The sequence below is a fragment of the Melospiza melodia genome, chromosome 11 (assembly GCF_035770615.1).
Source record: "Melospiza melodia melodia isolate bMelMel2 chromosome 11, bMelMel2.pri, whole genome shotgun sequence".
Classification (NCBI taxonomy): Eukaryota; Metazoa; Chordata; class Aves; order Passeriformes; family Passerellidae; genus Melospiza; species Melospiza melodia.
Window position 1 is genome coordinate 3522493 of NC_086204.1, and position 70764 is coordinate 3593256.

The following is a 70764-nucleotide window of genomic DNA, read 5'->3' on the forward strand; positions in this document are numbered from 1 at the left end:
GAGCTTTGTCCACAGACCCCACAATAAGTATGACTCATTGAATACTATTCTTTTCTCAGTATGCAATAAAGAGAAATATTATTTATAGCAGCATACAAACTATTAAGAAACTGTTTTTCTTTAAAGTTTAGACATAGCAAGTTGGACAATCGGCAGTATTTAAAATTTCTTTGAATTAGGGCCACATATCGTATCATGGCAAATATGTGGTTACTATGTAGTATTCCAATTTCTCAAAATAGCTCTGACATCCACAAGTTTGCTGAGGTCTAATATCTTATTGTTTTTGGCTCAGAAGTGACTTGAGCCCTAAAGCAATTTTAAGAGCACAAACAATGGAGCAGTTTCCTTGCCTTAAGGCTCTCACTTCCGTGCCTCACATTTGATCTTTACATACATCCTCAAAAAGGTCCTACAGTTCTCAAAAAATCTTCCTGGCTGGATTTGTCAAAGGCCTTCAGCATAGACTCATTTGTTCCCACTAGAATTTGTGGCGAGAGCTTGGTAAAACCCACTAGAGCAAACAGTTGTAACAAGTTGTACATTACATGACTGCAGCTGCACTTATCAGCTGTGCTCTGAGAACTTAAATCATGCAAGAAATCGTTCACCAGTGTTCATGCTATTCCAGACTAAAGAGAGAAAAGAATTCTTCCCAAAATGTCCCAAAGATGACATTTGAGGCACAATCAGCTGTAACAAAATGTTCTAGAATGGCACTAGGTTTGTGGCATATATTTCCTACAGAGAAAAACTGCTCTTTTTCTGAGGCTACTAGGAAGACCAGGAAATACATTCCTACAAAAAATAAAAGGGAATTGGTTCTTTTATATGTAACAATCAGAGGAGAAATGTACATAGAATTAGAAACAATGCAGTACCTTTTAACTTGAGCTATAATATGCAGTCCAAAATGTGAGCATTTAAAGCTATGCCCAAATACATCAGTTTCAGGCCTACTCTATTTAGGTTAAAGTTTGTTTCGTATGTTTGCAGCTAAGTTGCATTTTCTAAGTTAGTAATAGTTACATAAGACAAAATAAGACAAAATAACCAGTGCAAAAACACTCTACCCTCTGTGAAAAGAAGCATGATAAAGGTCTGTTGAAGAGTAGACAAAAGAAAATGGATGTGACTCCCTCTCTTTAGGACTTTCTTCATTCCCCAAGCTCCTGTAGTCAGCGAGGAAGAGAGGAGCCTTCATTGGCAGTCCTGCTAGGAAAATAATGAAAATATCACTAGTTTACTCCGGGAGCAAAATGTTTTTTCCAACAGCTGTTCACTGAAAAAAAAATCAATTTGTGCTGCAGAGTTTAGATGAAAGATTGAAAAATGTGCATACTTTTGATTTTGTCTTCCCTACCTTCCTGGCACAGCGTGAATCCATGCAACACCCACAGACCCTGACAACAGGTGACCTTTCCCATTATAAACAGAATATTGCTACAAGATTTTGCACTTCCTGTGTTTTCATTCAGTACAACAATACAGGAATCAAATACAATAAAAAGCCATTACTGAAGCATGTTGTGAAAACTACCTGGATTGAAGGAAAAACTGTCACATTTTGCACACAATTCAGAAGGGCATTTGGGTTCCTGCTGTCACCAGTTGCATTTTAATCACTTCAGAACATGATACGCCTGAAACAACCATGCAAGAGCCGCATAACAGCCAATAATTTTCCTCGGGTCGTGTCAGGCAAAAAGTACCAGTTTCTTTTCTCCCCATCTGGTTTTATGCCATGTACTCAGAAAGTTGTTGTCTGGCCTTTTGGTCCCTGTGATATATTGCATCAGTATGCTGGTTCCCACAAGTTCATATTTAAAGAGCTTCTGTTCACTTATGCCTGCCTTGTAAAAGGTCTCTTGTGTTGTTTTTCTCCCCACCCCCTTCAAGAGCAATAAACATTCTGCTAAGGAAAGGCTTTAGCATCAACCAGATTTCAGTGCTGATTAGAGGGGAGGCACTCTGGCTGCATTTGAAATGGGCCTCTTTTGACTGTTTTTGCTTCTAAAATTAGCCGGGCCATTTCCTGAGAGAAGCCTTGGGATAGATGCAGACACGCCGGTACACAGTGCCCCCCTCCCACCACGCTGGAGCTGTGTCGGATGGAAAGCACAGGGAGAGAGCTGCAGAGCTGCTCAGGGTGGCTAAGAGGGCTGGGAAGCTGCTCTCCTCCAGGCTGGCAGTGGGGCCGCAGAGAGCCCAAACCCGGCCTGCAGGTCACTGTTTCAAACGCTGAGTGTCTGAGGCACCAAGGGAAGGCCTGAAACTGCAGCCAAAGGACAAAACCCTGCTCAGCTCCAGCCTCTGCAGAGCCAGGCTGTTATTGTTCATGCCAGGACTTGTTCTGCCTTTGGTTTGCTGCTCAGCAGTCACATTTTTGTGACAGCGTTTCCGCCAACAGCAAGGTGCGCATTTCCCAGGGATGCCCTGGGCGCAATACTGCAGAAAGGCAGAGGCAGCAATTCCTCAAAATGTTTCCTGCCCCCATGCACAAAAAGATGCTCTACCTGATTTTCTGGGGGCTGTTGAATTCAGCCCATTTACTCAGTTCTGTGAAATTCAATAGAGTAAGTTTTGGACCAGGGCACAAAAGTTCCAATACCCACACTGTAAGTAATGCATGTATCTACGTCAGAATCTGTGCAGGCCCTATTTAGATAGGTTTACAACCTGATAGCAGGACAAAGATAAAGTATGTTACAGTTACTTTTGCAAGACACGCAGGTCTGTCTTTGCTGGGGTTTGCTTTCTCCCACGAGCCAGCCCCTCTTATGAAACAAGAGACAAACATTTGCTTCAAGTCATAGAGATGTGAGTCTCATGCAAGGGATTTAATAGAAAACATTCCCTTTTAAAATAAAGAACTGGAAAAACGCGTCCTGTTATGGAGAGCTCTAGAACGGTGGGCTGAGCATGGATATTTAGACTAAATGCAGTTTCTGACAACAACTCAGAAGAAGACAAGTAAGACAGTGACTCCTTTTGAGGTTCTCCTCTAGCAGTATTCATCAAAAGTAACCAAGTTGTAACAGAATAGGGGGTATATCTTAAATAAGCATATAGATTCTTTATCTAACATGTAATGTATCAATAGAGATCTTCAGTAACCAAATGAAGGCTTTTAAACAAAAGAGACTCAGCCTGAGTTTCCAGGGAACAAATAATAGAAATCCTGGGCATCCCTTAGAGGAGGGTAACTTGGCAATACTGTGAGAAGCACCTTCAGGTTTTTAGGCAAAGTTTGGGATGAAAGAAAGAGGTAGAAAATCACTTGCGCTTCTGTTTCTTTCTTCTTCCTGACACAATAATTAAAAGATTCGAATTTTAACTTTGAGGATTATTTTTAATATCAAAATTAAGATCAGAAAGAGAGGAGGGAGCATCCCTTTGCAGTTTTGTTATTGTCTTTATGCACCTGAGGTTTGATTTACACAAATTAATGTTTAAATGCAAGCACATGTAACAGTCAAAACCAGTTTAATTTAAAAAAAAAAAAAAATTTTAATTATTCATACCTACATATACAATAGGAATATTCCCACTCCTGTATTTCAAATATATATTTCAATAGTAATATGCAATGCTAATATACATACTGCTTCTGCTCTTGTTCTGAATTTTTACAAAAGGTAAAATTTTGCTTTCAGGAGCTTCATTAGACTTTATTCCCACAATTACATTAACACATGGGAGCTAGTGCTGCTGCAGAATGATTCCACATCACTGAGTGCAGAGGAGATAAACTCATTGATGCCATCTGAGATTTTTGCACACTGTTATTAACTTCATTTGCTAAATTTATACCACATCTTTTGTGCCATATCTATAAAGCCTTAACTGGAGCCTTTCAGAGGCCACTGCACTATCAACAAGAAAGGACTCCTTCTGAATGCATCTACTCAAAATAAACTTTAAAAAATAGAATTTTCCACTCGTTTCAGGAGAGTGGCTAACTGATATTTCCAAAATCGTATTATAGGTTCATAATTCAGGTATTTTTTTTCCTGCTGATATGAAATAAAAATTGGAAGTTGTCATAACAGTTTTTTGGCAGATCCACTAAGGATTGAGTGAGCTAAACCCTCCACTTCAGCAACAGCAACTATAACTCAAGCACTCACAGCTAAGCTCTACTTCCAATTCCTCAAGAGCTCTACGGTAGACGTTAGTTTGAAGTCTGTGAATGGCATTTGAAACCCTTGTATTTTTCCATATCCAAAGCTAAACTTTGCAAAAGGAATGTTGTTTTGGACAGAGAACAAGTGAAACACCATGTGAGCTATGCGTACCAATGCAAATAGGATTATTGCACTTGAAATGTCACTAAAAGCCATATTTCTGTTCAAAACAGCTGTGGAATAATGAAAGCTCTTGGTGTTTGTTGGACATACAGGTGTTCAAACCCAGAACGGATGTTGAGAAACAATGCAGTGACTGACCAGCAATTATGCTTTTCTATGCCAGCAGATATCTTCCCACAAGACTTTTTTCATTTTGGTCTGGCTTTTTTTTTTTTTTGGTGGGATGAGAACCTTTCATAGGTGATAACATATCAAAACCATATCAATGTTTATGCAGTATCTTAATTGCAAATTACAGGTTGATGAAAAAAAAATTATCAAGATAGTGATGTTGACAATTGTAGGCCAGATTTTTTTAATCTCCGTGAATACACTGACATAACTATTTAAGAACATAAAATGCAACACCTGTGTGACAGCGTTCACAAGGGTTCTTGGATGAGGGAAGAGACGAGAATGTTGACTCCATGTTCAGAAGGCTTGATTTATTATTTTATGATATATATATATTACATTATAACTATACTAAAAAGAATAGAAGGAAAGGTTTCCTCAGAAAGTTAAGCTAAGAATAGAATAGAAAAGAATGATAACAAAGGCAGCTGGCTTGGATAGAGAGCAAGAGCCAGCTATGCCGTGAGTGGTCACCAAATCCAAACATCCACAGGAGACCAGTCATGGATCCACCTGTTGCATTCCACAGCAGCAGATAACCATTGTTTACATTTTGTATCTGAGGCCTCTCAGCTTCTCAGAAGGGAAAAAATCCTAAAGAAAAGGATTTTCACAAAAGATGTCTGCGACACACCTGCTCAGGAGAGTCATAAATAATCAACAAAATAAAGATTAAAAAGATAAAATTGCATTAAAAACCCCAAGGAAAACCAGAAAGCAACTAGTTGCACATCTTGAGGCAAAAATGGAATTCTGCTAAAAGAGCGAATTTTTTTTTCAATCCTGTTAAGGATTTAGACAGTGTTTTAACTAGAGGCATGACTTCTCTCTTCAATAATTTGTAGGTGTCAAGGACTTGTAGAAAGAAGAAGATGCAAGCAAATGGATCATAAGACAGTTGATGCAAATGAACATGAGCACAAACATACTTATTTAATGAATTTCCAAAAATAAAATATAAGGGTGATTTCAGTCTAATCGAGTTAATATTAACTTCTAAGAGTTTGTGAATAATTTAATGTACTCTCTAAATCTGCATATGACTTCTCTACACCAGAAGGTGAACTGCCAGCAACTTCCATATTATGATTTGCTCCAATTGCAATTTAAGAACTCTTCTTTTTTTCTTTTCATGCTTAAAGCCAGACCATGTTATGCTCTGTAAATCAGAAAGTAATTATAAACAGCACTCAGCTTCTTGTAGCCTAGAACAGGCAAATCCCACATGCTGCAGCAGTACCTTGTGGAGAGAATATGAGAATATCTAGCAGGTAGTGAGTTGAGTGCAGTCCTGGCTTCACCCAGACCCAGTCCTGCTCTCTGCAGTGATTCTCCCCAGTGCTGTCAGTGAAGAGACACACGTCCAAAAGCCACACATCATGTAAAATGTGTGTCACCAAGGAAGACATCCAAAATGGCTGAGGGTGGTGACTTTCAGAGAAACTCATGGCATCCAACTTCATTAATGAATCCGAGAGTTTAGGTCTGTATCTTTTAGTCTTTTAGTCTATCTTTTAGTCTAAACTCCAGGGAAATGTTTACTCCTACAACACTGAGGGGGAACTTAGCGTCCAAAACACATCAAGAAGATGGAAACACCTACAAATGGTCTATCCAACCCCCAGTGTAGTATCACAAAGGGTGACACTGTGTGCAGAGTCCAGAGAACACCTGATAAGCACAATCCCACAATTTCCGCTCCAAACAAGAACAGGATTAACACTTTTCTTCTAAAGATGTGCAGAGGAAGAGAGGAGTGGTGGTGCTTACCTGCTCCATAACCTCCTCGTGGTTAAAGGATTCTCCAAGGAAGAAAGCAAAAATCGTCTCATTTTTCCACAGGAATTGGGAGTAGCATAACAGGAGGGGCAGATGTACCTTCATCTAGATAAAGGCAGAAAATAAGAGCTCAATAAAAACCCAGAAATACTGTCCACCCTAGCAAACTAGCTTCTACGAGCTAAGTTCCTTCTACATCAATTTCTGCTGGCTCCAGTTTCTGCATTTTCACTCCAATAACCACAATAAATCACAGTTACAGTGTAGCCAGCTTAGAATATGCAGGTACAGCCTGAAAATACGAACAGCAAACATCTAGAGAGCAACCATTGCTATCAGCTCTGTTTTCTCTTAGTTTAGGACAAAATATTCGCTGGTCAGGGCGTTCTGAAGGCACTTATAAACCAGAAGTGGCTCCACCTCAGGAGAATATCCAGACCTGGTGCTCCCCCATGTGGATGAGGGGAAAGGAAAAGTCCTCTGCAGCAAGCTCATCCTCCCAGGATCCTGACATGTTCAGTTCTACATGGCACCCAAGAAATGGGGTTCTCAAGTTAAAAAACCTCTTACTGCATGTTTTACCCTCTAAGAAATAAAAATGCAAAAGCATACGTTAGGACTGGACTAGTTATTTAGTCCTTCATGCAAAGCAGATTAGTCTAATATTTAGTAATTTTGAAGTAGTCTTTGCACCTATAAATATTACTCAACTGTTTTTCTTCAACCTCTTTCTATTTGGAACTCATGAAATTGATGTATTTTGCTAGGCCACACTCCAAAAGGAAAAAAGGTCAGGAAAGCAGTGACAAGAGAAACAAAAAATAAGTTTAGATAAATAAGAGGAATGGGAACAGTATATAGAAGATTTTTTATTCATTAAATAGATGGTTTAGCAGAAAAATGGTGACCTCAAACACTGAGAACTTACAGTAAAATATAAAACCTCTTGTAAATAATGGACTGAGAACAAAATGAACTGAAGCCCAGACTAAATTAAACATCTCACTTTTAATTCATCACTCTCTCAGAGCTGTTTTGAACTTAGTTTTGTTTACAGTGTGAAAGAAAACACTGAAGGGATTTCTCACCCTCTACAGTTAAGACACCAGGATGTCACATTTGAAAACAATTTAGAAATAGAGTGAGCAGTTCCTCAGAGACAGGATCTAATCAAAAACATAAACTGGACACATAGGCCTGAACCTTTCTACATGTCTACATGAGCTGTTTGTGTAAGAAATTTGTCTTTAGTAAGACTATTCAAACGCACAGACTTTCAGAACTAAGAATGAGTCAAACTCTACAGAAAAACCATTCTTCGTATGCAAAACTTTCAAATAGCTCAAGACAAGCCCTGTTATCCCTGCTTTGTAAGGGTTTGAATTGAGGTAAAAATCCTCCTTTCCCCATCGTTCGAGAGTTTTGAGAAAAACCGCTTCTTTTCTGCTAATTTAGGGGATTAAATTGAAGGGAAGAAGGGGAGAACACATTTATTTGCCATTGTATTGGTTTAAGGGGAGGTGAACGCGCCCTGTTGCTGCAGTTTTGGGGTTCAATTGCAGGAACCTGCAGCTCCGGCAGCGTTTGCAGGGCTGCAACGGGGCTGTGCCGCTGCATTTGAGGGCGCTTCTTGTGCCCGTGGCCCGGCCCGGAACAGTGCTCAATACTTTCTGCATTCTCTTATGAGAACTTAGGGCTGGCCTTTTTCCATTGCTGAGCCAACGCAGGCCCAAGCTGACAATGTCTGTGCATGTGATGCTCATAGATCTATCTGTGGTGTTCATTTCCTCGGGGTGCAGAGTTGGGCTTTTTGGGCAGACGGTGCCCCTCAGACCTCAAGGCTTGTTTAATCTCTGTACACGATTTTATGAAGACACAGGCTGGGTGAGGACTTTTCTTGTTGCTGCACCAGGGGAATGGAATGCGGCAGGTTCCTGCAATATCCCAAGGAAGCTGGAATGCCCGAGGGTACCGGTGGGACGGTTCTCAGGGATGAATCTCGCTCCCGGGCATCTGTGGTGTAGAAGCATAGGACACGAGAGAGCAGGGCGTGAGGGATGGACGGAGAGACAGGAACAGCCAGGTGTCTCATGCTGGTAGCTGAGTTTGGTGTCGCTGATGTTTTTGGAGCCAGGGCAGATTGATTTGGTTCCGATGCACCGGAACGGGATCCAGACCTTAGAAAGTGTCTCAGTTTAAGACAAACTGGGAGGAAATGCTTTGAAATGAATGTGTTTCTCCTGTTAAAAAGGCAGGTTTCAGTCCTTTTTAAAATAGACTTTAAAGGAAAATTTTTTAAAGAAAAAGTGAAAAGACTTGTTTATTTAGTAAGTAGAGTGTATGTAGGTAAGAGAAAAAATGTACTTATGTTAGGTAATAAATTTTCTGTTGTGGAGAAAAAAGTCAGTAGATGTTGAGGTAGTTCTACAGGTGTGGTTTTGGTTTTTTTGGAGTTGGGGTGTGGCGTGGGTTTTTTGGGTCATGGCATGAGGCTTTCTGGTGGTAGCTTGGTTTTTTGGATTGGAGTACAGTTGAATGGTTTACAAGAATAAGTTACCATTTTGGGAAATTTTTTTTGGTTTAGCTAATAAATGTGAGGTTAGTTTTTAAAAAAAAGTAAAACTTTTTTGGGTTTTTTTTTCTTGGTGTTAGACAATATAGCTGAAAGATAATTTGGGGGAGGATGTGATTATTGTATATAAATTGGCAAAATTACAAGCACGAAAATTTGAATGATTTTTAGCATCTACTACCACGTTTTCTACTGATACTGTATCACAAGCAATTCTAAAGCATGCACACCCATTGCCTATATATATAAGGACTGTTTCAGAAGTCTTGTTAGGATGAATTTCAAAATGACAGATATTTTGCTCTGTGTCCAAACAAATGTCTTGAGCTGTGATTGCATTGCTTTCACAGATGAACCGTTATTGTTCTCAGACAATTCAAGATTCCAAATTAGTATTTTGCTATTTTTCACCAATTTGATGGGCCCATTCTCTATGTTCAGAAAGACAGGGAATAGCTCCACCATGATTTAGCCCTAATGCAATAACAGGAAATCTCAAATGCACTGAGGCATTGCTTATGGTTAACACAAAAGCTGTGGCTGTGTTTGAAATGGGGTCATAAGTAAAATTCACCAAGTTCCACCAGGATTTGAATTCTCTTTCAAAATCACTGGCACTGTCCCAAATTATTTTCTGAATTTCAGTAGGAAAAGTGCCTTCTTCTCCTTCTCTTGTAATTGAGGCAGCAACCGAGTGCATCCACAGTTGTGCCTGGATACAGCTAAGAGCCAAAGAAGTGTTGTTTTGTGTAGCACCAAATGCATCAATTACCAATTTGTGATAATTTACATTTACCTTTTCCCAATTTGGTAGTATGTTTGATAACAACCACTGATGTGTTCCCAAAGCCAAGAAGGATGACTGCAGTGGTTGTTGTAATTTAGTCAAATGTAGGAAAGGCATTTTGTGCTGTTCTTGTGAGCCAGCAAAGGCTTTCTGAAGATAAGGAAAGCCCCGTATCTCTCTTGAGGAAGACACCAATGTTGTCACTATGGTGACATGATGGAGAGAAAGCTCAAAGATACGGACTCGAGCTGGCTCACAGAATGACGTGGCTCCTTGTTCACCTACTGAGAACCTTTTTTTCTTTCTTATGACCAATGGGCAGTGAATGTGTCTGTTCAGTAAATGTAAATATCCTGTAAAACCAGAAAGGAAACACGTCGCTGTAATAAATCTCTCTCATGCGCCCTTCTGACGGAGTCTCCGTGCTTGCGCCGTGTCGCGCTCTATAGCGGCATCTGGTGGCCTGCATGGAAAACTTTACTGAAAAGAAAAAATGTTCAAGGTTCTGATTATGCTCTTTGTAGATTGCTGATATGGTGTAAATCACAGGACTTTGAAGCTGATGCTGACACTGCCTTCAGTGTCCAGGCTTGTAAAAAGGTTGGGAAGTGATATCTAAGGGAGATAAGAGGGTTGTCGATTTGGCTACTACCTGGAGACTGTTTTATGAGGCATTGAAGGAACGGGAAAAGATGGAGGGGAGGAATTGGAGGAGCAGGAATTAGAGCAAGAAACTGAAGCAGAAGAACAGGAGGAAGATGAGGCTGAGCCTGTGGATGAATCTCCCCCTGAGGAGCCTGCTGCAGCTGCTGTGGAGGTTCCCCTAGGGTTTGCCATCATGAGAATCAAGCAGCAGGCTAAGACTGTTCCTCGGTATTTATCTCCAAAAGACTATGTTAAACCTGTGTGGACTTCTCCTTCTCAGCAGTTAGTTGAACTGAGTACAAAACCAAAGCATCTTACACCGGCACAGCAATTAGCCAAAATGAAATTACAGAAGAAGCGAAGTGTAAAACAGGCTGGGCCATCGGCCCTTCTGTCTCTCCCGTTTGCTCCCCTCTCCCCCGCCCCCTCCCCTCGGTCGGCTGCTCCCCATCCCCATCCCGCTTTCCCTTAAGCCATCCACCCCTGCTCTGCTCCCCTTCGAGTCGTCTGCCCCCACCCGCCACCTGAACTGGTTCAACAAATGCAATCTTTAACATTGTGTCCTTCCTTGTCTACTGATAGTTCTGACGATGAACTGCCGGTTATAAGTACACCTAAAAAGATGCAGCAATCTGTTTCTGTCAGCCCTCGTAGCAGATCGATCCCCAGGCCTGCTGCGTCTTGGGCTCTGCCTCCCTGCCAGTTGGCTGTGACTCCTTGACACTCTTTACAATTTTGGGAGCATGTGAGAATGAAAGCAGCTGAAGTGGGAGACTGGAATTTGTTAGAGAAAATAGGTCCGCCTAAAAGGATGGAGATGGCTGCTGCTGCTGCTTCTGGTGGGCCTGTGGCTTTTCCTGTTTTCAAAGCTGCTCCTGATTCAGGACAACAAGATAGTCATCAGGTTTTTGCATGGAGGGTTGTACAGGACTTCTAGCCAAAAGTAGATTAGTGTGGTGCTAACTCTTCGCAGGTGACGCAAGTGTTCTAAATGCTGATGTACTTGCACCTTAGGATATTGTTCACCTTGCTACGATTCTGTTTCAGCCAGTGCAGTATGGTGTGTTTCAAGCTACCTGGAAACAAATGGTTGAAAGAGTAGCATTAGACAATAAGCAGTTACCTGAGCAGGATCCACATCACACTGTTGACGCCTTGCGGGGCAATGGACCATTTTCTAACCCGGATTTGCAGGCAAGAAGGGACCCCCTGGTTCTTGCACAGGACGAGCAGCTGGGTATGAGTGCCTTACTTGAAACAATGGAGATGGCAGCTCCTAAACCGAGGTATATTACCATCCAGCAAGGGGTAAAGGATCCTTTTCTGCAGTTTGTGGAGAGGGCTGCTGCAGACCTTGAGAAGCAAGCAGAAGATGATGAGTTGAGGCAAATTTTATGCAGATAGCTAGCACGAGAAAATGCAAATTATGATTGTAGGAGAATTATTGATTCTTTACCAGGAGAACCCTCACTGTCTGACCCTGTAGTTCCTTGCTCAAAGGTTGGTTCAGTTGAGCATAAAAGGGCTGCTTTGGCAACAGTCATGAAGTCCTCACCCAGATGTTCTGCCTGTGAAGAATCAGAGCATGTGAAGACCCAATGCCCTCAAACTGCTGGGCAATGTGCACACTCTAGGGTAATTTGGACCAGTAAAGTGCCTTGTTATTGTTGTGGTAACTTTGGCCATATTTCTAAATTTTGGAAGTTGAGGTCTTTTCCAGATGGTCGAAAGTGCAGGGAAACTGGAAGAGGAGCGTGAAGGGGCGCATGGAGATACAAATACCCCGACGGCAATCACAAGCCCTGCCAGCGCTGCAAAGCTCTCCATTTGTGACCTTTGTGACCGATACGCAGGGGCCACAAGGGGCTCGGCAGGGATTGATATACTGGTAGCTGATACAGTAACTATTTTGACAAGAGGTATCTGCAAAGTGCCTCTGGATGCTTATGGTCCTACAGGCCAAGGTTTGAGTGCTTTTCTGATGGGAAGATCTAGTAGCACTATTCAAGGTATTAATGTCCATTTGGGTCTTATTGATTCTGATTATGTGGGACAAATTCAGGCCATGGTGTCTGTTAGTGAGCCTCCTGTTGTTATTCAGAAAGGTACTTGTGTTGCTCAACTTGTTCCTTGTATGAGTTGTGTTCCAACTGTAGTGGACTGGAGTTGTGGCACTAGAGGTTTTGAATCTACAGGACCACCTCAGGTTCTCTGGACTCAAAAGGTGTGAAAAGGTGACAGATGAGTGTCCGGTAATACAATGTTTGGTCACTGCTAAGGGATATCACCCAGAAACTACAACAATATCAGGTTTACTTGACACAGGAGCAGATGTAACTACAATTTCGCAGCTTGTTTGGCCTCCAACATGGCCCCTCACTCAATCAACCTTTGGAGTTGTTGGGTTAGGTGGGTCAACTGCTGGTGCTTTATCTGCTATCGAGATCACTGTAACACATCCGAAAGGCCAACAAGCTAACATTAGACCGTATGTTACTAATGCTCAGCCTAATTTATGGGGACGTGATTGCTTAACCCAATGGGGTGTTAAAATCACAATGGATTTTTAGTGGGGCCACTGGGATGCAAGGTTTAAACATCCAATTATGTCCTTGACATGGCTGACAGATAAGCCTGTCCACCACAAATTAAAGTAAAACGTACAAATAACACAAATCCATGGGTGACACTCTAAGCCATGCTTAATACACTTCCAGTGTGTTAATTGTTTTTTGATTCTCTTAATAACAGTCTCTTTTTCTGGAATTGCAGCTCCTCAATAAAATCTGTTAGTGTTTATGGCTGGAGGCTTCTGTGAAAATTTTCAATCCGTCCAGGCTGTTCCCACTGATCAAGGAAGCGTTGAATTCTTTCCCGTCGGCTTTGTTCTGCCTCCAGACTCAGCAGAGTTGTGGTCAGCAGCCAATCCAGAATGCCTAATTTTTCTAATAGATTAAAGATAGTTGTGATTACAAAACACAAACCTTTAATGGTTAATTATCAAAGGAGTTCTACGGTCTGCAATTGAAACAGATTAAGCAAGGCAATTAATTATCTTTTTCTGTTGTTTCTGGGTATCCTACTATGTCCGCATCTCACTTTTATTACTTTTTGTTGTTCTTCCAGTGTTCTCCAAGCCACTAATCTTTCTGCGTGATACGCTAAGTAAATAAATGCTCTTTGTGCTTGATCTTCTATTATAAATTGTTGCTAGTAAGTATCAATGCTGGTCTGTACTAAAACCCAATTGTGCATTCTAAAGTCTTGCTCTATTACACTAAAACATCATATACAATCCATCGTGAAAACTACATCTCTTTGGTCCCAAGGTGTCACGATCTGCTCATACAAGTGGGGCTTGTGATGGTTCATTTTACTGATCTCAGGGTGCAAAACACAACACAGTGGGGATTTCGGTATTAATCAAAACAAATGCACCTTTTATTGAACGACCACAGCAAATGTGATAGAGAGATTAAGGGAGAGAAAAAACATAGAGAAAGGAGGAGAAAGAGGCGTGGTTAAAGATACCAAACGTAGAGATGAAGTCCTTTGCAGTCTGGCTGAGATCCACCTGTTACATCGGGGAAACCTTGAAAACTCTGGTTACCTCAGGGGGTTTTATCATGATAAACCGTTGCAGGGGGGGAAGAGAGAAGTCTATTGAAAACTGCCGAGGGGGGAAACAGAAACAATAAGGAATAGATGTAACAGGTAGTCCATGTTCTCAGCAGTAGGTGAGAACTGTTGTCTTCGTGGTCCAATGGCCACACCTGCAGGCAAATACCTCGCTTTGGTCAAATCAGCTCCCCCACACACTTCCCTCGTGTTAGGGGTTTCAGGCTCAGTCCTTGGGAGGGGGCAGCTTCTCCGTACAGAGGTCTCATGTCTCACTCCTTGAGAGAGAGGCTTCTTCCATCTTAGTCTGTCTGTCACGGTGGTTGAAAAGCAGATGGGGGGTCTTCTGTGGGGGGACCACCAAAGCTTGCCCCAGGAAAGTCCAACCAGGTCAAGAGGTGGGGAAATCCACATGCTATTGGAGCAGGGACCGTGAAGCAGGTGCAAGCATTCAGGGCAAGTTGCCCCCCTTTACCAGGCTCAGTGTGCCATGGCAGCAAACGCACCTGCAAACAACATCTTGGTAAACCAACAGGGTTCTCAGGATCTTGGTGAGCAATCATTTCAAGCAAGGCCAGAATTCTGACCAGGGTCTTTTCAGTGGCCCAAGTTTCTGTCCTTTCACGTTGATTATGAGGCAGATGAGAGAAACTTCCGACAGAGACTTACACAAGGTACAGCTGTTCTATGCCAATATAATTATCTTAACCACTTCATTTTCACCACTTTACACTGCTCACATTTTACTATGCAATAAGGGGCACACCGATGACCATGCTTGGGTATCCTGGGGTTGTGTTATTCTTTTGACATGTGGGTAGCACACCAAACGTATTGGCAGGATTACATGAAATCCACAGCCAAAAAGGATTTTCCATACGAGCTGTAGCCTCTGGGCACCAAGTACTCTTGTCAGCCATGTCATGGATTAATTACAATTTTACTTTTTGCTGCAGTTTTGGACCTTAGTAAAAAAGGTTTAATCAATTTTAAGTCCTTTTTAATTTTACTTTCAGGTCTCCTGGTGTCAAAATAATTTTCCAATTTTTATTAGGTATAGGTCCTTTTACCTGTGAAGCACGAGTCCAGTCTCTTTCTGCCATTCGAACTGCAGATTCTGTGGTTAAAAGAACAACAAACAGTTCTTCCCACTGAGGCTCTAAACTTTCTCCTCTCCAGCATTTTATCAACACATACTGTCATGGTCAAACAGAATGTATTGGAAAATCGAAGGGAGTTGTCTGAGTTAAAATGCCTTTCTCTCTTAGCTCCCTCAAATTGTTTGTGATAGTTGTAATACACCCCTGAATGGTTTTGTCCCCGGTTACTGAGGGATCCATTGTCATCCCTTGAGGGTAAGGCAATCCATATAACAACTCATATGGTGAGATGCCAGTTTCAGAGTGGGACTTAGTTCTAATATTTAACAGGGCCAAGGGAAGGCACTGGTCCAAAGCAGTTTGGTTTCTATCATTAACTTAGTTGCCATTTAATAGTTTGATTCATCCTTTCAATTCATCCTGAGCTTTCAGGATGCCATGGAGTGTGATATTCCCAAGTAATTCCTAATGTTTGCCTCAAGTTTTTAATTATTCCTGATCCAAATCAATAGCCTGCGCTAATCCAAATCTTGGAATAATATGCTCCAACAAAATCTTGGCTACTGTTTGAACTGTAGCTCAAGCCTCAGGGAATGCTTCTGCCCACTGGGCCAATTGATCTACTATAACTAATAGATATTTCCACCAGCCCACTCTGTGTAATTTGGTAAAATCAACTTGGATCTTTTCAAACGGCCTGTAGGCTGTCCAGCAGCCTCCAGAGGGAGGACTACTCAACACTTTTTTGTTCACTTTTTGACAGGTGAGACATCCCTGAGTAATTTGTTTCTCAACTTCAAATATTCCTATACACCCATAAAGTTTCAGAAAGTGATCACAAAGTGCCTTTGTTCCCCACTGAGTCTGTCAGTGTAAGTTGCCTAAGATGTGTTGGGCTAAAGGTTGTACTATATTCCTACCATCAGGGAGAATCCATTGTCCCACTTTCAGAGTTGCCCCTAGCTTCTTTATGGCTTCTACCTCTGCTAAGGAAAAGTATAGTGTTTCGTTCTGTGTTTCTGCTTCATGAAAAGTCATAATTACACTGCTGTTTGCCCTCAAAAGGGCAGCTTTTTTAGCTTCATCATCAGCCAAATTGTTTCCTCTCGTTTTAGTATGTCTCCTTCTCTGGTATCCTTTCACATGAACTGCTGCTATCTTTTTTGGACCCTTCAAAGCTTTGAGTATTTGAATTACCAATTCCTGGTGTATTAATCCTTTTCCTTGAGTGTTTATAAGTCCCCTTTCTTTCCAAATTTTTCCAAAAGTGTGCACTACTCCAAAAGCATATTTTGAGTCTGTGTAAATGGCCCCTTCCTGATCCTTTAATAACAACAATGCATGAAATAATGCATAAAGTTCACAGGCTTGTGCTGACTGGAAGGAGCTAAGGGGACCAGGTTCCTTTACTTCTAGTTTTTCTCCACTAATTACGGCATACCCAAATTTTCTTTTCCCATCTATCACTTGAGATGATCCGTCTATAAATAATTTTTCTCCTGTTTGTAGTTCTTGTTCTCTTAGATCTGGATGTATTTTTGTTTGAAGCTCTATGACCTCTGTGCAGTCATGTATTAGTTCTTCCTCTAGGACTCCCTAGAGAAACTGGGCAGGGCTCTGTACATTTGTCACTCTCAGCTCTAATTCAGGGGAGGTTATCAAGATAGACTCATATTTTAATATTCAGCTATCAGTTAACCATTTTTCAGCCTTTTGAGTGAGAATTCCTCTAATACTCTGGGGAGTGTATACTTCCAATGGTTCCCCAAAGGTTACTTTTCAAGCCTCTTCTCCTAACAAAGCAGTTGCTACTAGAGCTTGTAAACATGTTGGCCAACCCTTACTAACTGGATCTAGTAATTCGGAATAATGACCTACTGGCTTTCGCCTTCCCACCCAGTCCGGAGTCAATACTCCACAAGCTGTTGGATCAGATGTATTAAGAAATAATTGAAAATGCTTGTCTAAAAAGGGAAGACAGGACAGGAGCTTGCAGTAGGGCTTATTTAACTTGCTCAAAAATTTCCTGATCCTTTTTGATCCATTTTAAGTGATTTGTTGGTAATTTCTCATATAAGAATTTTACTTTTCCACTGAATCCTTCTATCCACTGCCTGCAATATCCCAGAAGACCCCAAAACTGCCTTTTTTCTCTTTTTGACTTCAGGGGTCCCATGTTTAATATTCCTGAGACCCAGCCAGGGTTTAGTTTTTTCTTTCCCTTACTGATCAAATGACCTAAATAACGCACTTCTGACTCCACAAATTGATAATTTTGGCCTGAATGTCTTCAGCCTGTTTGCTCCCAAAAAATTTAAAAGCTTAATAGTACCCTTTCTACTTTCCTCTTCAGTTTCTCCTGCTACTAACAAAACATCTACATACTGTAGCAATTTCATTCCTTTGGGGAACTCACAGAACTTCAAAAGATTTTCTAATGCTCTCCTAAAAAGATTCAGTGAATCAGTGAAACCTTGGGGTAGTACTGTCCACCTAAGCTATTCTTTTCTGCCTGTGTCTGAATCTTCCCACTCAAAACTGAAATAATCCCTGCTGCCTTCATCCGGAGGGCAAGTCCAAAAAGCATCCTTTAAATTCACTGCATTGTACCAAGTGTAATTAGGGGGTAATTGGTTTAGTAACGTGTATGGATTAGCTACTACTGGAGAGCAGGTAATGGTTCTTTGATTCACCCCTCTGAGATCCTGAACTAGTCAGTAACTACCATTGAGCTTCTTTACCAGCAGAATGGGGGTGTTATGTGAAGACATACAGGGTTCTAATACTCCCTGATGTATTAAATTCTCAATAGCCATTTTCAATCCCTTCCAACCCTCTAATGATATTGGATATTGTTTTACTCTAATTGGGATTTCTGGGTTCTGTATTTCAACACTAATAGAGTTTTCCTACTTCATCAGAATAGCATACGGTGTCACTAATCTCCAGATAGTCATCTGCAGTTAAAGAATAGATTTTAAGTTTTCCTTCACAAGGTGTTATTTTAATCCCCAAGGTTATTATTAAATCCCTTCCTAGTAAATTATTATCAGCCTCAAGTATTAGTAACAAATCATTCAATCCAAATTTTTTGCACATTTCAATTTGCACATTTTTAATCACAGTGACCTGAAAAGCTTCTCTCTTAACCCAAATTACTGGGACACATTCACAGCTTATTTCACATCCTGTGATAATTTCCTAACTGTGGACCTAGAGGCCCCCATGTCCACTAAAAATGTGATTTCTTCATTGTGAGGACCTATCTTCAGTTTTATCAAGTGCTCTTCTGGCGTTTTGGTCCTCATTAAATAGAGCCGCTGATCTCCCTAATGTTCTTGAAACATTTTTTCATCCTGTTGCCTTTTTCTACAGACTTTTTGCAGATGTCCTTTTTTGTGGCAATAAAAACAGGTGGGTCCTGTACCCCCAGAGGTAGGACAAGAATTTTGTAAGTGTCCCTTCTTGTGGCAGGAAAAACATGTGGGTCTCGTCCCTAGAGGTGGGGCCTGATTTTTTTCTGCTGTTTATACTTTCCTGAGGACTTCCCTGTGTTCATGGCTGCCTGTGTTTCCCTGACTGCTGTTATCAAAATCTTTGTTTTCGTCTTTTGCTTTTGCTCATCCCTTCTTACATGCACTTTCTGTGCTCCCCTCAACAATTCCTGAAGCCCCCTATCCCCTATCCTGCCAATCTTCTAATTTTTCCGGTTTCTTCCTGATGTCTCCCCAGGACTTAGCTACAAATTGTGTTTTCAAAAGAACCTACCCTGCTGCAGTATCAGGGTCTATGCCTGAGTATAACTGCAAATCTTTTCTTAGTCTCTCTTACCATTCTGCCAGGGATTCATCCTTCCCTTGATGCTCACTTAGAGTTTTTCCTATATTTTGCCCCCTGGGCACTGCTTCCCAAAATCCTCTGATAATCATTCACTGGAGATCACTCATATTCTGCCTATGTCCCACCTCCTGATTATTCCAATTTGGATCTTGCATAGGCCATTTCCGATCCTCCCTGTCCTGCCCCTGATGTTCTCTATCCCAAACTCGCATTTCTGAATGTCTAATCATTTCTCTCTCTTCCATTGTAAACAAGATTCTTAGCATAGACTGCAGGTTCACCCAGGTGTATATATTTGACTCCAAGAACTGATCTAATCTCTCTGCCACTCCAATAGTGTGGTGGTACCAGTTGTCGGTTTCTTTGGGTCTGGATTGAAGGCACTTGAGATGGTAGTTCATGTTCAGACTCAAGTGTTTATTATTTCTTACCAGTAAAACAGTCTCACTGCTGTGAGTTCGGTAGCTTTTCATTAGAAGGCACAAAATGGCCAACAATCTCTTTTTACAAGGTCTCCTAAGACTAAACTATCCAATTAAGAACTGACATCTAGATTATTTTCCCTTTTAACCCAGTAACTGATCCCAAAGAGCCCTCAATGCAGACTTTTCTGCCCAATTACAAAATGCCACCCAAACCCATGGAGAAGAAGAAGAAGAAGAAGCATGAAGAAGAAACCCAGGACGACACCCTGTCCCCTCCATCTGCTTCCATCCACAACACACTGAAAATCCCAAACCCTAAATTTCTCACCAAGTGATACACCTACACTATTCTCTATAATCTATTGCACACTTTTGTGGGTTCCAGTCTACCTTGAAGTCTGGGAAACTTTCTCCATGGATGAGGGTCAGAGTCAGAGCTTCCCTGGGGGTCAGGGCACCCCAGAGCAGGCAGAGAATTATTCCCGGTGCCCTGGGTTTCCACACAATAGGATCCTCTAACAGCTTGCCCATTTCTTTCTTAAATTCTCTAACGTCCCCTGTGTTCAGGGGAGCATTCACATACCAACAGGTCCCTGTCCTGCCTCTGGATTTGCCATTGGAACCTCTCTGAGAGGGTATAATCGATCATCCTTGTCTGCTTCCCCATCTCCCTCATCACTTTCTTCTCCCCATCCCCTCCCACCTCTAGTTCTCTGTGCTTCTGGCTCCTCCTGAATAGGGGGTGCATTTGCCTTTACAGGAGGACCTTCAGGGTCTTGGGGCTGAATGGGCTGATTACGTTGTCTGTAAGGGGGTGGGAGGTGATTTAATGGATCCCATGGCTGTTGTCTGTCCTTTTTGTCTGCTTGCCCTCTAGTTTGTAAAGGGTACAATGGATAATACTCACTTTCCTGCCTTCAGGCAATAAATTCACCCCTCCCCTGGGGAAGCCACAGGGCAGCATAGTTGCTCTCTTCCTGATCAAAAGGGTCCTTTGAATTTACATACAGATTTAAATCCTGACAAATCCAATCTTCAGATGATCCAAATTATCATTCCAGATAATTTCCTTAGTCCATTCAAACATACAATAATTGATCATTTTCTGCTCGCTTTTTCCTCTTTGAAATTTCCATGCATCCCAAAATCATAACATCATCCCCAGTGGAGTGTCCTGAGGAATGCTCTCTTCCTGAGAACCCTCCTCTTGGTTGCCAGGTATCCCAGGTTCTTGCAAATTACCCTCATAATTCGCAAGCCCTGGGTCTGAGGACTTACTCTTCCTCTGACCCATTTTTGGCAGCAACAAACCAAGTCCCCAGTCTTTCCCTCACTTGCTTTGTGGTTCCACTCCTGCACTTAATGTTATTCTGTTACACTATCTCATTTCTCACCAACTACTTGCCTTACGCCTAATCTAATCTGCCTCTCCCTCTCAATCTGTCTTCCCTGATTAGGTTCTTCTGGCCACTTCCCCTCACAGTCCCTCTTAGTCTCATATTAAAGTAGCCAACTATTTTCATTTCATGGAAAGTTGAACCTGGCTCAATCACTCCCCTCCTTAGTCACCCCACTGAGCGGTCGGATTGCTCCCTTCTCCTTGAGGATCTTCCCGTGGGTTCTCAGACTGGGACCCTCCCTGCCAGTCCCTCCCAGGGATCCTCACTCATTCTCCTCTTTTGCTTCCCTCCTTTCCTGGCCAGTCTCCTCGCAGAGAGCCAAAAACGCGGAGGTCCACACTCACTTCAAGGCTCCAGGCTACTCAGCCCTCATCTCAAATACTCCGCACACACACACAGAAGCACACAGCCGCCTCCCTGCCCAACCCATAGTACTCACACAGTCCGCTTTTCCTCACTGTTCTTGGCCACAAGGCATTTTACAGGCACCTTTACCTTTAGCTGGCACTCCTAAAGGGAGCCCTTTTGTGTGCTTCCTATTGCTAGCTTCTTTTGTTTATGCTTTATCATAATTTGAACTCCTTCTCCAAGGGAACCAAGTCTAACCTTGGGATCACCTTAAAGACTGGTGGGGAGCTCCTTCCCAAGACTAGCCTCCCTTCCACCAGGCTGGAGTTCCCAGGTTTCATCACCAAATTGTTATGAATGAAGTTCGATATGTCTAATTTAATAAACAACAAAATTGAACTTAGCAGCAATTTTAATCGAACGGCAATTTTACATAAAATGAATACAATCAAGTATATAAAATATAGTCAAGCATATACAAAAATTTGGCAGTGATTAATTAAGTATGATTAAGGTTCATACAAAGCATAAGTAAAACCGACCGGGGTACGGGGGGGCGTTTCTTACCCTGCCTCCCTTAAAAGGAACAATGGAATGCAAACACAGTTTATACACTGTACGCACATATATATTCATCAGTATTTTCCCGCAAATCTCCTATTTGGGATTCTTAAAATCTACGTCACTATACTGCATAGCACATGTTCCGCTAGGGGTGTTCTGGTTTTTTTTTTTGGTGGTCTTTTCAGAGGAAGGCTCATCTTCCTCGCTGCTCCCTGAATAACCTTGCAGGTTGTGCATGTGCATTAAGCTTTGTGTTATGTAAAGTAAGCATTATGTTCCAAACAAGCCTTATTATTTCATAGATAAGACCACTACTCTACCACTACATATCTGGAATTGTCCCAGCTTTGCTCATCCCAAGGCTGATTCTGTTTTAGGATCTAGCTTATCTCAATACTACATCCTGCATCCTATTTTTCACATGTAACAACTGTAAAGGGCCCATCTGCTTTCCCATTATTAGCAAATGTTTTCTAAAATGTTGCTATAGTTACAATGCAGTTAGCACAAATCTTATCCATTTATCACGGAGGTATACTGGGGGCAGCTGAGGGAAGCTGGAAGAGACGAGGGGGTAGGGGTTTGTTGTACTGGGAGAGACTGAGGATACCGGAAAGCGCACTGGGGACGACTGGGGGGGGGGTGGGTACTGGCATATACTGGGAGGAACTGGGGGTAGTGGTGAGGCGTCCCCTCCATGTATGCTGTAGCACGCACCTCCCCTGGTGGACTCGGTCTGGGAACCCCCTCCCCTCCCTGGCACCAAACATCCAGGTGCCAACCCACCCTTCTCCCCCACCTCCCGCCGTGGCACTCAGGCTTTGGGAAATATTGACCGACTGGAGGCTGGGGGAAGGGGGGACACGGCACGCAGAACCACCCGCGGCACAACAGGGTGGGAACAGCCCTCCCCACTCCCCCACTGCCTCCCCAGCATTTTCCCAGAATTCTCAGGATTTTATCCCAGGTCACCCGCAAATGTCATTTTCTCACAGGTTTCATTTTGGGGGTGAAAGCGCAGTTTTGGCACTTAAAAAAATCCAGGTTTTCTGCATCTGAGGCTGTTTGAGGATAATGCCAGTGATAGGGCCTGGCCACCCAGGTGAAATGTCAATTTTCCACATCGCTGGGTGGGAAGAAAGGCAAAATCAAGAGGGACTTTGTGGCAGTTTCCCCCAATTTAGGGTCTTTTCCCCCTTTTCTGGACTTGTTATGCCCATTTTTTAACTCTCTTCCCTCTGTTGTTCATCTCTTTCCCCAATTTGAGAGTTTATTTCCCCCTTTTTTATTTGCTTTTCCCTTATTTTGGAATCTTTTTCCCCCCTTTTCTTATGCTTCTCTCCCACTACGTTGTGGGGGGTTCTTTCCGCCATTTCTGGTGTCACTCTTTTTTGTCTCTCTTTCTCCCTAATTTTTTGCACTCTTGCTCCCTTTTTAATATTCCTTTCCCCCATTCTTGGGTCCTTCACTCATTTTTGGTGTCTTTCCCATCCCTTTGAGTTTCTATTCTCATTTGGGGGATCCTTTACATCTTCTTTTCTCTTTTTTTTGATCTCTTTCCACTTGTTTCAGTACTTTTCCTCTGTTGGCTCCTTTCCCCATGTACGGTCTCTTTTCCCATCTTTTGGGGTTACTCCCCCCCCCCCCCCCCCATGCTCTTGCTCCTTTTTTTGGTCTCTTATCCTGAATTTTGGGGTCCTTTCCCCAGTTTTGGCTCTTCCCCCTCTTTTTGGTCTCCTTTCCCATCTTTTCAGGGCTCTTTTCTCCCTTTTGGGGATCTCTTTTTCCTCTTTTCAGTCTCTTTTCCATCTTTTGGGCCTTCTTTCCCTTCTTTGGGGGATTCTTCCCCTCTTTTTTAGGCTAATTTTCTCCCATTTTTTGGCACTGTTCCCCCCAGTGCCACCCCCAAGACACCCCAATATCCCCTCTACAAGTGTCCCCCTGGTGTCACCCACCTGGGCGATTGTGGATGTGACAGCCTGATCAGAGTGAGAAAAAGCTAGATAAGTTTTCCCAGAATCGGCCTGGGAAGGTTTAGGGAGCTGGAGATAAACAATGACAGCCAAATATTAAAAAAGCCTGCAGGTGGTGTTTTTCTAATAATCTGTTTTTCTCATAAGACTGTTTACAAATGGGTGTCTTGCTAATTAGCCAGTCAGGTGAAATGTATCGATTAAATGACCCATCACCTGTCACAAACTAAGCTATAAAAGAAGTGAGGATGAAATAAACGAGACTTTTTGCCACGTTGCTTTCTAATCCGACTACGTGCCATCTGTCATCTCAGTGGTGACAGGTGAAGTCCGGTGCCCGCCAGGCCTCGGCCAGCGCCTGTGCGTCACTCGTCACCGTCCCGTCGGGCCCTCGCAGGTCATTGCCAACAGCACCGTCGTAGTCGCCGCAGAGGCCACAGAGCCTCGCCCGTGCCTCCCTGGGCACCTCCACTGTCACCCCCAGGGCACCCAGTTCCACCAGAAATCCCGGGGTTCGGCTGATCTGGAGGGTCGTGCGTGTCTCTGTGATGGTCAACGGTCCCGGGAACTCCGCAGGCAGGGGAGCGGGGATCCCGTTGAGCTGGAAAACACGGAATTAATGGAAAAAAAGGGGATTTGGGGCGATGCAGGGGTGAAGGGTAGTTGGAAGAATCTGGATGGAAAAGAGGGAGTTTGTGGAAAAATGATGGGATGCATCAAGGCATGGTGGGGATAGGATGAGGGACAACCCATGTAGGTGATCCTCTGACGTGAAATTGGGAGAATAATGAGGAATTTTCGTCAAAATTATGGGGTGCGTCAGTTTATGGATGTCTCTTAGTGACCATAACCCACACAGGTGCTTCACTGGCAGGAAACTGGGAGCATAATAGAGCAATTTGGGAAAAATCAAGGTAAGGGCATCCTGTGGTGCTGGCAGAATGGGACAACCCATGTAAGAGTCTACATGGTCAGAAATTAGGGAAAAAAAAAAAATCAATTTTTTTAAAATTAAAATGAAGGTTAGAAGGATGTTTAGGGTGACAACACGCAGTGGTGACAGCATTTTTGGGTACCAGCCAGGGTGGTGAAAACTTACCCAGACCTTCCTGTTCCTCTGCACGGTGATGAGGCCATGGCGGGTGAAGAGGTGAAGTGCCACCACTGCTGGCTGGTCCCCAACATCCCTGACGTCCCCCAGCAGCCGGAACCACGCGGGGTCCCGGGGGTCACACACGCTGGCCACCACATAGATGCCAGTGGCCAGGGTGGGTCCAGTGACACCATCAAAGGTGACGAAGCGAGTGGCAGGGGACAGAGCACAGCGCCCTGGGTGTGCGATGCAGGTGTGGGTGCCATCATGGAGGCCACAGGTGTGGCCAAAGGGGCAAGTGAAGGGACGGCACTGGAGGCCCCCGGGCCCTCGACAGGTGCAGGATTGGGAGCAGTCAGAGGTCAGGATGGTCTCAGCGATCTATTTTCCATGGATAAAATGCGAAAAGTGGGGAAAAGTGGCCTAAAATGGCCAAAACATGGGGATGATGATGCTGTGAGGTCTCATGGGAGGAAGGAAAGGGGCCCATGGCTCCCAAATCCCCTGTGTGTCTCCATATTCCCAGTCGGTGCCCATGGGGACCACCAGCATGTCCCCAGCATGTGGCCAAGTCCCCACACATCCCCATGTCCCCCATGGGGGGCACAGTGGGGGAACTGGGACCTGCTTGGGAACACTGGTGAAGATACAGGGAGACGCTGGGACATGCTGGGAGACACTGGGAAGGACACTAAGTTACCCCACTAAGAAACTGGGATGCATTGGAGGAACTGTGGAGGCAACAGAGACAAATTGGGAGGGATTGGGAACACTGAGGAGGAAACTGGGGGAGGACTCGATTGCCCTGGGAGGGACTGTGGACAATAGAGGGAATACCAGGGGAGACTGGAAGGGAGGGGAGGCCCTGAGCTCTCACTGTGAGGACAGACCCTGGGCTAAAGGGACCACTGGAGCATGTGTTTAGGGAAAGTGGAACACACAAGGAGAAATAATGACATGGGGGATGCTGGGCTGTACTGGGAGGGACTGGGGACACTGTGGGGGCACACTGAAGGGACCCAGGATCATCATGGGGAGCTTGGAAGGAGCTAGGGCTGGAACTGGGCTGTACTGGGAGGCGCTGGGGCCACGCTCACCTGGAAGTAGCGCCCCTGGTGGAGGCAGCCGCAGGTGCCCGGTGGGACGCAGCGGGCCCCGTCGAACAGCAGCCCCTCGGCGCACTGACACCCCTCGAAGCATCGCTCACTGCAGGGGGGCGGGGCTGACACACCTGCACAGGTGTGCTCACAGGTGCGGGCACACAACTGGTAGTGGGTCTTGGGTGGGCAGGTGAGGGCTGGGAAAAGGAGGGAAGAAACAAAGGGGGGCAGTGGAGCTACTGGGGGGTCATCTGGGGTCAATAGGTGTCTTCTGAGATGAATGCCATCCTATCTTTGGGGTGGGTGCTCCCATGGGGCTCCCATTTGGAGACGAGGGGGGCCCCACTGGTTGTACAGGGTTCCCCTGGAGGACACAGGCTTCCTGTTTTTGGGGGGGGGGTCCACTTTGCGGGTGTGATTTGGGCATTCCCCAGATGGGGGCTTAGCATTACAGACATGTGTCCCTTTTTCCATGCAGGAATGAGATCCTGCTCCACTCCCCCAGACCTCCAAATTCCCACCCCCACCAAAATTTCCACTCCCTACAGAATTCCTGTCCCCACAAAAATCCTGACCCATGAATTCCCACCCTCCCAAAACTTCACCACCCCAAACTCCCAACTCCAATCCTCCTGTCACCTCAAATTCCCGACCCCCTCCAAAATTCCCAAGCCCTCCATGTACTCACAGCATCCCGTGGCCTCCCGCCACTCCCGGAGCGCACCTCCAGCTGCCTGGCACGCTGCTGCGTAGCCCTGAAAGCCGGGGCAGGGGTCTCCATCCCCCCCGCACACCTGGCGCTCACAGGTTAGCAGGTATGTGCGGGGCGGCACCACCCCATGACACCCCGCGAAGGGTCCCTCGGGGTCCGCGAGCACCGCGCAGCGCCTCGCCTGGGCCGGGGAGCAGCTGGGCGAGGGCGCCAGGCGGGTGCAGTTTGTGGGGTCGCTGCCCAGAGCCTCCTCGTCAGGGTCGTCGTCGTGTGGGTCCCCGTTGAAGTTGCCGCAGAGGCCCCGGGGGCGGTGGGATGCGGGGGGCAGCGTCAGCACCATATACGCGTTGCCATCGTAGAGAATTTTGGGACCCCCCTGGACCTGGAGCAGCCTGTGGGACCCCACCTGCGCCACCCCCACCGCGCCCTCACGCAGCCACAGCGGCAGCAAGTGGCGCTCGCCATCCACCTGCGGGAGACAGGGGTGAGGATCTCGAAAGGGAAGTCGGGCGACCAAGGGTGGGGTTAATCCCCCAAATTAGGTTTTGCAACCCCAAAAACAGGGTTTGCACCCTCAAAACTAGGGTCTGGACTTCCTTCTGTGCGCCTCAAACCCATGGTTTACATCCTAAAAAGTGATGGTGATTACGCTCCAAAAAGAGAGTTTTCAACCCCAAAATCATGGTTTCCGCCTCAATCACATGGTTAGCACACCAGAAAGGATCTGTACAGCCCAAAAGTGGTGTGTGTACCCCAAACAGGGTTTGTACCTGTGAAACTAGGCTTTCCTCCCCAAAAGCATTGCCCTCAAAACATTGCTTGCTCCTGAAAAACAGGGTGTGCACCCCAAAATCAGAGCTTTCACCTTAAACAAGGCCTTTCCTCACTGCTGCACCTCCCAAAACCCCTTTTCCATCCCCTTTTTTGCCCCCCAAGGATCTTTTTGCCCCCAAAACCAGGGCTTGCAACCCCAAGCCCCCAGGGCCTCCACTCACCATCACCTCCCACTGCTGTCCCCTGTCCATCACCACAGTCACCCCATGTGCCGTCACCGTCACCCGCTGCACCTCCGTGTCCTCCTGCTCCAAGGCAACCGTGATAGGCTCCAGCTCTTCTTCAGGCTCACCCCTCTCCAACTCCAGCAGTAGGAGGGTGCAGGACCCCCCAAAATTCCCCAGGTGCCCATCGAAGGTGCTGTAAGCCCCTGCCCCCAAAACCTGGCACTGTTTGCAGGCGCGGGGGTGGCACCCCAGTACCCCGTCCTGTACTGTGCATTCCTCGTTACTGGAGCAGCCTGGAGTGGGGTGACACTCCAGCCTCCCATTTTCGGAGCAGATGCAGCGCTCAGTGCAGGGAGGAGCAGGGTAAAACTGCTCTCCACGGGGGTAGTAGCGGCCCTCCAAAACACAGCCACACTGGGGGAGGGGCACACAGTTATCCCCACTCCTGAAAAATCCGGGATCACAGAAACAACCTTCAAAGCATGTGGAGGCATCAGAGCAGTCCTGAGGTCCAACTTCGCCTTGGCAGGTGGGAGGGCACGGGGGGCCGCAGAGCTCATAGTGCTGGTTCAGGGGGCACACAGGGCCTGTCAGGAAGGGAGACGGGTTGGGAACACCAAAACCCCTGCAAAAACTCCCTGCAAAGCCTCAAAACCCTAACGGACACCCCAAATTCCCATGGATTTCCCAAAACTCCCTTGTCTGAACCCTAGAATCCCTCATCCACATCTCCCCTTGTGAGACCTCAAATCCCCCATGGACACCCCAAAACTCCCTGTGTAGACCCCAAAACCCCCACTAAAACCCTAAAGGAGTGTCACCACATGGAGACCCCAAAACCCCTGGGAACACTTCAAACCTGCCATGGAAACCCCAAAGCCCCCACAGACAGCCCCCACTCCCCTTCCCCCTGCCAGACACCCCAAATACCTCCACGGATAGCCCAAAACTCCTTCCCAAACCCTGTGTCCCTCTCTGCCCTCCAAAACCCCCCTGCACTCTCCCAAGTCCCCCAGGTCCCCCCATACTGCAGAAGGCAGCCGTTCTCCATGGCCGCACGGCAACGCCCTGGCTCTGGCACGCAGCAACATAGGTGGCAATGGCTGGGCACACGGTGTCCTGGTGTCCCTCATACAGGCAGGCGTCAAAGAGACAGTCATCCAAGTAAGGGCCGGGCTCGATGATGTCGTGGCAGGCGGCAAAGGGCCCCCGTTTCTTCCCCAGCAGCCCACAGTGCTTATCTCCACGGTAGGCACGTTTCTGGGCATCACTGCACACCTGGCAGCCCTCGCTGCACCCAGCTGAGCATGCAGGGACATCGCTGACCTTCCAGCTGTCCCCTAAGTGGGTCTCATTGTCAGCACGGTGGCCATCACGGGTGACAAAGTCATCATGGGGGTCACCATTGGCGTTGCCGCAGAGGCCACAGACGGCTCCAGCGTAGGTGTTGGGGATGATGACACGGGCATAGCTGTACCAGTCAAAGGTGACAGTGACACCCATCTCAGTGGTGATGAAGCCATGGACACCACGGAGAGACACCTGGAGCTGATGGTTGTGGGTGAAGGGAAGGTCCAACAGGACACCATTAACCTGGCAAGAGAGTTGCAGGTGGCATGAGGTCACGCAATGCAGTTGAAACCCACCCAGGTGTCATAGAATGACCTTGAAGACCACCTAGATACCACATGAAACCCTCCTGAAGACCATACAATAACCTTGAAACCTAACCCAATGCCATGGAATGGCCCTGAAACCCACAGATGCCACACAATGTCTTTGTAGCCCACCAAGACACCATGCAATGACTTTGAAGCCCATCAAGGTGATTTTGTAGCCACCCAGACACCACCCCAATGACTTTGATACCCATTTAAACACCATACAAGAATCCTGAAACCCAACCAAATGCCTTGAAATGACTTTGAAACCCAACTAAACACCTTACAAGAACCTTGAAACTCCACCCAAGTGTCATGTGATGACCTTGAAGCACACTGGAGGACCATACCATGACCTTGAGCCCTCACCAGATGCCATGCAATGACTCTGAACCACCCCCATCATCCCTACCTTGACCTTCTGGGGATGTTCCTGGCTGAGGCTGAGGGTCATGTTGTACACCTCCATGGTGACCACCTTGGTGAAGGAGACCAGGTGGCTGCCACGGTGATTGTTCTCCACAGTGACAGCAAAGGGGATGAGGGTGGGGTCAGTGGAGCAGAGCCCAGCTAACAGGTAGACACAGGTACCCATGAAGTCGTAGCGGCGCCCATCGAAGGTGGTATAGTGGGGGTCACCAGTGGCCACACAGATGGAGCGTCTGTTGGCCACGCACCGCCGCACGCCCTTCACCACTGCGCACACCTCACCCGGCTTACACCCGGAGTCCTCGCACACCACCATTCCCAGCTCCATGTCACACCTGCACCTGGAGTGACAGGTGTCATCGCCCCAAAACTCCTCACCAGGGAGGTAGTAACGGCCATCACGGGTGCAGCCGCAGCGGGACACCGGCACACACTGTCCACCACTGAGCACGTGGCCAGTGTTACAGGCACAGGTCTCCACACAGGGCTGGTCACAGGTGGCTGTACTGTCCCAGTTGGAGCAGGTGGCTGGACAGGCATTGCCACAGGACTCATAGTGGCTGTTTTCAGGGCAAGATAAGGCTGCAGAGGGAGGAAACGGGGATGAGGGAGGGATTAGGGGAGTGGACAGCATTCAACAGAGTAGGTGGGGATTGGGAAAGTGTCTTGAATATGGGGAAGGGTCTGGAAAACAAGAAGGGCCTGGATTGCAAGGAGGAAGGTTTGGGAAATGTGGGAAGACTGGGACAAGAGGGATGAGGTCTGAGCCACGTGGCAAGGGTCTGGGCCTTGGGGAATGCACAAGATGAGGTCTGGAACACAATGATAAAGGCCTGGAACATGTGGGAAAGATCTTGGAAATGTGGGATGGATTCTTGGAAAGATGGGGTGGGTTCTGGGACACAAGAAGCAGCTGGAGCACCAGGAGAACTTCCAAGGATCACCTGAGAGATTTGAGGGTTTCAACCTAGGATGCATCCCACTCCATTCCCCTCCTCCCCCACTCTGGCTCCTTCCCTTCTCAAAGAAAACCCCAGCCCTTACGGCATCCTGATGGCGTCCTCCAGTCATGGACCATGGCCCCATGCTTCTGACACGTCGCTGCGTAGGTCTCCAGCACCTGGCAGAGGATTGACCTTGCCCCATTGCTCAGACACAGGTCAGACAGGCAGTTGCGATAGAAGTCATGAGGCTTCACTATGTTGTGACATGCTCTGAAGGGTCCCTGGAAGGATTTTTTGATGATCCCACAATAGTGGTACCCGCCATAAAGCTCCTTCTTTTTCTCATCACACACTGGGCATACTCCGTCACAATAATCCCAACAAATTGGGTCATCAACCTCAAAGTCAGCACTTTTCCAGTTTTTGGCCCATGTGACAATTGCAGTGATGTTGTCACCAGCCTCGGGGATGTCATCAAGGGGCTTGAGGTTGAAATTCCCGCAGAGACCACGGACGTGGCGGTAGTAGCTGCTGGAGAGGTTGATCTGGAGGTGCCAGTTCCAGTCATAGGAGACCTGGAGACCAAAATCTGTCTCCAGAGCAACACGGAGCCCACTGGGATGGACCCGCACCTTCCCGTCTGCCAGGAGCACAGGGAGCAGCGTCACCTCCCCGTTCACCTGCCAAGGGCCCAACATTCCCAGTTATCTCAACATTTTATTCTCAACATACACCAATATTTTATTCCAAATGTATCCTAATATTTTATTCCTCACATATCTCAATTCTTTATTCCCAGCATATTCCAACACTAAATCTCATCATGTCCCCACATTTTACATATCCCAACATTTTATTCCAGGGATATTTTATTACTGATAGGTCCCAATATTCTATTCCCACTATGACCCAATATTTTATTCCCAGAATATCCAAACATTCCACAGTATTTTATTTCTGTTGCATCCCAACATTTTATTCCTGAAATATCCTAAAATTTTATTCCCTAGACACAGCAACATTTTATCCCAGTTTACCCCAACATCTTATTCCTGTTTTTTTGCTGACATACCCCAGTATTTTATTCCCAAAATCTTATTCCAATCTTATCACAACATTCTGTTCCTGACATATCCAAATATTCTATTCCCCATATTTTGTTCCCATAATTTCTCAACTTTTTATTCCTGACATATCCCAACATTTTATTCCCAAAATATGTCAATATTTCAACAATCAGCCTCCTGGTCTGACTGATTTATCCCAAAATAACATTGGCACTGCTGGATGAAGAAGGATGTAGGGAAGAGCTGGATGAAGCAAAAAGTTGGGAAAAAGCCCAAATTCTCACATTTCCACCCAACTCACCCGGACTCTTCCATTTTCATTCCGGTGGAAGGAGATGCGTTGTCCATAGACGTCAACTTTGACCAGGGAGACATAGGACACAGATTGGATCCCACCACGGATGTCATTCTTGGCCTGGACCCTGAAGGGCACCAGCCCAGGATCATTCCCATGGGATTCAGCCATGGTGTAGGTGCAGGTTCCTTGGAAGTCAAAGTCAAGGCCGTCGAAGGTTCGGAAGTGTGGGTCACCCCAGGCCCAGCATGTGGCAACCAGGGCTGGGACACAGCGGGATTGGGCACCGCGGGGCCGGCAGCGCTCCTTGGGGCGGCAGTGCAGGGACTTGCAGGGGTCTGGGAGGGGAGGGAGAGCAGGATCAGCCATGGGCTGGGTGAAATAGGAGATAAACATCGGGGGAAGCCATGGGTTGGGCAAAAGGATGGAGAAGAAAGCGAGGGGAAGTCATATAAGAAAGAAAATTGCAAGATGGGAAAGACCATGGAATAGGAAAAATCACGGGATGGAAGAAACAATGGGAACAAGCGTGGAATGAACCATGGGAGAAATCATAGCATGGAAAACCATGGGAAAAACAATGAGAAAAAGCATGGGAAAGATCATGGAAGAAACCATGGGATGGGAGAAAACATGGGAGGAACCATGGGAAACATCATGGGATGGGGAACAAAAATAAGCAAGAAACCTTGGGAGAAACCATGGGAAGAACTGTCCCATTCCTGACCCTTAGAGGCAGAATTCTGTTCCCTCTACCTCCCCTTCCCTTTTTTCCCCAATCTACCCCTCAATCTCTCCCAGATCCACTTTGCATCTAAAACTCCCCTCTTCCCTCAACTTTTCCTCACTTTTTTTGATGCATCCCAAGACCCCTTCCTGGATTTCACAGAATTCGTCCTCAGTGCAAGTGTGGTCGTGGCAGGTAAGGCCCTGGCCAGGGACACAGGTGCAACGGTGCTGGCAGTAATCCTGGAAAACCATCTCATGGGGCTGTGGGGGGGAAGAAGGGAGAAAGGGAAATCCATGAAAATAGGAGATAAAAAGGAAAAATGCAGAAAAAAGGATGTAAGTGCAGAAGAATAGGGAAAATAGTGAACAAATTGCTAGGCAAAGGGATGTACATGCATACCTTCTCTATAAAAAGTGGGAAAAAAGGGTAAATGCAGGAAAAAAAGACATAAATGTATAAAAATAGGGGGGAAATGCTGGGGAAAAGCATAAATAAAGGGAAAATGGGGAAAATGCAGAAAAATAAATGCAAATGCAGAACACAGAGAAAAATACAGGCAAGAAAAACAATGTAACTTCCTAGAAATAGGGGGAAAGAAAGGGAATGCAGGGGAAATATGGCATAAAAATAGAAGGATGGAAAGGGGAAAATGTTGGGAAAATGAGAAAGAAAAGTAGGGAAAAATGCAAGAAAGAAAGGTGTAAATGCATAAGAAATAGAGAAAATGTGGGGAAATTATTTTTAAAAATATAAATACATCAAGCTAGGAAAAAAAAGGAAACACCATGATAACAGAGGTAAATGCAGAGAAATATGAGAAAAATAAATGCACGAAAAATATAGGTAAGGACATAAAAACAAAAAGGAAGAAGGAATATAAGGAAAAAGGAAGTAAAGGTATAAAAATAGGGAGAAAATGAAGGGAAAAAAAGACACAAATGCCTAAAAACAGGAAAAAAGGACAGAAAAACTACCTTATAGTATTCCCCATCCATGAAGCATTCACAGTAATCCTCGGGAACGCATCTGTGTCCATCAAAGACAGAACCCTGGTGGCACTGGCAGCCCTCAGTGCAGGTCTGGGGACAGGTGGTGGTATTCCCGGTGCAGATGTTGGCACAGGTGTTGGTGCAAAGCGAGTAGGTGCTGTTGGCTGGGCAGGTGGGGGCTGGAATTTTCATGGAATCATGTATTGAGTTGGGTTGGAAGGGACTTTAAAGCTCACCCCATCACCATCATCCCATGTCCTGTGTGTCACCACTGTCACCCAGACCCAAACAGGAACATTCACCCCTTGCCCTCCCAAACTCACAGCAGAAGGATGACGTCCTCCAAGTCCCCACAGTGACACCGGCGCCTTGGCATGCAGTGACATAGCTCTGGATGCTCTGGCACAGGACATGTGTGTCCCCTCCCGTCATGCAGAGGTCATGGATGCAGGATTGGGAATATGGGACGGGGTCAATGATGCGATGGCAGGAGCCAAAGGGACCTTCAGGGGCCGTGAGTAGGCCACAATAGTTGGGTTTTTGGAGGACTGCCACTTTCTCCTCTGTGCAGGTGGGACACTCATCCTTGGGACAGGTGTCATTGCAAGGTGTATCTGTTGTTTTCCATGCAGATCCAAAGGCTGTTGCATCTGGAGCCAGCTGGCCACTGGAAAGCTGGAACTCATCATTGCCTTGGCCATTGTAGTTGCCGCAGAGGCCACACAAGCGCCCCATGTAGGTCTGGGGGACTGTGACCATCACGTGCTGGACGAGGTCATAGTGGACAATGAGGCCGAAGTCAGTGCGGAGCAGGACACCTGTCCCATGTGGGTAGACCTGGACCTGTCCCTCACTCAGGATGGTGGGGAGGTGGTGGGAAATGGAATCCACCTGGGATAGAGAAGGAAGAGTCCTCCAGTGAGGAGGTGGGACTAAACATTTGGGGGAAACACCTTCCAAACAATATTCTGACAGATTTGTGGATCCCACTTGGAAGAAAAAGTTTGAATGAGAATGGATTAGTCTCGGAGATGGGATGAGGGCTCCCCTCACCAAGGAAACAGAGTTTCGGGGTTGATTGAGGTAGAACGAAAAATTTAGGGAAAACAACTTCCAACCAAGGTTTTAATGCATTTACAGATCTTGCTTAGAAAGAAAAGTTGGACTGGGATGGGAGATGGGCTGAGGTGTCCCTTCTATAAAGAAACCCAGTTTGGGGGGATCCCATGAGATTTGAAACATAAAGCGCCATGTTACCATGACATCTGCCCTTTTTCCTTGTTTCAAGGTCAAGGTGACCCCATAGACATCCACAGACAACACTTGGATCCCGGAGACCTTCCCCTTCTGCCGCGGCTCCTTCTGGATTGTGACCATAAATGATCTCACGTTGTCACTTGTGCAGGTCTGGGTGAGGATGTAGGAGCAAGTACCAGTGATGTTGAAGGCCATCCCATCAAAGGTAACATAGGTGTGGTCACCTGTGGCTACACAGGTGCTGGACAGCTGCAAGGGAGACTGGATGACATCACTGATGACCTTCCCATGGCCACCATCAGGACGGGAAGTATTTTGGCACTCCACAGTGCCACCAAAGAGGCACTGGCACATCTCCTGCTTTGTGGGGTAGAATGTCTCCCCCTCTTTGTAGTAGACTCCATGGTGGCTGCAGCCACAGTGGGACATGGGGACACACTCGTCACCGCTGAGCATGAAGCCATCCTGACATGTGCAGCCCTCGCGGCACCGCCCTTGGCATGTGGCAGAGTCAATACCGCAGGTGTGCTGGCAGGTGTGGGAGCAGAGCTCATAGGAGCTGTTGGAAGGACAGGGAATATCTGCCGGGAAACAATGGGATTCATAAGGAATCAGGAAATTCCAAGCCAAATCCTGGAACATTCCTGGAATTCAGGTGCAAACTTCACCAAATACAGGGTTTTTTAGCCCATGGCAAACTCTCAATTTTCATCCCTGTGCACATGACAAGGGACATCATCAAATGACGATCCAATGATTATCTGATGATGATCCAATGATCATCCATAAGGAACATCCCAGCCCATTTCAATAGGAATTTTTCCACTAAACTACCCAATTTCTCACATTTCTATGGAGAAAAATGTAACATTCACTCAAAGAATGGGATCACTCCACATTGGGTCCTCAACTATCTCCAGGCTGAATCCCTTTAACCCAATTCCACTATTTTTGGTACATTTTTTTTTATGGTTCTCCCTCTAAATTATCCACCTTTTAGCCAACACCAGGAAATTGGAGATTTTGAGGGGGTAAATTATTCCAGATGAGACAACTTCTTCCTTAGGAAAGGTTTAATTTGGGTGGATTATGGGATCAACCAAAACTTTGGGTGGAATTTCCACTGGATTCCCATGCACCTCTGGGTTGTTCATACATGGATTTGGAGCAGATTTGAGGATCCTTTGGATACTGCTGAAGGAAAAACCCTCCCATTGTCCCAACTTACAGCAGAAATTATCTGTCCTCCACCTCCCGATGGACACACCAGCAGCCTGGCATGTGGTGGCATAGAGGGCAATGATTGGACAGATCCCTTCTTCCTGATCAGGGAACAGGCAGGAGTCACGGATGCAGCTCTGGAAGTACTGGTGGCCATCAACATGACTATGACATGCTCTAAAAGGTCCATCCACTTCCAAAATAATTTCACACCCCATCCCAGAGACTTCCTGCTGCAGCCAGGAAGGTGCAAGTGTGCTGGAACATTCCACTGTTGACCTCTCACCACATCCTGGGACATCTGTGACCTTCCAGCTGCTCCCAAAGGCATCTGGGTCTGACGTCACATGGTTGTTCCTCATCATCATGTCATCACTTGCAGCACCATTGTAGTTCCCACAGAGCCCACACAGGGCATTAGTGAAGCCACTGGGCACCATGGTGGTGACGTGGCTGTACCAGTCATAGGTGACAATGAGGCCAAAGTCGGTCACTACCACCGCATCCTGCCCGTGACGATAGACAACAATCTTTCTTTCACTGTAGTGATATGGGAGATTGATCAACTGCTCATCAATCTGGGGAGAAAACCATAACAATTGATCAACTTTGCAAACTGATAGTAAACTACTTTCAACAGCCAGAGCAATCAAAAAGCATTAATTTAATTAAATTTTGAATTGAATTAAATTTTGGATTTAAGAGAATGAGAAGGACCAAGTCCCAAGAGGAGGTTGATCAACCACTCCTTGATCTGGAACAGGCAAATTATGTTGATTTAATTACATTTCAAATGTTAATAGGATGAGGTTTGGGACAAGGTGGAGAATGTGGTGAAAAAAGAAGGGATCATTTCCTAAACTCACCATGATTTTTCCAGGATGTTCCCTGCTAATGCTGATGGTTTTGTTGTAGACTTTGACTGTCACCATGGCAATGGACAACATGAGGTTGTCACTTCGGTGGCCATTCTGCACCAACACCTGAAATCCCACCAAATTTTGGGTGTCCTCACACAACCCTACCAACAGGTAGACACATGTCCCCTGGAAGATGAACCTCTTGCCATCAAAGGTCTCATAGTGGGTGGCTCCAACAGCAGTGCAAACCCCAAACCTTCTGGGATAACAATCCTGGATCCCCTCCTCCACCCGGCATTCCTCCTCAGTGCCACAACCAGAATCCCGGCACACTGCCTGCCGCTGCTCCGCATCACACACACAGCGTTGAGTGCAAGTGAGGTCACCCCAAAATTCCTCTCCAAGGCCATAGAAGAGACCCCGAAAGACACAGCCACATTCAGAGGGGGGGATGCAGCTGTTGGCATCAAGGACAAGGCCCTCGTGGCACACGCAAGTGTCTATGCAGGTGGTGACAGCGGCACAGCTGGATGACACAGCGGGGATGTTGCAGGAAGGGAGGAAGGCGAGGCCACAGGTGCTGTAGGTGCTGTTGGGCGGGCAAGTGAGAGCTGGACAGGGAGGGAGACAGCAGTCAGGGTGGGGCGGCACATGGTGGAACAGACTTCTTTGACTATCTACGCAGATATCCTGGAGTCTCCATGGATTTTATGGAGTCTCCATGGACTTCCTAGGCCTTCTGCCTGGACATTCTGGAGTGTCTGAGGACTTCTTGCTCAGACTTTCTAGAGACTCCACAGACTTTGTGGACTTTCTACATGGACTTTCTGGAATCTCCCTGGACTTCCATGGATTTCCTGCTTGGATCTGCTGCCATAACCTTTCCCAGCCCATCATCCTATGGATCGTTAGTCCCACAATAATTAGGCTCTGCCCATCCCAAGGAGCATTTTCACCCAACCATCCTCTACTCACGACATCCCACTGTTGTCCTCCAATCAGAAACATTGATCCCCTCCTCCTGGCAGTCATCAGCATAGGTCTCGAAGGCGTGGCACAGCACATCACGGTGCCCCTCACTGGCGCACAGGTCATAGATACAGTTCTTCACGTAGATATTAGGACTGATAGTGTCATGACATGACCGGAATGGCCCAGAATGTTGGGACAACTTCCCACACCAGGTCTCTGCCTTGTATGTCACCGCCTGGTCCCATCTGCACCGCCCACAGTCACCGTCGCAAGTGTCCTGGCAGCGGCTACTCTCACTGGTCACCTTCCAGCTCTGCCCAAATTCCACAATATCCCACACTTGTTTTCCATGAGGAGAGAGAGTGTCATCCTGGGGATTCCCATTGTTGTTCCCACACATTCCACACACTTTTCCAGAAAGAGCAGCCGGAAGTTTGATCACTATATGATCATCCCAGTTGTAGAGGACTTTCAGCTTGAAATTTGATTGGATCAACATGGATTTACCCTTCTGGCGGATGCGGAGCTTCCCATGGGAGAGGGAGATGGGAAGGTGAGAGCGGTGGTTGTTCACCTGGAGGACAACAAAAACCATCAAAACAACCAAAATCCTTCAAAATTTGGCATAGAGTTTAAGAAGACTAGAAGTGTTTTCATGCAAGGGTTACCTGCACACCAGCAAACCCAGGAATTATTTAGGATAAGACCCTCAAGATCATTGATAAATATGCAATTTCAGCAAAATTTTTAAAAATTGGGAAATTATGATGGCTTACCCTCACCATCCCATTCTCTGACTGGACAGCAGTGATGGTGACATTGTCGACATGGATGGTGATGGAGCTGATGGAGGAAACTTTGGAGTTCTCCTTTTCCTTCTTTGTGACCTCAACAGAGAAGGCAGGAAGGGTGGGATCGGGATCGCAGATGGTGGTCAAGGTGTAGGCACATGTTCCCATGAAATCAAAGGTTTTTCCATCAAAACTGCGGTAGTGTGACCCGCCAGCAAGCCAACAGGTGGAGAAAGTCTCCTGGATGCACTCTGGTTGTCCATCCACCAGCTCACACCTCTCCTCACATACCTCATAGGAGAGTGATGTGGGGACTGAAAAAAAGGGGAAAACCCATGAATGGTCAACTGCACAAGGCCCAATCATTGGGGTGACACAACAGTGGACTGACTGTACTCACTGGTGGCACAGAGCCCCGGGAAGCCATATCCAGTGTGACTCTGGAACCCAAACACCAGGAGCCCAATGGGCACCTGTGAGTTCTCAGCGCTCTGCATTTTTGCTCCCACAGTGATGCTGGCCCAGGAGAAATCTGTGCCAGGAATGGCCTCCCATGCCATGGTGTTGTCTGGCCGATGGTTGAGGGTGGTGGTGGCAGTGGCAGTGGTGGGTGCAATGAGGATGGCATGATTATACTGGCTGGGCACACTGCTAAAGCGGAATGCAGTGCAGTGGGCGGTGACAGGAGGGACAACAAGGAGGAATGGATCTTGCCAAGACGAGCCGCTGAAGAAAAACACCACCTGCACAGCCACCAGCGCACTGATGTACAGATGGGAGTTACGGTTCAGCACAAATCTCTGCACCTCCCCTGCCGCCATGGCCACAGTCGCATTCCCACTCCCGGTGTTGTAGGTGATGGTGTTGTCTTCATCTGTCACCACGTAAACGAAGTCAACGTCTGTCTGCAGTGGATTGGGTGGCACCACATAGCTCCTCCCCCATGCTGTCATTGGGAGGAGCTGCTCCACCACAAAGTCAAAGCCAGCAGACACCTTGACACAGGTGTGGCCACTGAGGACAGCCACAGGGGTGTCGGCCACCACAACTGTGCCGGTGAAGTCCTGGCTGCTCTGGAGCTGCAGGCTGTGGTAGGGTTGCAGGAACAGGCGGAGCACGGCACCAGGGACGTAAGTGGCCCCAGCATAGTGGAAAGTGGCAGTGGTGGTGATGCTGATAGCGGTGGTGGTGGCGCCGGTGGCCACCACGAACTCAGTCAGGCCATAAGTGTAGTTCCCAACCGGTGTCACCACATAGTACCTGGTGCCCAGGCTCTCCATAGGTAGGAGGGCAGTGGCGCCCACAGTGTAGCCCTTGGTGCTGACAGACACCACAGAGATGTCACTGCTGGCCTGGACCACCAAGGTTTTATCGAAAGTGTGGCTTCCAGTGAGTTCCAGGTTAGCAGGGAGAGGCAAGGGCACAGTGACATCTGGCCTCAGGGTGATGTTCTTGGTGACAGAGCCGCCACGAAGCGTCACTGACACCTGGGTGTCAGCAGGGCCATAGGAGGTGAGCAGCAGCTGCAGGTGCGCACTGGGGGACTCGTCATCATTCTGTGGGAACACGGCCAGGAACTCCTGGCCCCGGTAGCTGGCACTGGAGAGTGCTGGGAAAAGAGGGGGAAAAGGAGGCCTTGGTTAATTTTTATGTTACCCAAGGGGTTAAATAAAAGGGGCTTTTATATTTTTATATCAATTCTGTATGTGTTTATATATCAATTTTCCTATTTTGCAGTAGGAATTGTACTGAAATTACATTAAAGATATGACTGCAGTATCCAATTTATAGAGTTCATTTTTATATATAATCATAATATAAATTCTATTTACAGCTTGTTGTGTTAATAAACAACATTTGTATGCTATTAGCAAATTATTAAAATACATCAATGTGTTAAAAATATGAAATAATGTTGTATTATTAACTAATATTAATTACACAAAATACTATTCCTTAATAAAACAGTATTACTAGATATTTATATTATTACACCTTGTGTTCATGATATATTGCTAGTATTATGTAATATACTTTAGTATATTACTACTGATTAGTACGCTGATAAAATATTAATAATATAGGACTCATATATCAGTGAAAATATGTCAATTACATTTCAGCCTGTTACGGTATTATTATACTTGTTATCCATTATATAACTTTGTTATATAATTTTCTATGTTATTATTATACAGATCTATTAATTATAAAATTGTGATATACAATACTTATATTTAAATATATAGTAGTATTTTTTCTATTACTTTGTACTTAATTTTGATAGAAATATCAGCAAATATTTAATCCAACTCCATAAACATTAAAAATAAGTAAAGTAATACAATAATAAACACTGTGGCTATTGAATTTATTTCAGTATTAATAATAATAGAAAATACATTTACATGTTATTTTTATAATTATATAAAACAGTAGATTATTTATATTTTCTCTATAAAATTATACAGATAATGATTTTAAATAATTTTTTTCTTGTTTTCATAGAAACGGTTTGGGAAAAAATTGTAAAAATCAAGCAAAAATAAGCAGTAAGGTGCAAAATTACAAAGGTAGAGAATATATTAGAGAAAAGAATAGAAATAATATACCATTGTATTACACTATATTGCAATATAATCTATGATTATATGTATCATTAATATAACAATAATAAAAGTAGATATTACATTGTAATGCAGAATATAATAATATATAATTATGTAAATAAATATTATATGCATAAATTACATACTGTTATAATACAATAACAATAACAATACAATATAATACAATAACAATGGCATTCATATAATATGCAACTCTACATAAAATTATATTGTAAAGTAAGAATTCTATTATATAATTGTATTTGTAGTAATTTATATATATTCTATAGTTAATAATTATATCTTAATAACTAGATAGTTATATATAATAGCAATATATAGTCTGCTATATTAATAAATGCAGTAATATTTATATGAATAGAAAATATATTACATTCTCCTAGTTCACATCTTTTGTACATCCATATAAACTTTTAAATAAGTTTATACTGAATTTTTAGAGAAATTTTTACTATAAAATGCAAATCAAGAATAATGATAATAACAACATAATTACAGCATTATAGATCATACATTGTATTTTTTATAATTACAGTAGAGATTATATTATATATTCAGATAGAACTGTTGTACTGTATGTATATTATTAATATATCCTCAACACATAAAAATATAGATTAGTAATAATAAGCAATTACTGTCCTATTGATCAATATGATGCTATTCAATTACACTAGTTAATATTATTATTAGCCAAATAAAATTTTATGTATTTTGTATAAGATAAAATGCATATATAAAAATATACATTATATATATAAAGATATATAAAGGAAGACTAAACAAAAGATACCTTAAAAGAATCAAAAATATTTTTTCATTTTTTTTAATGCTACAAACCAACAAAATAGCCATTTTTTGCCCCAAAATAGGCTTAAAAGAGTGGGCATCTTCTCCTAATTAAAAGGGAGAAAAAAAAAAACATCTTGAGATTGGCAGGGAAAAAAAAAAGGAAAATTAGATGAAAATTGAATAAAACTCAGCATATACATAAAAGCCCATCATAAGGATTTTTTTTTAATTTAAAAAATAGGTAATTGGGGATGTTAGATTAAAAAAATAATTCTGGTGATTTTTTTGGAAAAAAATGGAATTTGGGTGTTTTGGCGGAAAAACAGGGAATAATGAGGTTTAACTTTGAAAAAAAAAAGAGGATTAAAAGGGGCTTTCTGAAATAATACATGAATAAGAGTTGTGTTTTTAAAAAAGGGGAATTATGAAGAAACATTAAGAGGGAAATGAGCAATTGGAATTTTAATAATTATAACTGAGTAAAAGAGGTTTTTTTCTTTAAAGTACTTGAAACCTAAAAAAGAGTTCAAGAGGGCTTTTTTTCCTCATTAAATAAATTTTTAAAATAAAATTAAACAAAAAAACCCACAAGAAAATATTAAGAGAATGAAAAGTATTTTTTTCTTTAGAACATTACCTAAAAATTGGGTTGATAAAAGGTTTTAATGACAATGAGAAAAAAGCCAGGAAAATAAGGAATAAAAGGGTTTTTTTTCCTTAAGAACTAACTTTTTTTATTTAAAAAGAGCAAATAAAAGGACTTTTGTTTTATCTAAAAACATCTTTTAAAAGTAGATATTTTTTCCCTGGAAGAAAATACAGTTCCAGCATATAAATCTTGGGGTTTTGTCCTGGAAAAACACTAAAACTAATCATTAGAATTTTAGCTAAAAAAAAACCAACAAAAAACCAAAAAAACACACACACAAAAAAAACAAAACAAAACAAAAAACACCCAAACCAAAATAACCAGGACAAAGTGCATTTTTTTTTCCCATAGAAACTGAGGCAAAAGGGGATTTTTCCCCATGAAATTATAGAGGCATTCATGAAAAAAATAAGATTCTAAAGGTTTTTGGATTAAAAAAATATTTCAAAATGGGGGCTTTTGGTTAAAAATAATAAATCTGCAGCTGAGAGGTTGTTGGAGGAATTTTCAGGCAAAAACAAGCCCAGGGACTCAGGATTTCATTTTCTGTGCTAAAAAGCCTGGAAATATGTACAAAATCCATGAAATTTGGAGATATTGTGTGGAAAACAGCAGTTTTACTTACCACAGAATGGAAGGAAGAGCCACAATATCCCATCTTGTGCCATCCCTAAGAAAAACACCGAAAATCACTAAAAACTGTTATTTTATGGGAAAAATCCATGTGAGTCCTGGGATGTCTCCAGAAGCCTCAAATAACCTCCAAATTACCCAAAAATGTCTTTTTTCAGCACATGGAAACCTCTTGGGGCTTATTTTGGTCCCCACTGCCTCAAAATCTACTCCAAACATTTGAAACTATAAAATTTTTGTCCAAAATTCTCCACATTTGGATCAAAATGGATTTCCTTCCCAAATTATCCCATTTTGGGTTAAAATATATTTTCCCCCCAATCTCCACCCCCCCACTTTCCCCCCCGCCTCTATTGGTCAAAATGGCATTAAACAGGATTAAACATTCCCTTGAGGCCACATCGGAGTCTACATCTATATCACGTTCCCTCTAAAAACAAAGGAATTTTAACTAAAATCGCCTAGATTCACGTCAAAATGGAGTTAAAAATGCTGATACAGCATTCCCACCAACCCCTGCCCTTAATGTCACCTCAATACCCCATTTCTACCAAATCCACAATAAAACTTCATGGAAAGGATGAATTTGCCCCCAAATCCCCTCAGTTTCAGTCAAAATGGGTAGTTTTGTGCCCAACATCCCCCAAATTCAGATCAAAATGGGGCTCAACATCCAGGAAAACCCTTCACTCACCTTGTCCCATACAAACCTTCCCAAATGCTGAATTTGGCCTCAAAAAGGTGAAGAAAAAACCCACGAATTTTTGGGCATGAGGAGGACAAAAAAACCCTGAAATTTGGGAGAAAGATGCACAAAAAGAGCAAACCCATGAGACTTGGGAAAAGAAGTGTTTAAACCCCAACATTTTGAAAGAAAAAGGGCTAAAATTACGAAACTTGTGGGGGAAAGGGGGCCAAAGTCATATAATTCGAGAAGGGAAAGGGTAAAAAAAATCTGAAATTTGGGCAGAAAAAATCCTCAATTTCTGCCCATCACCAAACAGCAAGGAAAACCAGGAATAAACAGGGAATTAAGCCTCCCCGCTCTTCCCCACTCACCAGCCCCTTGGCAGTTCAATTCCCGGGCCCCTTCAGAGACAGAATGTTTGTCCCAAAGTCACTCTTTTTATACCCAAATAAAAAATACCCAAGACACAGCCAAACCATACAGATTTGGGCGGATTCAGCAGAATTTCAGGATGGGAGCCGGGGGAGGAAAGCAAGGGGGCATGACTCAAAGTTCCAGAGAATTTGGGACCTGGCAGCTGGATCTTGTCAGGGATAGGAAATGCTGGGAGTGGAACTCACAGGACATCTTGATGGATGTGACTGACAGGGATGTTGTGACAGGTGTGGAACCACAGGAATATCATAACAGGTGTGGCACCCACAGCAATCATGGCAAATTCCCTGAACACCCAGAATTGCTGTCCCCATGGTACCTTCTGGCCCCATGACACTGGGGAAAGGACAAGCCAAGTCCAGAAGTTTTTTATCAAAAATTAATGATCCAAGTCGCAGCGGGGAATTCCAGGGAATGGGAAATTCTGGCCCAAATGACTGAAAAAGCTGAAGAAAACCAGCTGGAGCCAGGAGAGACAATGGTAAACAGGGAATTAAAGGGCCTTTGCCTTAAAATGAAGACATAAAAATGGGGAAACCCTGAACCCCACAGAGATCCTCAAAACTCACCAGAGACAGAGACCCCACCCCCAAAGCCATCCAGGGACCTCCAAAACTACATGGGGATCCCCCCAAACTACCCGGTGATCCCCTCAGCCCTCTGAACCTCCCAAACCACAGGGTCCCTCTGGGGAGATGGGCGTCCCTGGAAGGGTTCTGGGGCTCCTGATAAATGACACGAAAAAGAGAAATTTTCAGTTGCCCTGAAGATGCTGGATGGAGCTTAAAGACAACTGGGAAAAAAGCTAAAATGATGTAAAGGTATGCCGAGAGAATTACAAGCACAGATGGAGCCAGCAGAAAATAGGTAATGAGGAATGTAGTGGTGTTTTTGTCAAGTTACATTATTGCAACCTTTTCTGGGGTTCAGGCTGACCCCAGCAGGCTGCAACGGGTGTCCAGATAACTCTGACCTGTTCAACACAGCTGTCCGAGCTCCCAAGCAGTTCTTAGCCGCAGGCAACCTTAGCAATCTTAAGAGATATCAGCTCTTTAGTGATTATCAGCTCATTGTGATTTCAGCTCTCAGCTTGCTAGGTGCCCAGGCAGGCAGACACAGGCAGAGAGAAGAGCTGTGTGGGGTTCCACAGGAGTGTCTTTTATTGATTCTTCTGTGAAAGTTCCTAGTGACAGCACTTCAGCCCGAGCTGGGTAAATGCAGCTCTTTATATAGGGTACAGGAGTTTTGGAAATTGTCCAATAGCAAGGGTTAAAGGAAAGTGACCTATAGTCCTAGAGATAAGCAAGGGGTCCGAAGGTGGAAGAGGGGGGCTTCTAGTCCAGTCACCATGACTTGGCATTTCCTATCTTAGGCTTCTGACTGTCAGGAAAATCTTGCAGGCTGTGGGCTGCTACATTGCTACATTAACGGGACATCACGTTATGACCAATATGAAATATTCAAGTGAATACTTGGAGTGAAGTGAATACAAGACCAATATTCAAGTGAAACCAAATTATTACAAAAAGCAAGCCATATTTATACTATTCTCTGTTGTTCACACCTCAAGCTAATACATGATTGGTTAAATCCTTTTTACGCACGCATTTTAATATTTTTGGTTATTTTAGTTAGTCTTCCTTCTTCATGTGTCTTGCTGCAGTTTTCTTGTCTGCCTTTGCATCCCGAACTGTCTGCTTTTGAGCGTATTCTTTTCCTTCTGTGTCCTTCAAGGGCATGGTGACCTTACTCAGTTTCTATGAAGGCTGGATTGTGCATATGTTGCATATGTCCATTGTCCTGCAAAAAACTCTCACCACTGCATTATGTAACAAGAAGTAACAGTGCATGCACAACAAAAACGTTCAAGGAAAGGTCACATGTAATATGGAAGCATTCTGTGAATATGACCACCAGAGACCTGTTCGTGGCCCGTACAGGACCATACCTGTGGCAGTTTCACCGCACACATCAGATTAAAGGAGAAATGCTTAAGTGTGTCCTGCACAGATAAAGAATGCCTGCTTTCTAATGCTTCAAATTGTGTTAGAAAGTTTATTTGCCAGCCAATTTTTCTATCATTCCCTTGGACGGGCTCACTGATCTAAGGGGAGCTGAGAGAGTCCTGTCAGGATCTGGGAGTCCCTGGGAAGGTTTGGAGTTTCTAGGCAAGATTTGGCAGGGTCCATGGGGGATATGGAGGGTCTCTGTCAGTGGGATCCCAGCTCTCTGCCACTTTAACCAACCCGAGGGCCTCCCAAACCACATGGGGATCCCCTTGACCCTCCTGCACCGGTCCCTTCTAGGATGTCCAGAACCACACCAACCTCCCTCCACCCCAAGCCTTTCCCTGGGGATCCCAAACAACCTCTCTGAGATCCTCAAAACCATCCCAGTGAACCCCAGAACTCCCTGGGCATCTCCAAGTGTCTCCAGACCCCCAAACCCCTCCAGGAATCCCCAAAGCTCTCCCAAGGACCCCTCCCCTCCCCCGCCTTCCCCCTCCCCCGCTTCCGATTGGCTGCAGCGCCCGCCCGTCTCCGCCCTGAACCAATCATCGCCCAAGCTCGGAGCGCTGGGGCGAAACCAAACGGGAGCGCGGGCGATGGAGCGGGTCAGGCCTGAGGGCTCCGGAGGCGACCGAGGTCCCGCGGGGCTCGGGACGGTCCCGCGTCACTTCTCGCGTACCTCCCGCAGAGGCTCAGCCTGGAGCAGCGAACGGAGCGTCCGGTGCAAAGGAGGTGGGAGAGCAGCCCGGCCTCAAGTGCCCCTCGGGATCCCCAGGTGCCCACTGAAGACTCCAGTCTGCTCCCCCGTTCCCTCAAGTGTTCCTTTAAGGACTCCAAGTGCTCCCCAGACCCCTAAGTGCCTGCCAATTCCCTCCCTTGTGCCCGTGTTCCCCAAGAGCGCCTTGAGGACCCCCAACTACCCCACCCGATCGCAGGTGATGCCCCGGACCCGCCATTCTGCCCATAAGTGCATCCTGCAGCCCCTCAAACTCCTCCCGAGACCACCAGCCCTGTGGGGTCACTGCAGGGTCAGCATTTCGGGGGTCCTCGCCCCTCCCCAACACCCTCCTCCTGCCCCGCCAGGCCATGCTCAGGCCCCGCCCCTGCAAGCTGTAAGGGGCAGAGCCAAACAGAGGCTACGCCCCCTGAAGCTCCACCCTCGATGATCCCCTTGCCCAATGGTGCTTGAGGTGACGCCAAGGGGAGGAGCCAGCACTGGACACGCCCCTGGTGGGCAGGGCCCTGCTGAGCTCCGCTGCTTCCCGGGGTTCCCTGCAGGGAGTGTCACGGGGGAGGTCACCTGATACCCCCAGGACCCGGCAGGGGGCAGTGCCCAGGCAGTCACGTGACCCACCGGAGGCACTTCTGCAAGCACCAGCGGGCGTCTTCCCCCCAGGCTGTCTCCCAGGAACCCTCGTGGCAGGATCCATGGTGGAGGCCACACGACTCCCACAAGACCCTCTGGCCAATGGGAAGCAGCTCTCTGGATACCCTGCAGGGGGCACTATGCTCACGGTCCCGCGACTCCCACCATGCCCCGCGGCAAATCAGCAGCAGCCGCTGTGCCCCTCTGCGCCAGGGGCTGCCACCCAATGGGAAGCACGACTCCCATGAGCCTTTGCTGCAGGAACCATTTTGGTGGTCACATGACGGCCTCAGGGCTCTGTGGTGTGCGCCATGTTGGAAGCCACGCGGCTCCCAGGATGCCCTGCGGCCTGCAAGGGAGGCGCTTCCTGAGCCCCCGCACCAGGGAGGGCCCAGCTTCAGGTCACGTGACCCCCGTGAGGCCCCCAACCCCCACAGCTAAGCAGGAGCTGTGCACATGATGCCCTACAGGGGGCGCCATGGCAGCAGCCACTGGGTGAGGAACCGGAGGAGCCCTTGAGGGTCATGGGGGTCGTTTGAGGGCCATGGGGTCACTTGTGGGTCATTGGGTCATTTGAGGGTCATGGGGGGTGCTTGTCAGCCAGGGAGTCAATCAAAGCCTGGGGGCTGCTGAGGGTCATGAGGCACCTTTGTGGGGCTGGGGGGCCCTTTTGTGGGTCAGAGGGGTCACTGATGGGCCTGGATGTGCCCTTCTGGGCTCACGTGGTAATTTGTGGGCCGGGGCGGTCACTTGTGGGGTTGGGGGGAAAGTTGTGGGTCAGCGGTCACGCGAGGGGCTGAGGGGGCACTTGTGGGCTAGGGAAACACTTCTGGCAAAGGAAATCTCTTGTGGGGATGGGAGAACACTTGTGGGACTGCCACCCCCCGTGACATGCAGCCCCCCCAGGCCCTCTTGGGGACCTCCTCCTCCTCTGGATGCTGCGATGCCACTGCCGGGCCTTAAGGGGACGCCTTTGGTAAGAGAACCCCACCCCCAAATTTCAGGCCTCTGCCCCTGCGCCTCCCCCAGGTCCCTCTAACTCCCCATTTGCTCTCTCTTCCCTCTCCCAGGGCCATTGAGACACTCCTGGAATGCCCACCTGGGCACCCCCAGCCCATGGTGGGGCCAATAAAGCAATGACACCCCAAAATTGCACCTGGGAGGTGGGGAGACCCCCAAAACTCCCTCCCTTATCTCCCCAACCTTTGGGATTGCCCCCAATGCCCTCCCTCTCCAAATGTCCCCAAGAGCATTTGGGGGCTTCTGGGGGCTCAGAAGCGCCTGTTGGTGGGGCGCTGGCTGTCTCTAGGGGGTCCCTGAGGGTCTTTGGCGTGTTTGGAGGGGCTCTGAGGCTGAGGAAGGGATTTGGGGGGTTTATCGGGAGAGGCTGCAAGTGCACTGGGTGTCTCTCGGTCTGTGGGATTTTTGGGGGAGACCCTAGGAGTGTTGAGGAAAATCTGTGAAAGGTATTTAGCGTCCAGGTAGGGCTTTTGGGAGTCTTTAGCGGTCCGGGGTTGTGGGGGATATTTTGGGGGGCCCAGGACAGTATTGGGAGGTCTATGGGGACTAGGAAGTCTATAGGGGCGCCTCGGGATTTATTGGGAGCATCAGGGTGGGGAACCCCCAAACCCGTGGGAGTGGGGCTCACCTGTCTTCTTCACCTTCACACGGCCGACATGGCGGCAGGGGGTTCTGGTATCCCTATGCCCCTGAGGGTGCTGGGGCGGGGGGGCGGTTATGGGGGCGTCAGAAGCTCCCCCTAAGCCCCCCAAAATCCCTCGTGCTTCCCCTCCTCGTCTCTCACTGGCCGCTGGTTCCGCGCCAGTTTACTCACTTCCTGGACTACAACTCCCGAAAGACCGCGGGGCCCCGTCGGCCGCCGATAGAGCCGGGACTGCGGTTCCCGTCATGCCCCGCGGCCCGCGAGAGGCCCGTCAGGGCCGGCACTGTCCCCTAAGCACCGTCCCAGCTGCTCCCCGAGTGCTTCCCTGAACCGTGAGTGCGCCCCAGGCCCCGTAAGTACCCCCAGTTTCCCTCTCCTGACCCCCAAGTGCCCCTCAGGGTCCCGAAGTCCTCCCGCCCCCTACTTGCCCCCAAAATGCCCCCTGTGTGTCCCCTCGGACTTCCAAATGCTCTCCAACTGCCTCCCCGCCCCCTAAGCGCCCCTACAGATCCATTAATGATCCCACAAGCACCCCCAGCTGGCCTCCAAGCGCCCCTCGAGTGTCTCCTGGGAATTGGCGTGATGACAACAATGTAGAGAAAGACTCTGACTCTATCGCAGTATCAGCAACACTTCAGCCTTTAATTAAAATTTGAATCAAAACTGCAATTGCCTCTAATATTTTGTGGGTACAGCTGGAATTAGGTGGCCTGCACCTAAACCACTCTGGCTCACAAGTTCTAAGAGTGGCAGATCAGGTCTATTATGAAATTAGTTATTTATTGAATAGACAGGAGATAATAGACAAAAGGTCTTGAACAGAGTTACTTACTACACAGTATAAAACAGAAGAACTACTAGTAGATTACATGAAACAGCTCACAACATTAAGGTACCTATATCAAAGCTAGGAAAGAAATAGTACAGATTAGGAGTCAATGTAACTTATCAACCAAACTGGCAAGAGTGTGCATAGAGTCCTTTCACTCAACCCTCAAGAAAGGAACCACAAAACCAGCATCCTAACTTTGCAGGGAAAGCCCCACACATTTCCAGGGAACGTGCAGAAACTTCTACTTTGTGAAAGTTTGGTGTAGCTTTAATAGATTGTGAAGCAAAGTGTCTGTCAGAAATTCCAGCTTATCTTTCCATAATCTTGCTTCCACAGCAAGATGTTTATTGTCAGCTACAAGTGCTGCTTCCATGGCACCCAAATAACTATGACACAAGTGGCCTTTAGTGATTTACTTCACCAATTAGCAAGCTCTTGAGGCAGGGAACACGTCCTGCTACACTGGCCCCAGCTGGATTTAGTTCCATTCCCCACCACACTCTGGGCTTGGGCATCAGCCAGTTTTTCATCCAGCAAACAGTTGCCCTGTCCAATCCATGAGCAGTCATGAGAAGATTCTTTCAGCAGGGACTTGTTCTCTGCCACCTGTGGCAGTGTTGTTGGCTGTGACTGGCTCTGTACGAGGTAGTGTGCGTGGTGGTGTGCCTGTTGGAAATTCCAAAATAGAAATTATTAACTTTTAAGAAAAAGATGGTTACTTTAGGGAAACATTATTTTCTTTCCCTCCCAGTCTCGCTCCCTCTAGTATTATGAAGGAACTCTGGGGAAAGGGATTAGTGGAATTAGTGGAGGGAGGCCATGGAAGGGGGGAAAAGGAGGTAGGAATTTGTGGGAACATAAAAAAGGGGTAGTAGGACAACGGAAAGGAAAAGGGGAAAGTGAGAGAGGGGCAGGGAGGCCACAGGAGTTGGGGAAGGGTATTAGAAGAAGTGCGACTTATGTGATTGGAAGGTTCAGTCATTATGCTCTACCATGGGAAGGAAAGCACATAGCCCCAGTGGTTTAGGTGCAAGTTACAGGCTGCCCTAGCAGGGTAATGATCAGCAAAAGCTTTCTGATCTGGCAGCTTTTGTGTGAGAGTCATCTTTGGGCATATATAATATCAGAGGTGGTATCCACATTTTAGTGATGGGCTTCTGGATGAGAATCAGAGTTCTCTTCTGTAGGAAGGAAAGCATATAGCCCCAGTGTTTGCGGTGCTGATGAGAGGCTGCACATGGGAGGTAAAGGCCAGCCAAGACCTCTCTATCATGGCACCTTTTTGGTGGGAGAAATCCTTGGACATTGGAAGTATTATCTAACTTGGGTAATGGGTAAAATCCCTGGTCATATTCACTTAATTGCACTTACAACTGAAAAGCATGTGTGATGTAGAATGCATGTCCTAAGTTACCATACTTATTATCTCAAATAAAAGAAGTGACTCTACCCTGTGGGTTGAACTTGTTAATATGTGAACCAAATTTGCTTCTTGCTGGCAGTGATTACTCCTGCAATAAGGATAAGCTGTCCTCTGATGGTTAACTTGATCCTCAGTGGGGATGTGCTGGAATCATCACTGATATCATTCCTGGATAGAAAAAACAGTATGGGTCTCAGCAGCATTAGCCTGAACAGGTTACCCCTTAGTGGCTCAAGTTGTTAATGACAAAATTCCTTTTTCCCACTCAGAATCTTTCTGTTCCGTCTCTTTAAATGTGGTTGAGTTGAATAGTGAATATTTCTTTGGTCTTTCGTGGTGTTAGGCCTTGACATTCTTCAGGAGGAATCTCAACTTCAACTTTATGAAGTGCTTGTCCACTGCTGTTGCTGCTTCCTGTGTTTTCAGGGGCGTCTCCTGCAATTTGAGTTGTCCTCCCTGGGTAGCATGCTCTCCTAATTTGAGCTATCAGTTCCGCAAAGTTTAGTACAGCAGTGATTGTAGATGTGGTACTGGTGTTCAACTGCCTGTTATAAATCAAAAGCCACAACTGTATGTTCAGCTCTTTCATGAGCCAGACCCTAAGAGCGGCTCAGTTGGTCTGAGCATGGTGCTGAACCACAGTTGTTGGTTCAATCTGTGTATGGCCCATTCACTTAACAGCTGGACTTGATGATCTTTGTGGGTCCCTTTCAACTCAGAATATTCTGTGATCTGTGACATAATGGCAATGCCAACAGCGAACATTGGCTAAACACTGGCATGTTCTATGTGGCTGGAGTGTTAAAACGATCACTGGCCACTGTCTCTGACAGGAGAGATAGGAGTGTGACTGAGTGATAGTCCCTTTTTCCTTTTAATCTGTCACCACCTCATCAATGCCCAAGCACATGGGTGCTTGTATTGTGGCTGTTAGGTTTGCAGTAATTGGGTATTCAACTCTTAGTGGGGTCACATTGGCCAGAACTTCAGAAATTCCACTTCTCCCTGCTGCAAAAATCCAGCACGGGGATCAGGGAGTGCAGGTGCCATGTGGAGTCAGCACAGTCTCTGGATTCCTTTTAGGGTTTGGGCTAATGTGCAGACATTAACATTGACTCACTGACATCAGGCAGACAACAGACTTAAACGTTCAGAATATCAAAACCCTAAATATTGTCATTGTGATCTTTGATTGCAAAGCAAGTAGCCAATATCCACTTCTCATCCAGGACCCATAAATTGACCGTAGCAGCTTGACAGATAACATGTGCTCCATTTACTAAAGTGATGTTAACTCTTAGCGTCTGGGTCATACACCCAACTTCTTGGCGTCCTGCTTCATTACTACTGAATGCTGTGTTCCTATATCTATTAGAAATGTAATTAATCATTGACAAGAACCAACTGGAATCTGGATGTGTGGGTCATTGGTATGTATTGATAGGGTTCCACTTGTTGCATTTCAGTTTCACTTGGCTTGTGCGTGGAATGCTTCTGTAAATCAGCCACCTGAATGGACTCTGCACAATACAGGGTAAATTCCTAGCTTGTTTAAGCATCACCTTTGCTGTTTCTTTTGGTTTTCATCTCTTCTCCTTTTCTTCCTGGAACTGTTTCTGCAATTGTTCATTTCTTAGTAACAGGGATAAATAAGTTTTCCTCTCTCAGGTCTTGTTTCTTTCTTCTATAATTTCCCTATTCAAATTCTAAAATAATTGTCTTTCCTTACACTCTGCTGAAGCAAGTAGAGTCTTAAGATGGTCTTTCTCAGTCATAAGTTTATCCACTTGGATTCTCAGCTTTTCTCCTGTCTCCATCTCAGAAGCCAGTGGTAACTTTGATACCTCATTTTCTGTGTAAGTCTTACTTCTGGTGAGCTTCCTTAAATGTTTGCAGCTGCCAGCCCCCAGCTCACTGAGGATGCCAAAAGTTGTTTCTAAGACTCCAATTAACAACATTAGCCTGTGAGGCCATAGTAATGATAGGTCTCTCAGGAGTTCTAACACCTACATCAACATCTTTATCCTGCTTGTGGCAGAAGAGTGCAACTTTCCTTTTCCCCAAGTACTACATTCTCCAGAACAGCAGTGGATAATTTATAATTTCCTGAGAAATTCCTTCCTGCAAGCCTTTCACTCAAACTGCATTCCATCATGCACTGGGACCCTGCTGCCCCCTTTTGGGCAGTCTGCTTCCTTGGTGCAATTCCAATCTCCTGATTGTTTACTAATTGTTCTACTCCTGTTCTGTTTACTAATTGTTAAGTGAAACTAATCCTTCTGCCATAGCTAATTAGCCCTGAAGATCTCTTTCCCCACGACAAGGGTCTTTTCCCTTGTCTTTCTCTCTGTGGGGTTAACACTTGCTTCAAGTGATCCTGAAATTCTGCCGCAGTGTTTTATCATGTTCAGCAAAACTCTAACCACGGCAGCCACATACTTGGTTAACCAGTGATGTGGGTGAGGGCTGTCCTGGAACATCTGTCATTCATCAGTTGCAAAAACACTGCCTTCTGTACACTCTCTGTCCCATGATCTGTGGTTGGGGTCTCGATCCTAAGCAAATCACTCCTCTCTAATGGATGCAACCTCCTGCTCAATAGGCGGCATTCCGAGTTAAAAAACACAGTTTTCTCTAGTCACTCACCATTAAAAACACTTCTGGCCTCCAGAAGCCTTGGGCCTCCACCTCAGACAAATTATTTAATTACCCTCTTCCAGAGGCACTCTCCAAACATATCCAGTTTCCGATTACTATGTAAGTGTGCTATACTTTTCTTGGAACTTTGCTTGGCTGCTGCGTACCACACTGTTTTAGTAACAGTGTGCAGACCCTGACTATCATAGAAGGTTTCATCATTAATTTGGGGTTGTAATGTGATTTCTTCATTATCAGATGTACTGCTGCTTATAGGGTCCTTAGAGATGTCAAAGCAATTTTCTGTCCTGTCCACAATTTGCATTGTTAACTTTCTTTGAAAATTCAGGAACAAAAGTATTCCCCACCAAACTGTCTAGGGAAAAAAAGCACCAGACTGTCTAGGGAAAAAAAGAGGGTTGAGGAGACCCCAAAACTGGAGGTATCCCAAACCAGGTGGGTGGGGGCTAGGCTGGGATTTTAGGAGGGGATATTTGGGTTGGGCGGGTCCGTTCTGGTGTCCCTCCCGCGCCCTCAGCGCCCTTGCAGGTCCCGCCCCTCCCCGCTCAGCAGCGCCCCGAGCGGCAGCAGCGGGAACAGCAGCCGGGGACCGTCCAGAACCCTCGTGGCCCCGCTCCCCAAGTGTGGCCCTCCCCAAGCCCCGCCCCATAGCGGGGATCGCGTTGAAGCTCCGCCCATGGACGGGAGAGCTCCAGAGCCCCACCCCCGCGGGGTACTAAGCCCCGCCCCCCACAGGAAACCCTACCCACGTTCAAGCCACCTCTAAGCACCGCCCCCAAAGCCCTGACCTCCGCTCAAAAAGCAAATCCCTTAAGCACCAGCCCCTTAGACGACCCCCCACCACCACTATACGTGGAACCCCTTGGGCCCCAAGACCTTCCTGGCCCCCATTCCAGGTGCCCTCACCTAAAATGCTCAGAGGACCTCTCCCTGTGGGTTCTCCTGCCCTCCAGAGTTACTCCCTGTGGTGCCTTACCTCTAAATCCCTTCCAAACTCCCCAGCATCAGCACCTAGGGGTCACAAACATTTATTGGGGTACAGCAAAACTGGAAGGGTCTCCAGCAGGGTGGAGGTCCTGAGTAGGCTTCCCTGGGATTGGCATGCTGGTGATGGGGGTTCCAGGGGGATCATGGGTAGTGGTCCTCAATAATCTGAGAGGTGCTGGACTAAGGAAGGGGACCTCCACCCGGAGATGGGTCCCTGAAGGGGTTGTTGGGGATCCTGAGGTGGGGAAGTCTATGAGGTGGGTCCACGAGGGGGGGCTTGGGGGACCCTATGGGTGGGGGGGGGGGTCTCAGCATGATGGTCCCATAGGAGGTCCCAGTAAGATTATGGGTGTGAAATTATCAGGAGAGACTCCCCAGGGGGTCCTCATTCAGATGCCTCCCGCTTCGGGCCCTCGCAGGCGCCGGGCCAGCTGCAGATCCTTGGGGAACAGGGTGACTCGGCGGGCGTGCAGCGAGCACAGGTATGCGTCTTCCAACAACCTCACCATGAAGGCCTCTGCTGCCTGTGAACCAAAACCTGAGGGAGGGTGCCCAAAGCTCCCCAGCCTGCCCCAACCCCCACACTATCCCCCGGGGTCAGAGACTCCCCCCAGACACACACCCAGGGGGCAGGGTCCCTCCAAACCCACCCATGGTTGACTGAAGCACCTTGTGCTTGCAAATGTGTTAGGGAGGGATCAAGACCCAATGACCCATCCTCAATCCCCGACAGACCCTGGGAATAAGGGACCCCGCCCCACCCAGCACCCAGAGACCCTCTCAACATCCATAGAACCCTGTCCCAGAACCCATAGACCCCCAGCCAATGGAGACCCTCCTAGACTCCCCCTCAGCTCCCATCACATACACCCAACAAACCTCTCAGCCTCATCCAAGCATCCAAAGAGACCTTCTTGGACCTCCCCAGCCCCCAGAGACACCCCCAGCACCCAGAGATTCCCCCTGCAGCACCCACAGCCCCCCAGCCCCCACGGAAACCTTCTCAGTACCCATGAGATCCCCCTCAGCCCCTTCCCCACGCCCCTAAGTCCCTGGGTACCCCTGCAGGACCCATAGGGCCCCTCCAGCCCTCTGTGACCTCCCTCCATCACGCCTGGCCCCCCGAGCCGCACCTCCTGCAGCGCCAGCAGGGCCATGCTCTGCCAGCGGTAATCGACGCCGCGGGTGAAGAGGAGGCAGAGCTCCCGCACCTGTGGCACAGAGGGCACAGCGAGGGGGGCACATGGGGGCAGCAGGGTCACAGGGTGTGCAGGGACACCGGGACAACATGGAGGGGATATGGGGGCATTGGGGACATCCCGGGCTGGGGCCACCACCATGGTGACACCCTGGAGACGTGGAGACACTGCCCTGGGGACACCCTTGTTATCACCCTGGAGACACTTTGGGGACACCCCAGGGAGAGGAACACTGGGGACAGGAGCACCTGGGAATACCCTGGGGAGTGGGGACATGGGAACATCACCATGGGGACACCCTGGGGTCTGCCAGGTGGGAGGCAGGGGGAAGCACCACTCTGGGAACATCTTGGGAACATGCTCGGCCATGGGAACATGGGGACACCCCGACGGGACGGGGGGACAGTGCCAGCACAGCAGGAGGGGCGCAGGGAACTCTCAATCCATGCAGCCTCTGAAGGTGGCAGGACACAAGGATGTCTGGAACCACAGAATGACATTGGAGGATATGCAAGGATGTTGGGGGAGGACAGGCTCACCATGTCACAAGGATGGGGAGGACAAGGACATGGGGAGGGCTGGGACAGGGTTGAGGGGGAGGCCTGGGGAAAAGGGATGGTCATGAAGAGTCCCAGGGGGTGATTTGGGGTTCTGGGGGGTAACTTGGTGGGTCTGTAGGGGGTTGGAAAATCGCAGTGGGTTTTTGGGATGGGGTCCAGGGGGAGGTTGGAGGGTTCCAGGTTGGATTTCAGGGGTCCCAGGGTGGATTTGGGGTTGGATTTGAAGGGGTCCTCGGGATTGTTTGAAGGGTTTCAGTGGGTATTTGGGAGAGTCCAATGGGGAGCTGAAGGGTCCCAGGGTGGATTTGAAGGCTCTGGGGGAAGTTGCAGGGTCGAGAGGGTTGATCTGGGGTGTCCTGAGACGGATTTGGGGATCTCAAGAGAGGGGATCCAGAGTAGTTTGGAAGATCCCAGACAATGCTGGAGGTTCTGGGGTGAAATTGGGGGAGTCCTGGAGGGGTTTGGGGGTCCCACAGTAGATTTTGTGGGCATCTGAGATGATCTGTGTGGTCCCAGAGGAGTTTGGGAGTCCATGGGGGGTGCTGGGGAGGTTCTGGGGGGGAAATCGGGGTGTCTGGGGATTTTAGCGATGCGGGGGGTTCTCACCAGGCGGGCAAAGGGGCCGGGGCGCAGCAGCAGGTGGGTGCTTCTCTGGTACGTGCGGATCTCCTGCAACGCCCGCTGCCCTGGGCGGCGCCCTGTGGGGGCATCGGATAGGGGTCTGTGGGGGCTTTAGGGGATGTATTTAGCCTGGAGGGCAGAGATGGGGGGATCTGAAGGAACATGGCGGGTATAGATCTATAGGGCCCGTCAGAACACAGGGGGCTATAGGGGATCAATAGGGGCCAGGGAGACAGGGGAAGGCTGTGGGGGTTATAAGTGATCTGTAAGGTCTGGGGGGGACACTGTGGGTATAAAGGATCTATAAGGAGCTATAGTTATGGCCGGCATAGAGGAGTTATAGGGGACAGGGAGTATGGGGGTCGAGGGGCTATAGGGAAGAGGGAATGCGAGGTGACTCTAGGAGGTGGAAGCATATAGGGGTATATAGGGCACAGGCTAGGGGCGGAGGAAAACAATAGAGGGAGTCCATAGGAGTGCTCTAGAGGAGGGTCTGAAAGGGGGCTCGATGTAGGAGGTCCATAAGGGGTGTCTATAAGGGAAGTCCCCCGCCCCTCACTCACTGCGTGCCGGCCGCGGGGGCGATGGGGGGACTGGGGAACGCCCGCGCCGTCGGGGGGTGGGTTTGGGGCGGGGCATGGTGTTGCCGAGTCCACCGCAGGGTCAGGGCGAGGTCAGAAGGGGACCCAGCGGCTGCGGAAGGGAGAGTCAGGGCGAGCTCAGGTGTGCCGGCCCCCCACGCCGCTGCCGGGATCCGCCGCGCCGCGCCGTTCAAATCTCCCGCCGCGCTGCTCGTGACGTCACTTCCCTCCGCGAGCCAATCGGGGCGCGCGACCGCCCGGGGCCGCGCCGGACTCCGCCCGCCGAGGGCTCATGGGCCTCACTCTGCACGGCCCCAGCCCAGGTACCCCGCGCCTCGGGGCTGCCGGGGCAGTCTCAGTTACCGTCCCCGTGCGGCGCCAGTACGGGCTCTGTAATCGTCCTCTGTGATCCCAGTCACTCTCATGTGGTTCCTGTTGCTCTCGGTCATCTGCATGGTTCCATTTACTCCCAGAATGATCCCAGTATGATTCCAGTCCCCTGCAGTATGATTTTAGTGCTTTCCAGTCACTCCCAGTGTGAGTCCAATATGATCACAACGACTCAGTATGATCCCTGTCACACCCCCAACAGTCCCAATCAATTCCTGTCACTACTAGAATGATCCCACTATGATCCCTGTCACTCCCAGTATGATACCAGTTGCCCCCAGTCAGTGTGGTTCCAGACACTCCCAGTATGAACCCAGCGTGGTTCCAGTTGTCCCCTCCTGTATGATCCTAGTTGCCCCAGTTATGGTCCCAGTACCACCAACATGGTTCCAGCATCTTCCCTTTGCTCCCAGTGTGTCTTCAGTTGTCTCCCAACATGGTCCCAGTAGCTCCCTGTGCCTCCCAGTACCAAGTGAAGGTCAGTCAAGGATTACAACTGTCCATGAAATCCATTGGGAAAAGGAGATTGGGGCATTCGTTAGTGAACCCATGGTGGCCCAGGTGGGCTTTGGGGTCTCTTGAGGGCATTGCCTTCCAGACCTCCAGTTAACCTCCAGTCTTCCCAGTGGGCCACCACACCCCTTATTTGACCCCATCAAGCCTCCCAGTTGCCCCTAGTTGTCCACCCAGGCCAGATGTTGAATAGCACCAGCCCCAACACTGAGCCCTGGAAACCCAGCAGTGCCCAGCCCCAGCTGGCTGTGGCCCCATTCCCACTCCTCCTTGGCCTGGCCCTCAGTCAGGTGTTCCCAGAGAGAGACACCTGTCCCAGCTGTGAGCTGCAGGTGCTCCAGGAGAGGCAGGGAGATGGAGGCAGTGCCAAAGGCTTTGCTGAGCTGCAGGCAGACACATCCACACATGTCCAACACCCACCGGGGTCACCTGGGCACAGCAGGAGATCAGGCGAGTCAGGCAGTACCTGCTTTTCCTGGTTTTCCTGTCTGTGCCATGGGTGCTGAAGTCCCAGTTGGTGCCATGTTGCCAATGGGACACTGTTGTGCTGGACACCAGTACCTGCTGTTCTTCAGCTACCTCAGCAGTCCCACAGCAGAAGGGTCCCCTGAAAGACCAAGCAAGGGATTCAGCTGTCTTAATTTCTTCTGTTTCCACAGCAGCTCTCCCAAAGCCCAATGGTGTCCTTTTGGGTCCTTGAAATACCTCTTCTGAGGTGATCTGTGCCAAGGATGCATGAAGCCTCTAGGCCAGCGACAATGGCATTTTTCTGCCACTAGTGCCCAGTCAGGACCACTTCAGCTTCCAGAATAGTCCCTGTTGGGATCCCCCTGTCATCCCAGAAACAGAGATGGATTCTCCCCCTGAATGATGGCATCAGGGTGCATTGTGCACCTGTGTCAACTAAAGCCTTGTGCTCCTGTGGCTCTGCTGTGCCAGGCTATGGATCCACACAATCCAACTGACTCCACTGTCCTTTTTCCACACCTGGCTGGAGCTAGGGCCCCTCTAGCTCTGAATATGGTACTTATTGCTTGCTTCTTGTAAATATGATCTGGAGGTCCCTTCCAGAGGGTCAGAAGTAACATCAGCCCTTCAATTCCACCTGAAGACTTGCCCAGTGGAAACTGAGTGGCATTTTTCCTTGAAGAGTTTTCTGTGGTGGTTAATTTTTCCTCTCAACTCACATACCTGTGCTGCCAAGGCAGAGGTGGGTTTTACATCCCACTTCCATATGTCTTCACCATGGTCAGGCAAGTAAAACCACAGGTTACCTTGTGGTGTGCCCCTCTCTCTTGAGCAGGGGGCACTTGCCCCCTATAGAGTCCAGTCTATGCTAGTGGAGCATAGGGCACTTCTTTCAGTTGCTGGAGGTCTTTTCCACAGACAAGATGCAAGCCCATAGGGGGAAAAAGATACTTTCTTCATATTGTGAGAATTTGGTAACCAAATTATCGACTCTGTGTTCTCCTTTCCATAACATCACTGCCAATGAGTCGGTATATGGTGATGGCACCTCAGTAGGAACTTCCATCACATAGTTTGTGTACACTGAACCTCATCTGGATCTACAGGGCCCTCTAGGTCTGGACACAATCCTGTGCCATGTGCCCTGGATGATCCTGCCTGAGCAGGAAGGTTGAACCAGATGATCCGCTGGCCCCTTCCAACCAAACTGATTTTCTGATTCTGTGAAAGCAGGAGCAACTCGCAAGTGATTATGGCATACAGACAATTGGGGAAAAGAAAGTTCTGCTAGTTACAGGGAGGAATGATAGCACAGGGAGCAGGACAGAGGGATACGGAGAGGAGATATGGCACAGGGATGAATGATGGCACAGTGTCACCATATTTTAGTTGGTTTGTGATAGACAAACCAACCAGCCCCTGGTTTGACTGATGGGGGCCTCGCCCAGTCACATCTCTCCCAAGGCGGCAGGCGTTTCCTTGGCCAGGACCTGAAGGGGAGTAGAGTTCTGACCTATGAAAGTATCCAAATGGGATTTTTCAAATGCCCTATATAAGCAAGGGCTTGGGAAATAAAAGCTCTCTGTTGCCACAAGAACATTGGGGTTGTTGCAGTTTGAATTTATTTCATTGATTCCTTGTTAAGTGGTTTGTTCTGTTTTACCCTCATGTTCTCCCCAAGTTGGTTTACCCCTGGATTTTATCCTCTCTCAAAGCTGTCCCTCATGCCATTCCCCACCCCTTGTTCCAGATCTTTCCCTGCCTGCCAAGGCAACCCAGCCCTTAATTCCCGAACCTCCCCTGCCACTTAAACCTCAGGCCAATCCCTGTCCTGCAACACTCCTTTGGAATTCCCCTACTCCTCCAAGCCCCATTGGCTCATGTCACCCATGACAAGGCCACGAACGAGGAGGGCAACCATGGGAGACAGTGAGGATGAGAAGGAGAAGCCTGGCATCTTTCCTTTATGGGAAGTGCCTACGGCTCCAGGAGTTATTGGCTTCGTATATGCGCCAATCAATATCGGAGATGCGAGGGCGTTCACGAAAGAGATGGGAAAATTGATAGACGATCCTTTGGGGGTGGCAGAAAGGCTAGATGAATTTCTAGGGACCAGCACCTATTTCTATGAGGATCTCAACACAATCCTGAGGTCGCTGTTCAGCAATGAGGAGAGGGAGATGATCAGACAAGCCGCAATCAAGGATTGAGGAACGGAGAAATGCCGCAGGGCATCCTGGGAGCCGCGTGGCTTCCAACATGGTGCACACCACAGAGCCCTGAGGCTGTCATGTGACCACCAAAATGGTTCCTGCAGCAAAGGCTCATGGGAGTCGTGCTTCCCATTGGGTGGCAGCCCCTGGCGCAGAGGGGCACAGCGGCTGCTGCTGATTTGCCGCGGGGCATGGTGGGAGTCACGGGACCGTGAGCATAGTGCCCCCTGCAGGGTATCCAGAGAGCTGCTTCCCATTGGCCAGAGGGTCTTGTGGGAGTCGTGTGGCCTCCACCATGGATCCTGCCACGAGGGTTCCTGGGAGACAGCCTGGGGGGAAGACGCCCGCTGGTGCTTGCAGAAGGGCCTCCGGTGGGTCACGTGACTGCCTGGGCACTGCCCCCTGCCGGGTCCTGGGGGTATCAGGTGACCTCCCCCGTGACACTCCCTGCAGGGAACCCCGGGAAGCAGCAGAGCTCAGCAGGGCCCTGCCCACCAGGGGCGTGTCCAGTGCTGGCTCCTCCCCTTGGCGTCACCTCAAGCACCATTGGGCAAGGGGCTCATCGAGGGTGGAGCTTCAGGGGGGCGAAGCCTCTGTTTGGCTCCGCCCCTTACAGCTTGCAGGGGCGGGGCCTGAGCATGGCCTGGCGGGGCAGGAGGAGGGTGTTGGGGAGGGGCGAGGACCCCCGAAATGCTGACCCTGCAGTGACCCCACAGGGCTGGTGGTCTCGGGAGGAGTTTGAGGGGCTGCAGGATGCACTTATGGGCAGAATGGCGGGTCCGGGGCATCACCTGCGATCGGGTGGGGTAGTTGGGGGTCCTCAAGGCGCTCTTGGGGAACACGGGCACAAGGGAGGGAATTGGCAGGCACTTAGGGGTCTGGGGAGCACTTGGAGTCCTTAAAGGAACACTTGAGGGAACGGGGGAGCAGACTGGAGTCTTCAGTGGGCACCTGGGGATCCCGAGGGGCACTTGAGGCCGGGCTGCTCTCTCACCTCCTTTGCACCGGACGCTCCGTTCGCTGCTCCAGGCTGAGCCTCTGCGGGAGGTACGCGAGAAGTGACGCGGGACCGTCCCGAGCCCCGCGGGACCTCGGTCGCCTCCGGAGCCCTCAGGCCTGACCCGCTCCATCGCCCGCGCTCCCGTTTGGTTTCGCCCCAGCGCTCCGAGCTTGGGCGATGATTGGTTCAGGGCGGAGACGGGCGGGCGCTGCAGCCAATGGGAAGCGGGGGAGGGGGAAGGCGGGGGAGGGGTCCTTGGGAGGGCTTTGGGGATTCCTGGAGGGGTTTGGGGGTCTGGAGACACTTGGAGATGCCCAGGGAGTTCTGGGGTTCACTGGGATGGTTTTGAGGATCTCAGAGAGATTGTTTGGGATCCCCAGGGAAAGGCTTGGGGTGGAGGGAGGTTGGTGTGGTTCTGGACATCCTAGAAGGGACTGGTGCAGGAGGGTCAAGGGGATCCCCATGTGGTTTGGGAGGCCCTCGGGTTGGTTAAAGTGGCAGAGAGCTGGGATCCCACTGACAGAGACCCTCCATATCCCCCATGGACCCTGCCAAATCTTGCCTAGAAACTCCAAACCTTCCCAGGGACTCCCAGATCCTGGCAGGACTCTCTCAGCTCCCCTTAGGTCAGTGAGCCCGTCCAAGGGAATGATAGAAAAATTGGCTGGCAAATAAACTTTCTAACACAATTTGAAGCATTAGAAAGCAGGCATTCTTTATCTGTGCAGGACACACTGAAGGATTTCTCCTTTAATCTGATGTGTGCGGTGAAACTGCCACAGGTATGGTCCTGTACGGGCCACGAACAGGTCTCTGGTGGTCATATTCACAGAATGCTTCCATATTACATGTGACCTTTCCTTGAACGTTTTTGTTGTGCATGCACTGTTACTTCTTGTTACATAATGCAGTGGTTTTTTGCAGTTTTTTGCAGTTTTTTGTAGGACAATGGACATATGCAACATATGCACAATCCAGCCTTCATTGAAACTGAGTAAGTCACCATGCCCTTGAAGGACACAGAAGGAAAAGTATACGCTCAAAAGCAGACAGTTCGGGATGCAAAGGCAGACAAGAAAACCGCAGCAAGACACATGAAGAAGGAAGACTAACTAAAATAACAAAAAATATTAAAATGCGTGCGTAAAAAGGATTTAACCAATCATGTATTAGCTTGAGGTGTGAACAACAGAGAATAGTGTAAATATGGCTTGCTTTTTGTAATAATTTGGTTTCACTTGATCATATTGGTCATAACGTGATGTCCCGTTAATGATCCTCTGCAATGTAGCAGCCCACAGCCTGCAAGATTTTCCTGGCAGTCAGAAGCCTAAGATAGGAAATGCCAAGTCATGGTGACTGGACTAGAAGCCCCCCTCTTCCACCTTCGGACCCCTTGCTTATCTCTAGGACTATAGGTCACTTTCCTTTAACCCTTGCTATTGGACAATTTCCAAAACTCCTGTACCCTATATAAAGAGCTGCATTTACCCAGCTCGGGCTGAAGTGCTGTCACTAGGAACTTTCACAGAAGAATCAATAAAGACACTCCTGTGGAACCCCACACAGCTCTTCTCTCTCCCTGTGTCTGCCTGCCTGGGCACCTAGCAAGCTGAGAGCTGAAATCACAATGAGCTGATAATCACTAAAGAGCTGATATCTCTTAAGATTGCTAAGGTTGCCTGCGGCTAAGAACTGCTTGGGAGCTCGGACAGCTGTGTTGAACAGGTCAGAGTTATCTGGACACCCGTTGCAGCCTGCTGGGGTCAGCCTGAACCCCAGAAAAGGTTGCAATAATGTAACTTGACAAAAACACCACTACATTCCTCATTGCCTATTTTCTGCTGGCTCCATCTGTGCTTGTAATTCTCTCGGCATACCTTTACATCATTTTAGCTTTTTTCCCAGTTGTCTTTAAGCTCCATCCAGCATCTTCAGGGCAACTGAAAATTTCTCTTTTTCGTGTCATTTATCAGGAGTCCCAGAACCCTTCCAGGGACCCCCATCTCCCCAGAGGGACCCTGTGGTTTGGGAGGTTCAGAGGGCTGAGGGGATCACCGGGTAGTTTGGGGGGATCCCCATGTAGTTTTGGAGGTCCCTGGATGGCTTTGGGGGTGGGGTCTCTGTCTCTGGAGAGTTTTGAGGATCTCTGTGGTGTTCAGGGTTTTCATTTTAAGGCAAAGGCCCTTTAATTCCCTGTTTACCATTGTCTCTCCTGGCTCCAGCTGGTTTTCTTCAGCTTTTTCAGTCAATTGGGCCAGAATTTCCTATTCCTTGGAGCTCCCCACTGGGACTTGGGCCATTAATTTTGGGAAAAACATCTGGATTTGGTTTATCCTCTCCCCAGGGTCATAGTGTCAGGAGAATAAACCCACAAACGACAGAGTTTTTTTTTCCAAGAAGGAGACAGAGGAGTCCTGTAACTTTATTCAGATAAAGGGAGAGGTCAATGGCCTTCCCCCGGGGTCTGCCAAATTTTTGGAGGATGCAGCCTCCTTTTTATCCTAATTTCCCTGCTGCATTTCCCTCTCTCTTTCCCCACTGGCTGGGGTCCTTGAGAGGCACAGTCTTCCTGAATCACCTAATACAGACCCCCTTCCAACGTATACCCCCCCTATTTCATTTCCTTGTGTCAATCAATGGAATTCCTATGGAATTTATGGTTCTTCCCATTGTTTCTTTTATCTCTTAGTATCCATTTTTGTTCATCAGCAGACCCACAGTCTGTTTGTAAAGACAAATCCCTCATTCTTTTTAATGGAGTCAGCACCATGGGGATGGCAATTCTTTTGAGTTCCACTCTGTCACATCCTATCAGTGACAAGATCCAGCTGCCAGTTCCCAAATTCTCTGAACTGTGGGTCATGCCTCCCTGGCCCCTCCTCCTCACATCCCATCCTGAAATTTTGCTGAATCTGCCCAAATCTGCATGATTTGGCTGTGGTTGAGCCCCATTTGGGGATAAAAAGGGCAATTTGAGGACAAGTGCTCTCTGTGTCTGCAGAGTCCCTGGAATTCTCTGGAGTTGACAGGCTGGTCAGTGGGGAGACTTAATTCCCTGTTTTTAACTGGATTTCCTTATTCTTTGGGATGGACAGAAATTGAGGAGGGTTTTTTTGCCCAAATTTCAGATTTTTTTACCCTTTACCGTCCCCAATTTTATGTCTTTTCCCTTCACAAGTTTCATAATTTTAGTTCTTTTTCTTTATAAATGTTGGATCGAAACAGTTTTTGTGCCCAGTTTTTAAAATTTTTGCTCATTTCCCCTCAAATCTCAGGGGTTTGCCCTTTTTGTGCACTTTCCCCCCAGATTTCAGATTTTTTGCCCTCTTCATGCCCACAATTTGGAAATTTCCCCCCCCTCTTTTTTGAGGCTGAATTGAGGATTTGGGGGAACTTGAGTGGGATAAGGTGGAGGGAGGTTTGTCCTGGATTTTGAACACCATTTTGACCCAAACAAGGGGGAATTTGGGGTCCCAAATTTCATCCCTTTCATAAAGTTTTAGTGTGAATTTGGTGGAAATGGGGTATTGAGGTGTGTCGTGGTCCGTCCTAGTGAACGGGTGACGTGATGATTTTTTGGTGCAAAAATAACCAGCAAGGCACAGGGGATTTGCAGTAACAAATCAACAAAATGCAGTTTTACCCAAGTAACCACAACTGATGCGCGTTGGTGAGGGGATCTGGGGAAGAAAAGGAGAAGATAAGGGAAGAGGGAGGAAAGGAGGACAGGGCGGGGGTATAGCTACCGAGACGTGGTGCCGCTTTCGTCCTTCGGGGTCCAGCCGTCGAAGCTCACTGGGGCACGTCTGGGGAGATCTCAAAGGAATGGCTGAATTGCACCCCAATTATACTATTTTTTGTTGAGGGGAAGGGGAGCCAAAACAAAGGTCTCCAAGGAGGGGAAAGAACAGAACAAGGGAGGGGTATACACCTAGTCATTGTTTTCATGGCCCAATGCTCGCAGGTGCGTTTATTCTGGGTAGCCTTTCCCCTCTTCGTGCACATCTCCCCCGAGCTGGGGGGGGTGTTCAGTCCCAGTCTCTGGAAGAAGGTGCGAGGGGGGTTTTCTTGCATGGGGATTTCTTGTCTTGGTTCCTTGATGAAGAGGCTCACATCTCTGTTTGTCTGTCATGGTGGTTGAAGGCAGGTGAGAGGGGTCTTCTCTTGGAGGGGGGAACCACCCCAGAGCTCAGACCAGCCAGGCCAGGAGGTAGGGAGAAAGTCCAGATCCATTGTTCAGAAAGGGCAGAGTGCCCCCTTCAAGTTCAGCATGACATTTTCTGCAAACAACACCTGTGAAAATACTGAGCTAATAGGCATATGACTTTCCCTTCCCACTGGCTCAACAGTTTTTAACTTTTCGGTGGTGTTCATGACAATTGTGAGACAAAAATGATAGATAGTTTGGACAGACTCTCACTAGGCGGCATCAAGGTAAGGAGTTGGTGGGGGAGGGATGCACCAGCATTTTACCCCAATTTTGAGATAAATATAGGTGATTTTGGTTGAACTTTATCCTTTTTGGATAATGTTTTGGGCAAATCAGAATGGATTGGTGTAGGAGCATCGGGGGGTAGGACAGTTGAGATGGATGGAGATGAGAGATCCCTGAAGCCAGATCGTGGAACTTGTGGTTTATTGCAAAGGGCCTGGGTGCAGGGCCCTGCTGGGAGCTGCCAAACACAGCTCAGAGCAGGCCCGAGAGAAGTAAAGACAGTGGTAAAGAGAATGACAGAGAGAGAGGATGAGAGGATAAGGAGAGAGTAAAAGAGAGGATAAGAGAGCGAGGTTCCCGTTACAATACAATAAATCTTCTGTGTTGAATATTCTAATTCTCACTAACCAATCTAATACAAGATACAAATCCTATAGCATTGTGGTGGTTTGACTGGAAATGAGATTTCTGAGATGCTGTGGTCACTACCAATGGATGCTCAGATTTTAAGATTGGCATTTGGTTTGACTACTGAAAATTAGATCAGCCTCTGAGAAAACACAGGGGTTAAAAACCAGAGCTGCTCACCTGGGAGGTCTCTTGGGTTCCTGCGGTGAAAGAGGGCAGAGCTCTCCCCTGCCCAGCTGTCTGCTGCTGGGGGTGGGAGGGGAAAGCCGCGCGGCCTGGGAGAGGTAGGCCTGACCCTGAGGGGCCCAAGGGTGGAGTATGCCCCATGCTACTGCCCGGAACACCATCCTAGGCCTTGAAAAGCAGGTCCTTTGGAGGCATGGTACCCCTGAGAGGATTGAGTCAGACAATGGGGCTCATTTCAAGAACAGCCTTATCAACACCTGGGCTAGGGAACATGGCATTGAGTGGGTGTACCATATCCCCTACCATGCACAAGCTGCAGGGGAAGTGGAGAGGTACAATGGACTACTAAAACCCAGTTGAAAGCCTTGGGTGGGGATCTTTCAAAAATTGGGAGCAGCATTTAGCAAAGGCCACTTGGTTAGTTAACAGCCAAGGTTCCACCAATTGAGCAGGTCCTGCCCAGTCTGAGTCCCTGAATATAATAGATGGAGACAAAGTCCCAGTGGTACATATCAGAGGTTTGTTAGGGATGACTGTGTGGATCAATTCTGCCTCGAGTACAGACAAACCCATTCGTGGGGTTGTCTTTCTCAAGGACCAGGTTCCACAACGTGGATAATGCAGAGATGGAACGACACAATGTGTACCTCAGGGAGATCTGATTGTGGGGTGAGAATGATATGCAATATCACTGTTCATTGGATGTTACTGCCATTGTCTGTACATTGAACCATACAGACATGAGACAGAAGGAAATGCGTAAGTGTCGAAGGTCTGGGCAAGTGAAAGATGGAGTTTTGAGTGAGTAAAATGAAAGTGGGGAATCCTCAGCAACGGACTATAATAGAACCTTGAGTTAACCAGGACTTTGAGATCTTGCCGACATGACTAGGCAATCTCTGTCAGCTGGTCTACGAGGACTGCATCTCTCCACGTTTGGTAGCTATACTCCCTCTCTCTTTCTCCCCCTCTTTTCTAATCTTTTCCTCTCCCTAATTCCTTTCACGCATTTGCTGTGGTCATTCTATAAAGGTGCATTTGTTTTGATTGATACTGCAATCCCCTTTTCATGTTGTCTGTTGCACTCCGAGATCAGTTAACGAACCATCACCACCCCCATTGGTATGAGCAGATCGTGACAATACGTTCTTTCAAGCTGAAATTGGTTCTAGTCCATATAAGCACACTGGTAGGTAAAAGTAGACTCTAAAATATAACATTCAGAATATATTTCCCTTGTCTTCCCATTAAAGCAAGTGAAGAAAGCAGACAGGAGATTTTCAGATAACATGCTATATGAATTGAAAAGATTCTGTCCTTATTTGAAGCAACTGAGGAACTCACACAACGAAATACAGTTCAGACCAATGAAAGGGTCACATATGATGTCAAATCTATACTTTTAATGTTTGAATGAAACAACATTACTTGAAGTACAATCCTATAAAATGAAGGTGAATTTGCAGAAGCAATTGAACTGGGTCTGTTTTATAAACACAATGTTTTCTAATTAAACTGAGGATTCAGGAAGGCAACCTTGCAATTGGATTTAGAAACATACAAATACCAAGACTGGCAGTTCATTAGCTTTAACAGTCCCTTTAAAATAAGATTTATTTTTAACTTCTTCTTGTAATAGGTCTGAAGACATTAGGAATGATGCAGAAAAAAAAAAAAAAAAAAAAAAAAAAAACAAAAACCAAACACCAAAACAAAACCAAACCAAAACAACTTTCACAAAAAGCTTGGAGAAACCAGAGAAATTATGATTTTTAGGGGTTAAGTAGTCCTTTAAAATTTGTCTCTGGGAAAAGAGATAAAAAACCACTAATTGACTATGGAGTATATTCCAAAATGGTAATGAAGCATGTAAGGGGCAAGAGCCTATAATAAAACTACTATGCTGGGTTCATCTGTTGAAAGCATTCCAGAATGGTTGAAATTATGAACCACATAATGTGGAATTAAAAAAAAAAAAAAGGAGAAAACATAAGGAAAAAATATTTTGAACATGTTTTTCCATTCCAGGATGGTATAACGGCTTTATTTAATTTTGTTCCTAAGACTGATTTATAGCTTATGAAGTGTTTTACAATCGAGAGTGAGAGTGTTCACGCTAGCCATACAATTTGGATGGATCTCTTTTACTTTGCACAGCAGCAGATATGGTTTAGCACTCCACAACTCAGTCCCCGGAAGTGAATGGGTGTGGCAGATTTAACCTAACTGCCCAGTCCACCAGAATGGTTAATTATCTTGAAAAATGCTTTGCTGTATCTCATTATCTGGACATGTCTCTCTAGCTCCAGTTTGAGCTCCTTGATCTTTCATCTACAGGATGAGATCCAATTTAGCTTAGCAAGGATATAGCCTTTCAAAACCACATATTTTATCTTCTGTATTCTTACAAGTACATTTCTACTGCAGGGAACAGTTTGGAAGATCCTAGTTGTTTTGTTTCTCAGATATGTTGCTGCATAAAATAGCTCTTCTTTTATTTTTTTCCTTGCTAAAGTATAGGGTCTGTGCTTCAATGATTGTGATGCTAACTCATTATCATCTATTCTGCAGTCTTACAGAGTATGCAGCAAAGTTTTCTTCTGAGGACATTCTACTCTTTTTATGAGAAATGCTGAAGGTCTGACTTTAGTTGCAAAGGTCACTGATTGACAGATTGCAAAATTGTTAAGTCTAGTAACAGCAGGAAAAGTGTGCTGTTGCTGTGTCTGTAAATGTGTCAGCTGCTGTTGGGATAAAGAGCGTGA

The 70764-nt window shown here is 47.1% G+C and overlaps 2 protein-coding genes and 2 long non-coding RNA genes across 5 annotated transcripts in view; 1 reads left to right on the forward strand and 3 right to left on the reverse strand.

The window, feature by feature from the left end:
* LOC134422760 (uncharacterized) overlaps positions 1-6363 on the reverse strand; it is a 10702-nt gene extending 4339 nt beyond the window's left edge. The window contains exon 1 of the long non-coding RNA XR_010028924.1: positions 6255-6363. This is a non-coding gene — a long non-coding RNA (uncharacterized LOC134422760). The remainder of the gene's footprint in view (positions 1-6254) is intronic.
* A 17268-nt stretch (positions 6364-23631) lies between these two features.
* Positions 23632-44519, reverse strand: LOC134422902 (IgGFc-binding protein-like). Of its 2 annotated transcripts, XM_063165358.1 has the most exons (21): positions 44421-44519; positions 44056-44151; positions 43354-43398; positions 39058-40266; positions 38643-38971; positions 37870-38440; positions 36901-37505; positions 36042-36612; positions 34814-35394; positions 33880-34447; positions 33542-33735; positions 32686-32827; positions 31844-32175; positions 30576-31155; positions 29515-30113; positions 28470-29034; positions 27436-28028; positions 26417-26909; positions 25726-25925; positions 24635-25009; positions 23632-24136 (listed from the first exon to the last, which is right to left on the reverse strand). In XM_063165358.1, the coding sequence occupies exons 2-21, from the start codon at positions 44063-44065 to the stop codon at positions 23846-23848; spliced, it is 8853 nt and encodes a 2950-aa protein (XP_063021428.1). In that variant the 5' UTR covers positions 44066-44151; positions 44421-44519; the 3' UTR covers positions 23632-23845. The 2 variants fall into 2 exon arrangements, with proteins under 2 accessions (XP_063021428.1, XP_063021429.1); XM_063165359.1 differs by lacking the exon at positions 44056-44151.
* Positions 44520-49569: 5050 nt separating this feature from the next.
* Positions 49570-56443, forward strand: LOC134422904 (uncharacterized). Its single transcript, XR_010028956.1, has 4 exons — positions 49570-49874; positions 53244-53311; positions 54795-54870; positions 55787-56443. It is a non-coding gene; the product is annotated as an uncharacterized LOC134422904 (long non-coding RNA).
* Positions 55711-58521, reverse strand: LOC134422903 (histone H3-like centromeric protein A). The gene is made up of 5 exons (XM_063165360.1): positions 58366-58521; positions 57788-57879; positions 56880-56927; positions 56556-56633; positions 55711-55946 (listed from the first exon to the last, which is right to left on the reverse strand). Exons 1-5 carry the CDS (start codon positions 58439-58441, stop codon positions 55812-55814), a joined length of 429 nt encoding a protein of 142 aa, XP_063021430.1. The 5' UTR covers positions 58442-58521; the 3' UTR covers positions 55711-55811.
* Between the last annotated feature and the right edge of the window lie 12243 nt (positions 58522-70764).

Bases quoted from the DNA above. Each gene is read 5' to 3' on its own strand.
- LOC134422902 (XM_063165358.1), bottom strand. The intron at 38,441-38,642 runs GTAAGCCATCAT...GTTGTCCTCCAG, and splicing joins CAGAGAATGGGATGGTGAGG to GTGAACAACCACCGCTCTCA. The intron at 30,114-30,575 runs GTAAGGGCTGGG...CTCCCTCTGCAG, and splicing joins GAGGACGCCATCAGGATGCC to CCTTATCTTGCCCTGAAAAC.
- LOC134422903 (XM_063165360.1), bottom strand. From the start codon at position 58,441: ATGCCCCGCCCCAAACCCACCCCCCGACGGCGCGGGCGTTCCCCAGTC. The intron at 57,880-58,365 runs GTGAGTGAGGGG...ATGCCCCCACAG, and splicing joins GCCCCCGCGGCCGGCACGCA to GGCGCCGCCCAGGGCAGCGG. The intron at 55,947-56,555 runs GTGCGGCTCGGG...TTTGGTTCACAG, and splicing joins CCCTGCTGGCGCTGCAGGAG to GCAGCAGAGGCCTTCATGGT.